This window comes from Amphiprion ocellaris, chromosome 24 (genome assembly GCF_022539595.1).
Source record: "Amphiprion ocellaris isolate individual 3 ecotype Okinawa chromosome 24, ASM2253959v1, whole genome shotgun sequence".
Taxonomy (NCBI): Eukaryota; Metazoa; Chordata; class Actinopteri; family Pomacentridae; genus Amphiprion; species Amphiprion ocellaris.
The window spans coordinates 16,780,374-16,851,103 of NC_072789.1; the positions used below are offsets into that span (position 1 = coordinate 16,780,374).

Sequence of the window (70,730 nt, forward strand, 5' to 3'; positions counted from 1 at the left end):
TACTTCAATGTTAGAACAACTGGAGCATCTAGACCAAAAGGAAGCACATTTGCCACAAGTGCAGCACCTATTGTAAAGGAAAGATCACCTGAAAATAATGCCTTCCAGAAGTCATGTATGTACTGTGAGAAAAAACATACACTGGCTGAATGCTACAAAATCAGAAAACTGCCTTATAAGGAAAGGCTAGAATTCCTTAAAGGAAAAGGACTGTGCTTTGCGTGCTTAACACATGGGCACCTGAGTAAACAGTGTAAAAGGAGAATGGTTTGTGACTACTGCTCAAAGAGACACCCAAATATGCTCCATGTCACAAGAGAAGAGGATGAAACTGCTGAGAACACTCAGGAACATGCAACTGAAAACGCCACTTTAAGTGAACCAGCATTTGTTTCAAGTGGAACATGTGGTGCTACCGGGGCCGGTAACAACACCTGTGCCTTGTCAATCATACCTGTTTACATCAAGGTAAAGAAAAGTAATAAGACAATTGAGACTTATGCATTTATGGACAATGGTAGTCAAGCCACATTCTGTTCTGAGAAGTTAATGAGACAGCTTGGCATAGAGGGCAAGAAAACTCAGATCCTTCTCCGCACAATGGGCCAGGAGAAGTTAGAATCAAGTTACCTTGTTACAGGTTTGGAAGTCTGTGGTGTGAACGAGAATGTTTACATTGACCTGCCCGAAACATACACTCACATGGACATTCCGGTGTCAAGGGAGAGTATTCCTGTGCAAAGGGATTTGGAAAAGTGGCCTCATCTGCATGGTATCCATTTGCCACAAATAGATGCAGATGTTGGACTTCTAATAGGATCCAATGCTCACAAAGCTATGGAACCGTGGGATGTTGTCCACAGTCATGACGACGGTCCATATGCAGTTCAAACAGTCCTAGGCTGGGTCATCAACGGTCCTATTCACAAAGACAACACTTTCTCTTTGGAAAACAAAACAAGTGTGTCAGTGAATCGCATTTCCATTGCTGATGTGGAAACTTTGCTGCTGCAACAGATTAACCATGATTTTCCAGAGAAGGCCTGTGAAGAAAAGCAGGAAATGTCCCGAGAAGATGTTCAATTCATGGACTCTGTTGCTAAATCTGTCAAAAGAGTCGAAGGACACTACAGCATAAGTCTTCCTCTTAGAAACAGATCTGTCAAGATGCCTAATAACCGTAACTTAGTTGTTCAGAGAGCAGAAAACCTGAAAAGGAAACTCCTCAAAAACAAAGAGCTGCACAATGAATACCAAGTCTTCATGTCTGACCTACTGAGCAAAGGCTATGCAGTTCAAGTGCCACTCGAACAACTTGAGACAGACAATGGAAGAGTTTGGTACATACCCCACCATGGAGTGTATCATCCCCAGAAGAAAAAGCTTCGTGTAGTGTTTGATTGTGCATCATCGTATCAAGGCAAGTCATTGAATGGAGAGCTCTTACAAGGACCAGATCTAGCAAATTCACTAGTTGGAGTGTTGACACGATTCAGACATGAACATGTTGCTTTAATGTCAGACATTGAGGCTATGTATCATCAGGTTAAAGTACCACCAGAAGACACTGATCTACTACGTTTTTTGTGGTGGCCTGATGGAAACTTAAATGAACCCCTGGTAGAGTACAAGATGACTGTGCACCTATTTGGTGCAACATCCTCACCCAGCTGTGCCAACTTTGCCTTAAAAGGGACAGCTGAGGATGCTAAGGGCAAAATGACACCTGCTGCAGTAAATGCAGTGCTTCATAATTTTTATGTAGATGATTGCCTTCTTTCAGTGTCCAATGAGAAACAGGCTTGTATGATGGTTGAAGAACTAACATCATTGTGTGAAAGTGGAGGATTCCACTTAACCAAATGGGTGAGCAACAGCAGAGTTGTCCTTACCTCGATCCCTGAGTCAGAAAGAGCAAAAGAGATCAAAGATTTAGATCTCTGTCACGATGCACTACCTGATGAAAGAGTCCTTGGAGTAAACTGGTGTATTGAATCAGACTCATTCAAGGTCAGAATTAACGCAAAACATATGTCACAGACAAGACGAGGCATCCTCTCATTTGTGAGTTCAATATATGACCCTCTGGGGTTCTTGTCTCCAGTCATCCTCCCAGCCAAGATGATAATGCAAGAACTTTGTGGTAGAAAACTGGTTTGGGATGAAGATATTCCCTATGAGTTGGCTCGCAAGGCATTGTCATGGCTTTCTGATTTCATGAAGTTGCATGGCTTCACAGTGAACAGGTGCTTGAAACCAGTCGGTTTTGGAGTCATCATGTCTGCACAATTGCACCATTTCGCAGATGCAAGTGAGAAGGGTTATGGTGTGGTCACCTACCTTCGTGCCATTAATGAAAAGAGTGAAATCCACTGTTCATTCCTCATAGGAAAATCGAGAGTATCCCCTTTGAAGCAGACAACCATCCCGAGACTGGAATTAACAGCAGCAGCTGTTGCTGTAAAAATGAACAAACTCCTGAACAAAGAACTACAACTGCCACTGGAAGAATCTGTATTCTGGACAGACAGTACAACTGTCTTAAGGTATATTGCCAGTGAGAATATCAGATTCAAAACATTTGTCGCTAACAGAGTGTCACTCATCAGAGACAACTCTCAGCCAAGTCAGTGGAAGTATGTGAACTCTGAGCTGAATCCTGCTGACTACGCATCCAGAGGAATGAATGCAGACACATTTATTAAATGTCAATACTGGATCAACGGGCCAGACTTTCTGACAAAGGACAAGGAATATTGGCCAACTTCACCAAATATGCCAAAGGAAATGCAGCAAGATGTGGAAGTTAAGACTGCTGTAAATGTAAATGCTGCTGATGTGCACATGGATCCACTTACCAAGCTCATCCATCACTACTCAGGGTGGCACAGTTTGGCTAAGGCAGTGTCCTGGATGTTGAGGTTCAGACAGCTGCTCCAGAAGCTGAGTGAACAACGCAACACTCTGTTGTCACAAGTCAGTCCTAATCAGAGTTATGAGAAAAATGAAGTGTCAAAGCAAATGCAAAGCTTTAGAACAACCATGAAAGGGACTTTGTTGACTACTGCAGACATTGTACAGGCAGAAGGGGAGATCATTAGGTTTTGCCAGCATCAGTGCTTCAGTGATGAGATTGAAACTCTTCAGAAAGGTCACAAGCTTAAAGGGTCAAGTCGCATTGTTAAACTTGATCCTGTTGTTAAGGAAGGTATTTTGAGAGTTGGCGGAAGGTTGCATCAATCAGCCTTACCAGCAGATGTTAAGCATCCAGTGATACTTCCTAAAGACCATCATGTCTCTACTTTAATCCTTAGACACATTCATGAGAAAACTGGACATAGTGGGAGAAACTTTATCCTTTCCAAACTGAGAGAGAGATTCTGGATTCTGAAGGCAGATTCTGCTCTAAGAAAATTACTGTCAAAGTGTGTAACATGCAGAAAGATCTCAACTAAACCAGAAGAACAAAGAATGGCGGACTTGCCAAGGGATCGCCTGATTCCAGATCAGCCCCCATTCACCAATGTGGGGATTGACTATTTCAGGCCCTTTGAGGTAAAATGTGGGCGGAGTCGAGTCAAAAGATATGGCGTTTTGTTTACATGTCTCACTGTTAGAGCAATCCACCTGGAAGTTGCCCATTCGCTTGAGACTGATGCATGTATAAATGCATTTAGAAGATTCATAGCTAGAAGAGGTCAGGTGTCTGTTATGCGATCAGACAATGGAACGAATCTAGTGGGATCAGAGAAAGAAATGCGTCAAGCAATCAAATGTTGGAATCTTTCTAAGATTTCAGAGGCGCTGTTGCAGAAAGGTGTTACCTGGATATTCAATCCACCAGCGGGATCTCATTTTGGTGGTGTCTGGGAAAGACAGATACGATCTGTGAGGAAAATACTTCACCAGATCCTGAAGCAGCAGACTCTTGATGATGAACGCCTTCAGACATTGTTATGTGAAGTGGAGTCTATTATTAATGATAGACCGATAACCAGAGTGTCTAATGACCCAAATGACATTGAAGCACTCACACCTAACCATCTACTCCTGTTGAAAAGACAACCAGTTCTGCCACTTGGTGTGTTCAACAAAGAGGACTTGTATTCTAGGAGAAGATGGAGGCAGGTGCAGTATTTGGCAGACATGTTTTGGAAGCGTTGGACTAAGGAGTATTTACCACTTCTGCAAGAGAGACAGAAGTGGCTAAGGACAAAGAGAAACTTGAAACCTGGAGATGTCGTCCTTATAGTTGATGACAAGGCACCAAGAAGTTCTTGGTGTATGGGAAAAGTCGAAAGGACAGTACCTGATTCCAAAGGACTTGTCAGACGAGTATTCATCAAAACTAGGAGCAGTGTATTAGAAAGACCAGTTGATAAGTTGTCTCTATTGCTTGAAATGGATGAATAATATGAATATTCATGAGCAATGTGTCTTTGTACTAAGGTCACAATTTGAGTGAGTATATTGTTATTAAGATAGAATGTATGTGAAATTTGTGTTGCATTTCAGGAGTAAGTTTGTTTAGTGAGAGTCATTTGATTGTGATTTACTGCAAGACGCTTTTGTTTGATTTATAATTGTTATGTTATAGCAATAACAATTAGGGGCCGGAATGTAAGCGCCATTTTTGCAGTCCTGTTATAATTTAAGAAATTATCATCTTCGGTGCTGAAATGCAGATTTTTGTAAATTGAGATGGTTGAAGTGTTCGACTTAATTATTATCCTGTTAGGCTTCCGTAGGCTTGTAAATGCAGCCACGAAGAAGAATGTGGCCGGAAGTTGTTATGTTTTTGTTTTTCAGTATACGAGGGGGAGCGGAGCAACACGGTAGTTTTACCGTTGTCATTATCATGTCATCATTATCTTGGTTCTTATGATGATGTTGCTTAATAAACGCGTAAAACGATATCTCGCCTCTCGCTCATGAAGTGGTTATGGAAACAAGAAAGAAGAGAAGTAAGGAAAGAACTACAGAACTTAAGATAACCACTACAAGTACCAAGAAAGTAGAATTCACAGCATGATTCATTTATGGAATAAAATGGAATGTGTGAACAAGCAGCAACTTCTGTGACTGAAAACTGAAGCCAAAGCTGCAGTTCCTCTAAGTGTGAAAGGTTAAAGTGAACATGTTCAGTCAATATATAAATAAATAAAAGATCTTCTGTCATGTATTATTTCATTACTATTCTGGATGTTTTAGGTTTTTGCTGTGGAATCATTTCAGTATCAAAATCACTAGTTCCATCCAGTTTACAGCTCAACACTGCTTCTGAAAACATCTCCAGTGTTGGAGAGAGTGCAGCCAAACAGTGCAGCTGCTAAAAGCACAATGAAGTGAAAGGTGCTAAAATGCTCCATAAAGCTGAGGGGAAGCACAGAGTCGATAACAAGGCCCTTCCAGTTCATCACTATGACCCCTTTCACTTATACAGTGTCTGGAAAAAGTTTTCACAACACTTGGAAGTTTTCCCTGTTTTTTGTTTTTTTTAGTTGTTCTTCAATGTTCAGTCACAGTTAATTTAGGTTTTTTGTTTTTTTTTTTTGAGAATTTACAAAAAGAAGATGTTTGTGTCAAAATGATGACTTACCAAATTACCTAACCAGCCTGAAAATATGAATGGTGAAACTGTGCCTTCATTTGTCTTTGCAAAACTGTTCAAACTCATCAGGTTACACTTGGGTTGTGGATGAACAGCTCTTTTTAAAGCCAGCCACAAATTCTCAGCTGAACTGAGTTGACTTCAGAGTCTCCTACATGCCTTCTGGAGAACTCTAGTCCAGATTTAATATGAGTTTATTAACGGTGTCTTTCTCTTTGTCTCTCACAAAGCTGTGACTGGTGAAGAACAGACGACACTTGTATGAACCTTCTCTCAGAGTTTCTTGGAGAGTTCTTTAGTCTTCATAATAATGGAGTTCTATCCAGGAGGACTGATTCAGTGACTGGACTTTCCAGATACAGGAGTCTTAATATGACGATCACTGAGACACATTCACTGACCTCAGAAGATCTACATTTAACTAACTGTGGAGCTTCTAGCACCAACTGACGACTGCTGAATTAGCGTCACTTTAAATGGAGTTAATACTTATGCAATCCCTTATTTTACATTTTAAATTACCTTTTCTTTGGAGAAATCTGTTTTCATTTTGACATAAGAGTCTTTTTTTGTAAATTCCAGTCAAAAAAAGGACAACTAAATTGACCTTGATTCAATGTCAAAAAGCAATAGAGTGAGAGGAGGGTTAATCCTTTTTTTTGGCTCTGTATATGAGGTTTAATATCAACATAATGATTACAGCAGCTCTAAGCAGCCCAGAAACAAACTGGGACATCAGCACTGACTGCAGCATTTATCATTGTACTAGCAGGGCCGCTCAGTGGGCAGCTGTAACTGAATATTCATGAACGATGCCGGTCATTTATCTATTTTCAATAAAATTTTGGCCAAGTACTGTTGGACCTTTACCCCATTCCTTGCCAATGTTCAGCCCAAGATTAATGATTAACCAGAGAAATGTTTAATAACCTCGTACCTTCATAATGTCCATCACAGCCCGACAGGCCTCGTCTTGATCTCGGGCCACAATGACTCCCTTCCCCACTGCCAGACCGCTGGCCTTCACCACCAGAGCTGGGAAGTCGGCCCTGATGAACCCAAAATAAAGAAATAAACTCCAATATTTGCAGGAAGAACAAGCATCTTTTCACAGACAAACACATCTGGAGCAGATGCTGCAATGCTGGTACAGAGCATGAAATGTTTCTTTTGTGGACCGTTTAACATTGGCAGTGCAGACTGGTGTTTGGGAATGGGTTTGGGATCCATATGGATGAAGGCTGTCAGAATATGGCAGCTGCCGTTCTGCCCAAAAATGACTTTCAGCGAGTACAAAGAACTTTCTCTGTCAGGCCTGCAAAAGTTCTGGCTGTTTATGTTGGATCTGTGTCTTTCAGGGTGCTCTCATAGGAGAAGCAGTTCTTACATCTTAGATCATTAACTCATGAAACCATCTGAGAAACAAAACTTCAGTGAAGATTTCAGTTCTGGGTGTTTAATGGCTCTGAATACAAAAGTTTCTACAAAAAGTGAGCAGGACAACAGTGTTAAACTCTGACTCTACTGAAGTGTGTCTGTTGGAGTTACTTTGCCTTTATCTACTGTACTGGATGTAGCTGCAGGCCTGAAGGAAGCGTAGCGAGCCGTGGGGATGCCGTGACGCTCCATGAAGGCCTTGGAAAAACTCTTACTGGCCTCCAGCTGAGCTGCTTTGGCTGAAGAACCAAAACACGGAACTCCAGCAGCCGTCAGGTCGTCCACAATACCTGGAAGAAATGGTGCACGTGAGCGAAAAATAAGATGTACGAGGCAGGAAAAGGATGGAGACACTCATCTGCTGCCAGTGGAACCTCAGGTCCAACCACAACCAGCCCCACATGGTGATCCTTACAGAACTGAGCCAGGATGCTGTGGTTACTCAACGAAACCTCTGCAGGGACACAATCACTCAGGAAACACTCTTCAGCTCTAATCGCCACGATAAAAGTTTGACTTACAGTTACACTTATGGTTTATTCTCGCTGGAAATGACCTAAATAAAAATATAAACCATACAAGTTGTTAAAATTCACCATTAATATCTCAAACACAGCATTATTGTCTTTAGTCATTTATTTATGTCATTTCCAGTCAGAGGAAATGGCTGGCCAAATAAAAATTCACCAGCAGTTAAAATCTGGCATTGGTATGAATAATTATGAGCTCAGAGTTATTAAGAAATATAAAAATAAAAATCAATAATTACTACTACAAGGAATAAGTTAGTCCACTTAGTTTCTTAGTGAAAACAGATAATTAAAACAGATAAACACACATTGTACAGAAAAAACAGGCTTTGCTTTAACACCATAATATTTTGCGAAAGGCTCCACATACGAATGTTTGAAGAATTTCTAATTATTAATAGAATGACTGTCCAAAAACACAGACATTAGTTCCAAATTATCTCATGGACTTTACTCACTCACACTCCTATGTGGTTATTTGTTTATACAAACCAAGAAGAAAAAATATGTTATAAATACTATGCTCAAAAATTACCTTCTGTTTTTTATTCTGCCAAGGAACACGCGGAGTTATGTGACGACCGGTGTATGTTTGTCCGTCTGTTCGTCTGTCTGTTAGCAACATTACTCAAAAATGGATGAACAGATTTGGATGAAACTTTCAGGGAAGGTCAGAAATGAAACAAGGACCAACTGACTTGATTTTGGGCGCGATGCGATACATAGTCTGGATCCAAGGAGTTGGTAAAAATTTTTCTATCATTGCAAGATAGCGGCATGATTGCGATCCGACTACAAATCGACCGCTGCAGACTTATCCGTTGGAAATCATACGACTGAGCAGCCTTGGTGGAGTACTGTGCTCTCTGAGTGCTTTTCTGACATTTCTCTCAAAATCCTTTCAAGAAGCCAGCCAACACTTCAATAACATTTTGAAGTGTTCTTTGCCTAATTGTTGAGTCCCTGCAGCTATAAATATGTGTCTTTCTTCCAACATAATGTTATTTAAGTGTTTCCCTTCTACTCTCAGGAATAAATAACTTAATTCATGCAAGAACTGGTTACTCACTGTAATTACTGTATGTATTTTCCACTACACTACCACTAAATTTCTTCTATTTTATATTTTATTTAATACTATATTAATGTTGATACATTCTTGCTTCTTTTTTATTCTTTAAACTGTTTTTGCAATGCAACAGTTGGAGCAGTGCTCTCACTGTCATGCAATGACAATAAAGGCTTTGGTTAGATTTTTTCGGATTTTTGATAACATCATCACTTAAATCCCCAACATTACAGTTCCAGGACAACTGTAAAAATTAAGTAGCAAACAGATACGCATTTTTAAACTTTTATACAAAATGTTGACAAAATCTGCACAAGCTACACTGTTGACATCAAATGTGTTAATATAAATGCACATTTGTCTCACAAGCCCTCTTATTTTCAATGAACCGCTCTGATTTGTGGTTTTCCTAGTCTTCAACAGCTTAAAAAAAATAAAAAATCTCAAGTCCTTTGAGTGCTGGTGAGACATAAAATAAATCTGAAAATATGAACTTGGGCTCCCAAATGATCGGATGTATAATTTTTCTAATTAAAACAGCAATAAAAGAGTCTAATAAGGAGCCTTTCTACATTGTTGTGTTACCAGAGTTGCTGATCTTGCCACAGCTGGCCGTGCCGGCGTTTCCCGGAGCCACCAGAACCTGCTGAACCTGCGGCGACTGAGCCAGTTTCCAGGCCAGAGCATGTTCCCGTCCACCGCCACCGACCACCAGCACCCGCTCTGCCATGACACCTGAACGAGGAAAAAATACCTGAAACCAGCCACACACAGCAGCCAGCGCTTCCAGCTCGCCTTTTATCATCCGTGGACCTTAATTGCATGCAAAGACTGACCTATAAGTGAGCTGGGAGGAAGCGCTGACCTTTTCTCAGGCCTGGGGTCTTATATTATCTAACAAGGATCCAATCAGCTAGAACAAAAACACGAGTCAACAATTACATCCATCGTCACCAGCAGCTCATTTGCACTGAAAAACAAAACCATTACCGGGACTGACATACAGTAAACTGCACAGCTTCAGCCTCCCTGCTTGCATACGAGGAGATCACGTTTGTTTCTTTTGCAGTTTAATTCATTATTTGCATGTGTAACATCAAAAATATGCACATTTTAGAGCTGCAAAGAATCCTGTTAAGACCTTTGCTGTTTTTCTAATGATTTTTGCTACTATCTTAAGTGGTGGTGAGTTAAATGCAGTGTAGGATTTAAAGCTGCACCAGATTCATCCTCATCAGCTGACCTATTAATAGCTAGTTTATTATTATTGTTATTATTGTTTACAGATCTTGGTATCATTCATTATTTTCATTCATTATTATCTTCTAGTGATCTTGTGTTTAATTATCCAGTTATTTGGGGGTTTTGCAGACTTTGTCTCTTTTTTTTCTGGTTTATTGTGTTGATGGAGTGTGTAAGTGACATATGAAAGTACAATCAACCTTGGTGATGACCTCCAGAGTCCAGCATACTGTGGTGTCGGGGCAGTTCTTTTGATATCTATATATTATTGCCCCTTTGCTGTGACTAACAGTTTGCCTCTTCTCTCTGGACAGGAGCTGTTGGGCCAGTGTGGCTAGTGGCTGACTGATCCCCTGTGGTGGTGGTCCCTTCACTTCCTGTACAGTAGAGCACTTGGGTGTTTTGTTTTCTTCATGTGTGGTGTGTAGCATCAGGATTCTTGTCCTCCCCCTTCAGTTAGTCATCTCTGCCTGCTAAACCCTCGGCTCTGTGTCTAGTGTCTATATTCTGCTAGTAAACTGAACTAAGCCTTAAAGGGACCCTGGAGGATTGTGCAATATTGTGCCACTGACTAATGACTATTGATTGGCATCACCACTAAGAGATTTTAATTGAAAGATTGTACATTTTAACTGTTTAATAAATTCTATTTTGTAAACTTTACTTTGGAATCACGTCAGTCTCAGGTGTTCTTACCTGTGTGACCTTTTTGTTGGTGTTAGAACGATGGTTCCCTCTAATAGAATCCCTGGGGGTGAAATTCCACTTGGTGGCGCTGTTGGACACTTGTTCCATGTTTCTACCATGCAACAACTCCCACCTTGCTTCTTTATCAGGTGTATTTTACTCCATACTGAACTCTCTTCAGGTTTTATATATGCAGTGACATCATTCTTAATTAACATGAGCAATGACCTCATGTTCTCCCTCCTCCTCCACCTCATCGATCATAAGACGTCTCTGTGTTTTTGAGGAACTAAAACTATGTGTTTAGGACGGTCTAAGCAGTCCATCCAATCTCTCCTAACTGCAACTCAGAGCAGGTCTCTGATCAGGAAATGGAGAAGCTGATGTCAGCATCTATCACTGACATCCCATTGTGCAATCTTTTGAACAATGTGCACAGACTTACAAAAATCCCCAAAGTCTGTTTGGAGTTTAACAACATTTACAGTGAACATTTAACTCTAGTTCACTTTAGCTCTTGACTTCTTATACCCCAGTTTCTTATGGAAATTAAATCCCTTAAAACATCAAAATCCTTAAAAGCATTTCATTTTTATAAAGCATCAGTTTCAGATAATAATCAAAAACATCACCTTTCAGTGAGATACGCTTGTGATTCAGTTGCCTTTAAACAAAGATTATAAAAATAAGAACCACATCCATCACCCTTCAGTGAGTTACTCTTTTGATTTAGTTACTTTTAAACAAAGATTATAAAAATAAGTATTGAAGTTAGTTTAATCACATTCATTGGGTTTTAGCATAACTTGGTTATAAATCTCAGGTTATCATATCACAGTGTGTTTCCTCATTTAGCTGTTATTCTGCCAGAGTCTCACCCTGATGGCTGATTCTGGGATCTCATATCTCCATGATGCTGAACACTGGAAACGTTGTTTATCCGTAATTCCACTAACTTGACTGAACGTTGGCTGCAGTTCCTGTTATTTAAACATCAATATGATGTATAAATGCAGATGGACTTCATATATTTCACTATGCAGACATTTTTATTCATGTCCAGTATATTTTATAGACATAAACATATTTGATAGAAATATTAGAAATAGATTTTTGTTTCCTCATAATAATTGAGTTAATGCCATTAAATGTTCATCAGTGATTCATCTTTAGTGTGAAACCTTTACTTTGCAGCTATATTTTAAAAAATGTTGCTCATTTTAAGGGAAGATATTAAAGGACAGTTTTCTTAGTTCAATGAATTAAAGGTTTAATTGATTAAAATGTGTTCATTTCCATATTAAATGTCTGGATTTAATGAATACAGTTGTATTTTATATTATTGTGAATTCTTATTCAGATAAAACACCAGATGATGGATCAGTTCATTCAACATTACACACTCAGTATTGATTTAATGAGTATTTTCTTTCATTTCACGTGTCTGTATTTAGAATGACTCGTATTAAAACATGATTCCAGTGAAACAGCTTTGAAAGAAGTCAAAAGTCTCACTGTTTTCCTGTTCAGTCCCTTCAAATTAAAGCTCCACAGTCTGAGTGTTGACCTCATCAGACTGGAAATGAGCCTATTTGAGGATTCTTTAGGATACAAAGCTGCTTTTTACAGCTTTTTACACAAATCTCTCTCAGAGATTTCCTCTGCTGTTTCTATTTCTATCTTTTCTGCTTGTTTTCTTGTCAGATAAAGTTGAGTGCAGAAAGACTCACTGGGTTCTTTTCTCCCTCAAATGTTTGACAGTGTTAGTGTGCTTGTTGTAAATGTTCCACATGAATCCATGTTTCCTTCTTTAATGGTCCTCATGATGCTGGGACTAAAGATGTGCTCTACATGGATCATCTGCTTTTAAAATGATGCAGCAGCAGCAAACATCTCAACTAAAAGTCCCTCAGAGAGAATCTTCAACTAGTTCATGGAGCCAACCTCACTTTAAAAGCAGCATCAGCAGCGTCTGTTTCAGCCTCACATGAAAACTTGCAGCTTTTTCATTCTCATTTGATCTCAACTCCAACATGAAGGAGTGCAGAGACGACACAGAACAAACCTGCATCACTTTGGATTTGGCTTCTAAAGCAGCAGAAATGACTCAGCTCTTCTGGGATTCTTGTCACATTTGATGCTTTCAAACTATCTGCCAGTTGCTTCATGGACTGATTGAGCTCAACTGATCCTGGATCTGAATGTAAAGCCAACAAAGCAGCATCAGCTGATCCACCTCCACTTCCTCACATCCAGCCTCCACTGCTGCTCAACATGGGACTCTCAGAAAACTAGTAAAATCCCTTGTTGTTCCTGGAATGTTTGCTAGAAGTCAGCAGGGTGGGGCCTGGCTAGTTCCTGGATGGGAGAACCTGGGAATAGCAGATAGATGCTGGAAGCTTTTATCTGTCCAACCTGCAGAGGACGCTGCTGCTGCTTGACTGGAAACAGCCTGAAGAATCAGAGGAGGAATTATTCTGAAGATATGGAGAGAAAACACACAAGTAAACAGTGAAGCAGCTACAATCAGTGATTTTAGACACTGTTGGCTGATTTCATCTAGAAGATATCAGATAAAGGGAGGAAAACGTTCAATATTTCACATTAAAACAGCATGAAAGTGAATTAGTGAGGCGTAAGGACATTAAATGATCCTTAAAAACAGAATTTACAAAGTGATGTTGTGGGTCTAGAGGCTCAAAGTGTGACATTTACCAAACTGTGTGTAATTATGAGAGTCAGATCTATGAATGAAGCAATGAAATGGGAAAGAATTTGTGAAATTCTTCAAAGTTTCATTGGATTCATCTCATCTGAAGGACATTTTCATGAATGTGGAAAAACGACAGGAAGTGGTTTAAAGCAAAGACCCAGAAAAACTCATAAAGTGTGATAAAATCCAAGAAGAGACTAAAGGAGAGCAGAACACTAAACTATTGAGCTTCCACATTGAAATGAGGAGTGGATTAAAGTCCACAGCAGCAGACAAAGAAGAAGATGAAGCCAGAGAAGGTTTGGATTCCTCAGGTGACATGTAGAGTGTAGATTCCCTCTCTGACTGTAGTTCCTGGAAAACAGCTTCTCAGGACATTTAGTGTTGAAATGGACTCATCAGTTCTGGGATTGATTCTTCTTTATTCTTCCTTCTGGACATTGTCCTAAAAGCTTCATATTTAGAGAATTAGAAAGAAATGGAAAATGTTCCCAAACTCACATTTTCACAGAGTCACGTTTTAATCACCACAAACTGATGCATCGGGTAGAAATCAGTTTCCTGCTTCGTTGCCCTGACAACAGTGACGTCACGCCACTTCCTGTTCCTCAAATTAGTTCTGCTTTAACCGTCTTCATGTCGCAGCTTCTTTTCTCCGTCTGAATGTGAGTAAAAGACACTTTAAACTGTTTTTTCTCTTTTATATATCTATAGAACATAAAACTGATTGAATCATTTGTTGTATTTTAACTCGCAAACAACATTGTTGTCACACAATTAAAATGTGAAATGAATCTTTTTTTTCCTTTAAAACCAAATCTTCAGACATGTTGTTCCCAACCAGCAGCAGTTATCAAACTGATGCTGAAATCAATGTGTTTTATCAGTAAATATCATTTGTATTTGTTCTCAGTTCTAAACATGAGTTGTTCTTATCAGCAGAACTTCAGTGCAACAGTTGTAGGATGGAAATGCTTTGAACATTTGATTTTTCAACAACACACGTAGAACTAGAACATATTGTGGACCAAACAGTGGTGGGAAAAAAGTTTTGGGACTCCCCATGCATTTGTGAAATACTGCATTAAGAATCCCTCTGAGGTCTTCAAGTGTAATTTCTTTTAGTTCAGTCACAGCCAGAATACTAAACACATCCTAAAAAAGACATTAAAAACTGAAACTGATTGGTTTCATAAAAATACAGAAGAAATGTTGAGTTTTGGGTCATTTTGGTTCCAATGATCCACTAGAAGATTCTGTGGTCAGATGAGTCCAAAGTTGGTCCAAAATAGCTCAAAACTACATCAAAGCGAGTTTAAGAAGTTCCAAAATAATTTAAATTTGTCCAAAATGACTTTAAACTGTCTGAACGTGATCTGGAATTAGTTTGAAATTCATCTAAAATGACTCAAAATTATTCAAGATTTGTTTAAAATAGTTCAGAATTAGTTAAAACTAGTTAAAATGTGTCAAAAAATACTTAACACTTGTCTAAAAATGATTCGAACTGTTCAAATTGACTTAAAATTCATTCAAAAAGACATAAATGGTCAAAAAAAATGACTACAAATCTGAAGAAAATGACTAGAAATTCATCTAAAATATCTCAAAATTTGTCCAAAATGACTTAAATTTGTCCATGTTTGTGGATATTTGTCAAAAAAAATACTTTGAATTGTCTGAACGTGATCTGGAGTGAGGGCTGCACAGTGGCGTAGTGGTTAGCACTTTCGCCTTGCAGCTAGAAGATCCCTGGTTCGCGTCCCGGCTTTCCCGGGATCTTTCTGCATGGAGTTTGCATGTTCTCCCTGTGCATGCGTGGGTTTTCTCCAGGTACTCCGGCTTCCTCCCACAGTCCAAAAATATGCTGAGGTTAATTGATTATTCTAAATTGCCCGTAGGTGTGAATGTGAGAGTGCTTGTTTGTCTCTGTATGTAGCCCTGTGACAGACTGGTGACCTGTCCAGGGTGTCCCCTGCCTTCGCCTGAGTCAGCTGGGATAGACTCCAGCCCCCCATGACCCTAATGAGGATTAAGCGGTGTATAGATAATGGATGGATGGATGGATGATCTGGAGTGAATCAGAAATTGCCTAAAATGACTCAGAATTTGTCCAAAAATGACTTCAAACTATCTGAACGTGATCTGGAATTAGTTTGAAATTTGTCCAAAATTATTCAAGATTTGTTTAAAATAGCTCAGAATTCGCAAAAACTAGTTTAAAATATGTCAAACAATTCTTAAAGTTTGCCCAAAAGTACTTCAAACTTGTGCAAAAATTGTTCAAATTTACTTCAAATTCATCTAAAAAGAGTTAAAATGGTCAAAAAATGATGACAAATCTGAATAAAATGACTAGAAATCCATCTAAACTATCTCAAAAAGTAGATCTGCCCCTGTTTCTAGCTGCTGTTAGTTTAGTTCCAGCAGAAATGTGGCTCCACAGCTCCATCTTCGCTCCTTCATGGGACTAAAAAGTTGTTTTAAGTCGTCGTTAAAGACCACAAACTGCCACATTTAGCTAATGGAGGCTGCTGCTAAACAAACAGCTACCGTGTCCATCTGTGGGATGCTGCTGCTGACCTTCCTCCAGTCCACTGCTTCCAGCTGCTCATTTCCACCAATCTACTCTGTATCACCTTCACTATACCTGATATGTTCATCTACATACTGGTTGAATTTTACTACCAGCTATATATGTAGTATATTTAATGCCAGAGCCGTACATTATAACAGTAAACTATGAATCAGTTTTAGTGTTAGCTTGTACTTTGTATGTATCATCTAGCTTATCATGCATGTATCCAGCTGTGTGTTATATGTTCCTTGTTCCCCCACCCCCCTCTTATTCTACCCCTCTACCTCCACCTTTCTACCTCTTCTGTCCCTCTCAACCCACCAGCCAGCAGGCAGATGGGTTCCCCCACATAAAGAGCCGGGTTCTGTTCAAGGTTTTTTTCCCTGTTAAAAGGGTGTTTTCCTGCCACTGTCACCTTGGTGCTTCTTATTAGCTGTCAATCACAACCTGTGATCTGATCTGTCCAGCAGAGGGGAAAAGATTTAAACTGAAATAAAGTTCACCTGATACACTTTGAAGAAAGCAAATGCTAGAAATGTTCAGATGTTTCTTAAATGTAGCATTAAATGAGAGTGAGAGCAGACATGTCTCTTTCTGCACTGTTGAGGGAAATGTGCATTAGTGTGATCTCTGCTGATGTTGGTTCTGTCCCAGTGATTCCATTCTAGGGAAAGTTAACTGTCAGGGATTTACAGCCTGATGGGAGTTTCTGCTTTCATGAACCACAGGGTTTGTAGAAGTTGTGTTGGATGTTGAGAGACATGAAAAAGGTTGAATGTTGAAATAATCCGTCACATGAAATGAGTGGGAATCAGCCTGTAAAATGTGCTCTTATTGTGAAACTCTGCCTGCTGCTTCCTCATAGGTGGAGTCCTGACTGGTTCCAGGAAACAGATCACGTGTCTGAGCGTCCATATCACAAGGATGGGTGTAAAGCTAACTGCTAGGCTAGCGCTCACAGTTAGCCTCCCTTATCAGTCTGAACGTGGCTGTCGAGCACACCAGCTCATGTGACTTTTTTTTTGTCAAACAGGTACGAGAATAGCTGTTACTATGTTACTTGTTTTGTTCTGTAATGTGTTGGATAAAACAGAGAAGTTTCTGGATGCTTTTATTTATTTTGCCATTAAAATATTTTATTTATTTGAGATTATTTTTCTAAATATTATATCTGCATTAATATTTGTTTTTCTTGATTTGATCAATATGTTGTATAATTGTTTCTTTTGTTAGATATTGGTTATTTTTTATATTTTTGTACATGTATATTTTTATATGGCCAGAAAGAGGAGATTCACCGCTGAGAGCCACCAGCTCATGTGTGATTATTTTTATTCTAACAGAGTCGTAACCTGCATGGTCAGAAAATAAAAGTGATCCAGAGAACAGACCTGGTCCTGAGAATCACTTTATTTCATAAGACACAACACAGTGAGTGAAAACCACACGGGTTACATAAGACACACCATAAATTAATACCAAAATAATCAACTAAATTAAGCAAATGAATATAAATATACACAAATCTAATGTTACACAGTCATTGGAGCAAAGAGCCAATGAAAGCCATCATTGATCTGATCAGTAGACTGACTGTAAATCTGATCAATCAACAATCAGCTGAAAGGTTTTGGTGTTTCATCACTTCCTGTTTTAGGATTCTATGCCTCTACAAAGACATACAGAACTATGAAATGTCTCTGAAATCACTTGCAGCTGTAAAAACTCTGATCTTCCCGTCTCACTATCTGCACACTGAGCTCTGCAGCATCTTCAGGAAGGATGGAGATGTTTCCAGAGAGCTGATTGGTCAGTAGGAGGTGTTTTAGTTGATCTGTTATCTGGTTCAGCATCAGTTACCATGGTGATGGACCTGCTAAGAAGTGAACCAGCGTCCTGAAAAGTCCTGAAAACCAGAGTTAAAGCTGAAGTTCCCTCCATGAGCTCAGATCCTGCTTGGTAGTCCAGACCTCAGAGCTGTTTTCATCCTTCAGCCTCCATTTGACATCAAGTCTCATGGAAATCAGCATCAGTTTGCTGCTGCTGCGTAGAAATCAGCTGATCACAAGAGTCCATCTAAAAGGACAGAAACAGACTGAAAACACTGATAAATAGTGAAATAGAGCAGAAAGAAATCCAAGAGAACAGCTTTTATTACTGTCAGGAGAAATGTGAGAAGAATCCTCACAGAAGTTTGTGTTTTGTTGAAAAGTTGAAGAATGAAATGTATGTGGATCCATGAGAGACATTTCTTGCAGTAATGAGCTGTTTAGTAGCAGTCAGTGTTTGGTCTGGACTCTGAACAGGCTCAGTATAAAAGTATAAAACCCTGATATGAGGCTCTGATCCTGGACTCCAGTCTGACTCTGATCCTGGACTTGTTCTGTGAAGGATCAGAGTTCATGTTTATTTGGAGCCTCTGTTGGTCAAAGTACGGTGGCCGAGAGGTGCAAACTAAATTTACATAATGCAAAACACTTTCAACAGCTTGAAACAAATTTACATTTAGGAAAACATTTTTACATATCATAAAACAAAATCACAAGTTCTGAAACAAATTTACATTTTAGAAAAAAAATGTACAAGATGCAAAACACTTTTACAACTTTGAAGACAAATTTACAAGCGACAAAACACTTTTACAAATCCACAAACAAATTTACAAATTAAATTTAACCAGAAAGGGAATGTCCCAACTCCGGGGTTGAACCGGAAGTGATAACGAGGAGCGCCATGGTTGAGATGTCTCCTGTGTTTCTGCTCTGTCAGTCTGATCCGTGCCATTTAAACACTCTAAAACCGACCACACGAAAAACAAAACCGCGTCAATCGGCTCATATGTTCCCAACAAAACGGGCAAAACATCACCCGCTCGCTTGGTTCACCATCAACAACAACCAAAAGTCACATTAGCCGCTCCTTCAGTCAGGTTTTAATTAGACTCAGTCCATTTGTTGGTCTTTAACAGGAAAAAGGTTGAATGTTGAAATAATCCGTCGCATGAAATGAGTGGGAATCAGCCTGTAAAATGTGCTCTTATTGTGAAAGTGTGCCTGCTGCTTCCTCATAGGTGGAGTCCTGACTGGTTCCAGGAAACAGATCACCTGTCTGAGCGTCCAGGAGTGGACTGGAAACTTTCTTCTTCTTCTTCAGCGCTTTGAATAAAGTGTAAGTTTGCTTTGTTTGCTGCTTTAACTTCAGTAATGTTGCTGTTTGTTTCTGCTCTGTGATGTTTCTACATGTTCACTTCTTATTTCAGCACAAACTTTGGATGACTGCTGTTTAAACATGGATCAATATGATTATTAGGTTATTGATTGACTGCAGTCAGTCAATATTTCTATGAGATTATTGATGGACTTGAGTCAGTTTGATGAGCTGCTGATGTTTCTTTGTTTGTTCTCAATCCAAACTGCATGGTGTCTTTTTGACTTTGGGTTTGTGGGTGAGTCTCTGCAGCTCCATGACTCCATCTGCTGGACTGATAGTAGAAGTGCAGCAGCTGATCTTTTCCAGGAGGATTTGAGTGGATCAATGATGTTTGTTTCCTGTGCAGGTGAAGGTAGAAAGTGTGTGTGAGCTGCTGTGAGTTGAGCAGCATGGATGAGTGTGAGGACAGAGAGGAGGGAGTCCCTCCCTCTAAAAGCTCTCTGTGTGGGGAACAGGAGAACCAGAGCAAAGCTCAGAGGTGAGACCAGCATCTCTAACTGTCCAGGACTCTGGTGCATGTCAGAGCTCAGCATCACATCACTGCTGCATCATTATTCACAGGAATCCACCTGGACCTGGACCTGGACCTGGACCTGGACCTGGTCCTGGTCCTGGTCCTGGTCCTGGTCCTGGACCTGGACCTGGAACCTGGACCTGGACCTGGACCTGGATCCAGCTGTGTGTCCTTCAAGAGTGACTGGTCTAATGATCGCCTCATTGAATTCAAACATCATCAACCTCCTGCTGCAGAGAAGTAAGCTGTTAAATCAAACTACTGACTGTTGTGTCAAATGTTCTGTCATTGTTCCAAATATGTTCCATCATTAAATCACTCTGAAACTCTGCCACACGATTTGTCTTCCTGGTGATCTTCCTCTCTATTTACCAGAGTCCATCAGAGACCAGAGTCCTCTGGACCTGGACCTGGACCTGGACCTGGACCTGGACCTGCATCCAGCTGTGTGTCCTTCAAGAGCGACTGGTCCAAGGAAGATCCTCTTGACTTTAAAGGAGAACCAGGTCCTGCTGCAGAGGGGTAAGTTGTTCAGAACAAGGTTTCAGAGCTGCTAGTTTGATAGCAGATTGGCTCCTCATCAAACAGAACAAATGTTTTGAAGAAGTGATGCTAATAACATGAACATCATCCACAGAGATATTAAAAACAGAACCAGGTGGATCACAGCAAGAACTCTGAGTTCACTAAAATATCAAGAAATAGTTTTACTGGACAAAACTCCAGTTCTGTGATCATATAAGCCTTGATAGCCTGAATGTTAGCCTGTATGTTAGCATGTATGTTAGCCTGTACGTTAGCCTGTATGTTAGCCTACATTAGGGTTGCCACCCATCACTTAAAATACGGAATCTTCCTTTATTTGACAATTAATTGTGGCGTCCCGTATTGAATCAATACAGGACGCTAATTGTTCCGTATTTTCATAAACGCCTCGTACACGTCTGTCACACACTCATCAAAACTGCATAAGGAACAAAATAAAACACAGGAAATACGAAGGGCAGCCAATTTAAACTTCATAGGACCTATGTAGCGAGGACCTGATGCCAGGTCCAGCAGATCACGCTGCAGCCACGTATTTAAAAATGTTTACACCTGAAACTCCACCACGTCCACAGAAGCAAAAACGTCTGCAAATGTACCGACATGAGTGGGAAGAGAGAAACCCCTGGCAATGATAACAAGACAAGCTGTGTTTTCTGTTGTTCATGGACTGGCTGAAGTAAGGCAGCATCAGGAGACCAACATGTAAGAAACATGAGAACAGAGAGAACCCAACCAGCAGGTCACAGTTTATCATCATCTAATCATCTCCTGAAGTCCATATGGTGAGAGACATCAGTATCTGGTTGTTAATTTACCAGAGGATGCTTAGAATCATGCTGATGTGGTCCTAGACTCTACAGTATTTTAGTAACTCAATAAATGCTTAAGTTGTTTAGTATTTTTTTATGCTTTTCAGTTTTAAATAAACATTTATTTAATAGTCTATATGTAATCAATAAATGGCCTTTGCCTGTCTAAAGAGAAACTCACTCAGAACTCTGATATGCTAACAGTACTAAATAAATACATGCATACACACATAAATAAGTTAATACATTAACTGTGTTAAGATAAAATTTATATTTAGATGAAAAAAAAATGTCTGTAGAGAATTTCTTTGTCCAGTATTCTGCATTCAGTTGTTTATGTTTTTGTGGGATACAGTATTGTACACTGGTTGCTCATTACATTTTATTTCATTGGTGTGCTTTCACAGTTTAAAATGATGCCACTTCTGTTCAGATAGAACCTTGTGATCATAAAACAATACAAAACTCTTAGTTTCGTGTTAATAAAGCACTTAAAGCTTTAAGTATGGCTAAATGCGTTTTTCAAAATTAAATATATCACTCCTTGGGTGGTAGTTGGAAAAGTTGGAAAGATATTCACAGATTCGGACTTCTGGCATCAATAACTCATTAGATATAGGTTATCAAAACATGACTGATGCCTCTTTCCTGTCGTTATAAGGTACACAATGTGCTACAAGCCCAGTTTTATCAACAGTAGCTGTCTTTAAGCTGCACAAATAACATTGATGTCTATGAGCAGCCAGCTGTGTGACGAATGCACAGGAACTGTCTGCAAAACCACTGCAACAGCAAAGAGAGACACAAATATTCAATAACCTAAATCTTGTACTCTGTAGTGTCACCAAAATCACTGCAGCCTTCAGCTGACTCCTGTTGACACCAATGTTCTTCCTGCAGCTTGAAAGACAGCTACTGTTGATAAAACTGGGCTTGTGGCACATTGTCTACCTTATAATGATGGGAAAGAGGCATCGTTTATGTTTTCACAACACATATCTAATGAGGTATTGATGCTGGAAGTCTGAATCTGTGAATATCTTTCCAACTTTACTGAACTGTGGCCCCGAGGAGCCGTGGTGGGCGTCCTTTATTTTCATTTCTGAAAGGTGGCAACCCGAGTGTACATGTTAGCCTATAGGGTGAATTTTTCATTGTTGATGGAGACGACTGATGCTGGACGAGGATGGAGAGGACAGAAAATGGTTCTTGTTGTCCTCTCTGAGTTTAATCAGTCAGCATCCAGACCTACAGAGCAGTTTTCCAGGTTCTCTCAGAAGTTCCAACCCTGGAGTAGGAACTTTGAACTCCTAGAAACAGTCCTGAAAGAGGTTCTACAGGGACGGTTCCTGCGGTCAGAAGAAAGATTGATGATGAGCCAAAATGAAGAGAAAGTTCCTGCAGTGGAAAACAGACTAATGTTGGAATCTCTAATGAACATCATGGACCTTCAGCTGGTGTTTGTCTCTGTGTGATAAAGTGAGAGTTAACTGTTGATGTTGATCCACAGAGTGGAGCAGCAGAACTCAGAGGTTCCCAGAGCTCAGTCTGTCCAGCAGCATCACCTGGACTCCATATTCATGGTGAGTTCATGGACAACAAGTTGTTCTCCATCTGTTGTGTTCAGGCGTCTCCATGCTGCTCTTTGTAGACCAGTGGACTGTCAGTGTGTCCAACATGGATCTGATGTTTGGCTCCATGATTTGACTCTGATGGACTCATTGACACATTTCTCTGTTCCAGCTGCTGGAGGACAACATGGTGACTTTTGTGAAGAAGGAGCTGAAGAAGATGCAGAAGGTTGTGAGTCCAGATTACCCAGAATGCTCCTCAGAGAGTCAGAGGGAGGATGAGGAGGAGTTGGAGGGTGATGATGAAGAGCAGAGGAGCAGCAGAGAGATGTTTCAGCAGATCACAGTGTTGTTCCTGAGGAGGATGAAGCAGGAGAAGCTGGCTGACTGTCTGCAGAGCAGTAAGAGGATTTGTGTAAAGACTGAAGCTGCTGATCAACAGAACATTTACTAAAGTCTCAGAATATCTTCACACAATCAGTCTTTAGGGGACAAACTGTCACCTTCACTTTATTGCTACTTTGGTGCTTTAATATCCAGGTTACTTCTACTTCACTCTTTCTTTCTTGTGCTTTCATTCAGAACTTCCTGCAGTTTGTGGACGTGAACTTAAATGTGGTCTGAAGAAGAAGTTCCAGAGAGTGTTTGAGGGCATCGCTAAAGCAGGACAGCCGACCCTCCTGAATGAGATCTACACAGAGCTGTACATCACAGAGGGAGGGACTGCAGAGGTCAATGATGAACATGAGGTCAGACAGATTGAAGCAGCATCCAGGAAAGCAGACAGAGCAGAAAGAACCATCAGAGCAGAAGACATCCTGAAAGGCTCACCTGGAAGAGATGGACCAATCAGAACAGTGATGACAAAGGGAGTGGCTGGCATCGGGAAAACAGTGTTAACACAGAAGTTGACTCTGGACTGGGCTGAAGACAAAAGCAACCAGGACATCCACTTCATGTTTCCATTGACTTTCAGAGAGCTGAATGTGCTGAAAGAGAGAAAGTTCAGCTTGATGGAACTTGTTCATCACTTCTTCATTGAAACCAAAGCAGCAGGAATCTGCAGCTTTGAAGACTTCCAGGTTGTGTTGATCTTTGACGGTCTGGATGAGTGTCGCCTTCCTCTGGACTTCCACAACAATGAGGTCCTGACTGATGTTAGAGAGTCCACCTCAGTGGATGTGCTGCTGACAAACCTGATCAGGGGGAAGCTGCTTCCTTCTGCTCGCCTCTGGATAACCACACGACCTGCAGCAGCCAATCAGATCCCTCCTGACTGTGTGGACATGGTGACGGAGGTCAGAGGGTTCACCGACCCACAGAAGGAGGAGTACTTCAGGAAGAGATTCAGAGATAAGAGGCAGGCCAGCAGCATCATCTCCCACATGAAGAAGTCACGAAGCCTCCACATCATGTGCCACATCCCAGTGTTCTGCTGGATCACTGCTACAGTTCTGGAGGAGCTGCTGAGAACCAGAGAGGGAGGAGATCTGCCCAGAACCCTGACTGAGATGTTCATCCACCACCTGGTGGTTCAGGCCAAAGTCAAGAAGATCAAGTATGATGGAGGAGCTGAGACAGATCCACACTGGAGTCCAGACAGCAGGAGGATGATTGAGTCTCTGGGAAAACTGGCTTTTAATCAGCTGCAGAGAGGAAACCTGATCTTCTATGAGTCCGACCTGACAGAGTGTGGCATCGATGTGGAAGCAGCCTCAGTGTACTCAGGAGTGTTCACACAGATCTTCAAAGAGGAGAGTGGACTGTACCAGGACAAGGTGTTCTGCTTCGTCCATCTGAGCGTTCAGGAGTTTCTGGCTGCTCTTCATGTCCATCAGACCTTCATCAACTCTGGAATCAACCTGCTGGAAAAACAACAACAAACAACCTCCAACAAACCTGATCCAACAGGTTTCTACCAGAGAGCTGTGCACGAGGCCTTACAGAGTCCAAATGGACACCTGGACTTGTTCCTGCGCTTCCTCCTGGGTCTGTCACTGCCGACCAATCAGAATCTCCTACGAGGCCTGCTGACACAGACAGGAAGTAGCTCTCAGACCAATCAGAGAACAGTGGTGTACATCAAGAAGAAGATCAGTGAGGATGTGTCTATAGAGAGAAGCATCAATCTGTTCCACTGTCTGAATGAACTGAAGGATGTTTCTCTAGTGGAGGAGATCCAACAGTCCCTGAGATCAGGACGTCTGTCCACAGATGAACTGTCTCCTGCTCAGTGGTCAGCTCTGGTCTTCATCTTACTGTCATCAGGAGAAGATCTGGATGTGTTTGACCTGAAGAAATACTCTGCTTCAGAGGAGGCTCTTCTGAGGCTGCTGCCAGTGGTCAAAGCCTCCAAGAAAGTTGTGTAAGTCGTTGGAGACTGAAGATCCTTTTTCCTTTTGCTGCAGTTTCATCAGTATAATCTGCTTTTTGTCTCTTCAGACTGAGTGGCTGTAATCTGTCAGAGAGAAGCTGTGGAGCTCTGTCCTCAGTCCTCAGCTCCCAGTCCTCCAGTGTGACAGAGCTGGACCTGACTAACAACAACCTGCAGGATTCAGGAGTGGAGAGTCTTTCTGCTGGACTGGAGAGTCCACACTGTAAACTGGAAGCTCTCAGGTCAGGACTCATCAACCTGTTCAACTGATGATCATTTAAAATGTGTTTTTATTCATGATGAGCAGAACAGCTGAGGTGGGAGGTTTTCTGTATTTGTATGACTCAGATCAGTTGTGTTACTGACCTTTAGCACTAGTTTCTCTTAATGAGGCCTCTTCCAGTACAGGAACTGAACAACCTGGAACCTGCATCACAGAACCAGAACCTGTAAGAACCTGTGAAGTCTTGGTTCAAGGTTCTGTTTTAGTTTCCAATGTTTGACAAAATAGAATGTTTCAGATAGACGTTGATAAAAAGGAAACACCAGAACAAACATCTCATGTTCACATTTGAACTTGTTTTATGGCTCTTCTCCAGGTTGTTTTCTCCTGACTAGATCCTTGCTTGTGTTGTTTCTACTGTCAGATGTTTGTCTCTTTGGATAAAAGCATCTGCTAAATGAAACTGTAGAATGTTCAGTTTTTTCAATGACTGAACTCAGTGCAGTTCAGCTGGTGGACAGTTGGACTGTTGTTTCCATTCTTATTTGAGGTTCCGGTCCAATTCCTTCTCACCATTGGAGCCCAAACAGCCACTGAAGCAGTGTTGCCTTCTGTCTTCACTGAGATCAAAATGATCCTCAGTTCAGATCCTCTTAGGTTCACCTCCTCAGATGTTGTGGATCCTGATCCCATCACTCCCAACACTGGGTGGCAGGAAATGTCCCTACCTCAGGTGGTTCATGAGGAACTGAGATTTTGGGTTGAAGAACATGACAACATACTCAGATACTGGCTGAAGATTTTTGGAAAGACTTCCTGGAACAGCAGCTTCCAGGACTCCAGGTCTGTCAGAAATGATGGAGTGAAGCAGCAGCAGCCCTGCAGGTGAGGACAGTCATCATGACTGTTGATAAGCAGTGTCCTCATGTCCTCTGGTCTGTGGGTAAGGTCAGTCCAGTCTTCCTGCTGCTGATGGCCGAGTCCCATCAACTGAAGTGTTGGTGAAGGATAGAACATCCATCCCACCTGTGGTGAGGTTCATGGTCTCTCTGCTCTCCCTGAAGAGGAGCAACACCCTCATAGGGACCCTATGAGCCCTTTTCAGATGTGAGGCTGTTAAAAGGTTGTTGGTTCCTTTCAGACTGTAGGGACTGAGAGCCAATCACTGGGCAGCAGAGTGTCTCCTGAGACTGAGAGAGAATGAAGAGTCCAGCTCACTGATGCTATGAGGAGTCTAGACTTCATCAAGAGTGGAGATAAACAGTTGAAACACATGAGTTTGGAGATCCTTAGTTTGGTTCCAGTGGGATTCATGTGTCAGTGAAAACCAAAGCATGAGTCTCAACAGCACAAGTAGAAGTGAAGGAACCTGAAGAACAAGGACTGGAGATCAGAAGATGTTTGTTCTGGAACAACATCAGAGATGTAACTGAGTCTGACACTGATTTAGTCACTGCCATCAGCATCAAGTTGACTATTTTTCAGACTATAAAGAAGGAAAAAGTCCAAACTGTGACTTGTCCAAATGTGTGTCCTGATTTGAATCCAACAGACCAACTTCGGGGTATTTTAAAGACAAAGGTAGAGCAACACAAACCCTCCAACAAAGAGCAGATGAAGACATAGTCTCTGAAGATGGTGGAACATCTCTGCAGAAATGTGGTTTCTTCATGCTGAGGAGGATTAAATGTGTCATCAAAAATAAAGGTGGACATAGAAAGTAGTGAAAAAATCCAACATTCTAATGACAGTAATGAAAGATGTACTGACCTTTATTGGATTCATTTCTTGCTGTTTGGCCTGTATTCTTCATTTAGTAAATCTAAACTGTCAGTTTGTTTTTTAATCAGATCAAATACTTTACTGCTGAGCTTCAAAGTAATCTGATTACTGTAATGTGCTACACTTTGGATTATTTTCACATTTAAATAATATTTCAGGGGACTGTCCTCACCGCTGCTGTATTCTGGACATAGTGGGATGTATTTGTTGTTAAATTCACTGCTGTCTTTTCAACAGGACAGAAAATACTGGACTTAATGTATTACTTCTTTTCTTCTCTTTGTCTCTTCAGACTGAGTAACTGTAATCTGTCAGAGAGAAGCTGTGGAGCTCTGTCCTCAGTCCTCAGCTCCCAGTCCTCCAGTGTGACAGAGCTGGACCTGACTAACAACAACCTGCAGGATTCAGGAGTGGAGAGTCTTTCTGCTGGACTGGAGAGTCCACACTGTAAACTGGAAGCTCTCAGGTCAGGACTCACACTTTGAAACTGATGTGATTTCTATCAGTGGATAAACAGCTAACCTGAGTAGAATCATTTCTGCTGATGGGATTCATCAAATGAGCTTTTACTGAACTTCTGCAGGACTTTGTCAGGGTTTATTTTTGACATGATTAAATCCCACTAATCATTGTTGACATTCTTGATTTGCTTGAGACGCATGAAAAAGAGTGAGAAACATCCATCCAAGTGTTGTGCGTCAGGTTTGTGTTGTTTTGTGTGTGCAGGCTGTCAGGCTGTCTGGTCACAGAGGAAGGTTGTGCTTCTCTGGCCTCAGCTCTGAGCTTCAAGACCTCAAATCTGAGAGAGCTGGACCTGAGCTACAACCATCCAGGAGACTCAGGAGAGAAGATGCTGAGAGCTAAAGTGGAGGATCCAGACTGTAGACTGGAAACTCTCAGGTACAGACAGACAGACACTCTCAGGTACAGACAGACACTCTCAGGTACAGACAGACACTCTCAGGTACAGACAGACAGACACTCTCAGGTACAGACAGACACTCTCAGGTACAGACAGACAGACACTCTCAGGTACAGACAGACAGACACTCTCAGGTACAGACAGACAGACACTCTCAGGAAACTATCATCCTAGTGTTGCAGACCAAGCCTGCTCCTTTCCATTGGTAGGTTTCAGGGTGTGTGAGACGTCAGGAAGTGCTGCAGCGGTAGGAAGGAAGAAGAACAGTGAAGCTGAAGAAGGGTGATGTTTAGGTGCAGCTGCAGTCACAGCGCATGTTATGGTCCAAACAGAGAAGTAGATCCAAGTGTGTTCTGGAGAAGCTGTGTGTGTGTACAGTGAGCTGCAGAGCTTGAAGAAAGTTCCTCGTTCTCCACCGTAGAGTTGATCCAGACTCTGAATCCAATTTGTTACCAACAGCAAGCCACGCTAAGCTAAGTGAGCTAGCGTTTACCTGAGGCTGTCCAACTACGATTCAGAAGCCGACAAAACTGGGTCGGTAACACTAGCTTAGCAGAATGACTGGAAGCAGGGTAAACTGTTAGCCTAGCTTAGCTCAAAGACAGGAAGCAGGGTAAACTGTTAGCCTAGCTTAGCTCAAAGACAGGAAGCAGGGTAAACTGTTAGCCTAGCTTAGCTCAAAGACAGGAAGCAGCATAGAGTGTTAGCCTAGCTTAGCTTACAGACAGGAAGCACGGTAAACTGTTAGCCTAGCTTAGCTCAAAGACGGGAAGCAGGGTAAACTGTTAGCCTAGCTTAGCACAAAAACAGAAAACAGGGTAAACTGTGAGCCTAGCTTAGCTCAAAGACAAGAAGCAGGGAAAACTGTTAGCCTAGCTTAGTACAAAAACAGAAAACAGGGTAAACTGTTAGCCTAGCTTATCTCAAAGACAGGAAGCAGGGTAAACTGTTAGCCTAGCTCAGCTCAAAGACAGGAAGCAGAATAAACTGTTAGCATAGCTTAGCTCAAAGACAGGAAGCAGGGTAAACTGTTAGCCTAGCTTAGCTCAAAGACAGGAAGCAGGGTAAACTGTTAGCCTAGCTTAGCTCAAAGACAGGAAGCAGGGTAAACTGTTAGCCTAGCTTAGCTCAAAGACAGGAAGCAGGGTAAACTGTTAGCCTAGCTTAGCTCAAAGACAGGAAGCAGGGTAAACTGTTAGCCTAGCTCCATGAAAAGAGGAAGCATAAATGAGTAAAGCTGAATAATGAGTGTAAACTGAGCTGGAACGTGACGAGCACAGGACAGGACTTTAGAGATGCTGCATTCAGGTGTCTGTGTCTCCATGTTGGACTGGTCCTTTATCAGTGGAACAGTGTGAGAGCCATGTAACGTCCATGTGTGCTGCTGAAAGAGTCGCTGCTGCTCTGACCGTCCTCCTCCTTTCAGGGTGACGCCTGCTGGAGTCCGATGGTTGACACCAGGTCTGAGGAAGTGTAAGTGTGTTTTAATGGATTGATGGAAACAAAGCAGCACATTCAAGCATCTTCAAAGTGTCACATCTCTGAGGTCATCATCAAAGGTTTAATACTGATCACATGATCCATCAATAACTGCAGCTGTGTTGTGTTTGTTCTCTCCATCAGATTCCTGTCAACTCACAGTCGACACAAACACAGTAAACACAAAACTCAAATTGTCTGAAAACAACAGGAAGTTGACACGTGTGGAAGAGGATCAGTCGTATCCTGATCATCCAGACAGGTTTGACTGGCCTCAGCTGCTGTGTGAAACTGGTCTGACTGGTGGCTGTTACTGGGAGGTGGAGTGGAGAGGAGATGTTCATATATCAGTGAGTTACAGAGGAATCAGAAGGAAAGGACGCAGTGATGACTGTAGGTTTGGATATAATGATCAGTCCTGGAGTCTGGTCTGCTCTGATGATGATGGTTACTATGTCAGACACAATAAGAGACAAACATCCATCAGTTCCTCCTCAGTCTCTAACAGAGTTTCAGTTTATGTGGACGTTCCTGCTGGAACTCTGTCCTTCTACAGAGTCTCCTCTGACTCTCTGATCCACCTCCACACCTTCAACACCACATTCACTCAACCTCTCTATCCTGGATTTTGGGTCTTCAGGTCTGGTTCCTCAGTGTTTCTGTGCTGAGTTGAGTCTCCAGAGTCTCCTCCTGGTAGAGAAACAGTGTTGAACAGATAGTTGAGTCTCTCCATGACTCTGTCCCTCAGAAACATGTTTCCACATTCATGGATTAAATGTGTTTCTTTGTGAAATCCTTGTAAATGATTCCTTGTAAACTTGTTCCTCTTCAAAGATGGAAGTTGTGATTATTCCAGGAGCCAAATGTGGTGTTTGCGTCTTTTTCCAGTCAAATGTTGAGAGTGAAAATCAGGATGTGGTGTTTCCTCTGATGCTCACTTGAACTAAAAGCATTTGAGCTGTCTTATTGATTGAGACAATTCAATTCTATAAATGTTATTCTTGGCCATTGAAGGAGGTTTTCTGCACATTTTGGTGTATTTTAACCCTTCGATGGTCTAAATTCTTTGAATAGACCTTGTGCTGTAATCAATGTCTAACTTAGTTTTTATTTTCATTGCAGTGGTTGATTTTTCCTGAACAAGATCAATGATTTTTTTAATACGTCTTTCTCCTATTTTCTTTGGTCTACCTGTGGGTTTTAAACTATTATAACTTTCTTTTTTATTCAATAAATTACTAATAACACACTTTGATCTTCTTATTTGTTGATAAGTGGAATATAATTTTCCGTGTTGAATAATCACAGCTTTTTCTTCTTCAGACAAGGTTTATCCTCTTCCATGGCAACAATTAATTGTAGAAATGAAAATAGAAAAAATATCTTTTGTAAAGCAGTAAAACTAATGTTTTTATTTTTGTTCTTATCTTTCTGTCACCATTTTTGATTGTATTTAATTAAATTAAGCCTTAAAAATATATAAATATAAAGAACTATAAAGACTAGAACAAAAAATACATATTTTTAGTAGTGAAAAGACTCAGAAACAAAACTTGAAAATAAATGATATTCTGTATTTTATTATTATATTATTATATTATTATTACAGTCAGTGACCGAGTAAAACATGAACAATATAAAGTTATGAACTTTAACTTCTGTCAAACTGATTTTTCTCTGAACAATCAAAAATAAAGTGTGATTCCAAAGTGTGACGGTTAGATCAACATAAACTACTAATATCCTGTTTAACTGCTATAGAACCATCAGAGCAGCAGATTCTAAAGTCTGGTCCAGATAAGGAGCTCTACAGTGAGGCTGACCGTCCATCATAGCTGTCTAACCTGGACGCTCACATCTCTGGAACCGTTGGAGCTCATTTTTAATCAGGTTCATCTGGATAAACTCACCACAGATTTGAGGTTTTTAGAACGACTTTCTCACCTGAAATCATCTGAAAACTACATTTTGTGTCACAATAACAGTAGTATTCCCAAAATACTTGTGTTTCCTCTGAAAGTTTCCTCCTGGGTCTTTGCTGCTGGTCTAAATGCATTGTGGGTTATTTGGCTCCAAGTCCACACTAGTCTGGTCTGATGATCCTCCATAATGTGGGCGGAGCCAGAACACATCCAGGTATTTCATCTGTTCTTGATCAGATGCTACTTTGAACTGGATCAGTACTTGGTCTCTGACTGATGACGTTTTAGAAGAACACCAGAACTCAAGTACAGACCAGTACGGTCTAGTCCTGATTGATGAGCCAAAACACCAGCAGAGCATTCTGGGATTTGTAGTAATAACAGTACATGTGCTCTATAATACCAGCTCTAGTAGTCATCTGGTTTTGCATCATGGTCCAAATATAATTACATTGCAGGCCAGAGTTTGACACCTATGATTTAGAGCATTTTCTTCATGGTATAAACCTGACATTGTGTTGCAGGAGACGCTGCTATTGGAGAGGCTGTCATTGGCTTTTTTCTCTCTACATGCATGGAAAAGCTGCAGTCAGGGTTTGTGTCTTGTGTCTGTGGCATCCTCACAAATGTTGACTTTATTTTAGGTGACAGGAAAGATTTTTGAACACCATGTTTCTATGATGTGTTGATCCATCACTGTGCTAACAATGCAGTCTGACAACTATTCCCTCACATTCACACCTAGAGGCAGTGAAGACTCACTAATATTAACCTGCATGTTATTGTGTTGTGGGAGGAAGCCTGTTGTTTATTGTTTGTGTGTTTTTTATGTCTTCAGCAGCACACTCCAGCATTCCAAGGCTTTCTGAAGGAGATCCTGAGCATTTAGTCCCCTCAGCCTCTCACTTTGTTGTGGAAAGTGATGTGTTCCTCATGCAGGGAGGATGTTAGGCCACTCCTTTCTTCATGTGTCTTCAGGACTCAGCCCTGCTGTTGTTCATGTTCTGCTCCCTGGAAGTCCTGAAACTGCAGCTGCTACACTGGAGGACTGTCCAGACCTGGACATCAGAGGAACAATCACACTCTATGATCATTTAAACAATAACCTGTTTCCTTCCATGTTCTATTTATTCCACAGTGGGGCACCTTTTTATTCTATATCCAGTGTCCTTGAGGGCAATTTTCTCTCTGTCTCCGCCCTCTTTCAGTCACATGCTATTTGATTTCCTCATTCATTCATTCATTCATTCATTCATTCATTCATTCATTCATTCATTCATTCATTCATTCATTCATTCATTCATTCATTCAGCAGGTGAGTTTTGGCGTAGTCTAGTTCTGCCGTCTATAAATGTCATGTCCTTTTATTAACGATCCAGTAGATGAAGGAGCAGAATTACTGCACAGAGAATTAAATATTCATCAGGAGATTGTTATCAGACTGTGCATAGATGTTCTCACATTTCCTGACAATTATCTTTTTGAACGGTACCGTTTCACCTCACAGTCCATAATCTACATCCAACCTAATCCATCCTTACATTTACAACATCACCAACCTCAGTCATTCTCTCACATCCCAGCAGATGTTGTGTGTTGCACTGCGGTTCTTTGCAAATGGAAGTTTTTTATATAATGTCAGAGATGCAGAACACTTCAGTAAGACAACTGTATGCAGGACGGTCAGAAAAGTGTGTCTGGCCCTGAAATGACTTTTACCATCTTTGTGGTTTTCCCTGGAAATAAACCTGTCAGAGCCATCAAGGAGGAGTTCCACAGGATTGCAGGTGAATGATGTAGAGATCTGTTAAATTCATTTAAATCATATTCTGTTAATGACATTGTGCTGCAACCTCAGACTGGGATTAGTAATTTTAATTTCTTTTAGGATTTCTCAGTGTGATTGGCTGCATAGATGGAACACACATCCCCATCACAGCTCCCTCACATAATGAAGCTGATTATGTGAACAGGAAGTCCATTCACAGCATAAATGTGCAGGTAGGTTACAGGTAGATTGACTATGGTTTCAAAATGTTAAAGACTGCATCATAGTTCAACATCAGTCATTCTCTGAACTGTCAAGATCATATGTGATGCTGCATACATCATTTCTAATGTGGAGGCCAAGTGGTCTGGGTCTGTTCATGACTGGAGGATTTATCATGAGTCTAACCTGAGCAACAGACTGCAACGTGGTAAACAGCCTAAAGATTTTCACAATATAATTCACTTGTCTCCCTCCTTTAATATACTCTAATGTATCCACTATACATTACAGGAGAGTTTGATGGTCTTCTGCTGGGTGACAGGGGTTACCATGCCAACCCAGGCTGATGACCTCATACCCTGACCCTGAACCAGGCCCCCAACAGAACTTCAACCAGGCTCACTGCAGGATGAGAGTCTGGGTGGAGATGACCATAGACCTGCTGAAAGCCTGTTTCCAGTGTCTACATCACCTCAGGGTGACTCCTGAGAGGCCTGTGATATTATTGTGGCATGTGTTGTTCTTCATAATATTAGCACTATTAGAGGAGAGCAACACTCTGCCCTACAAACTGAAGACCCAGATGATGACCTCATCCACCTGCCAGCTGTCCAGGACAGCAGAGCAGTCAGAGACACCATATGCAATAATCACTGCAGAGTTTAAGTCTCCATCATCACCACCACAGCAGTCAAATAAACACATGATACACATTTCATTTGGTCTTCTTTATTTCCTACAAATAAAAGAGCTGGTTTAGTTCATGTTCCAGTAGTTAACATAATTCACCTGTGATCTGCATCCACCTCTAACTTGTGCTCCAGTGTTTCAGTTTCCAGATCTGCCTTCTTAATCTGGTGGTCCAAGTATTGCATTTATTTATCTGTTTTTTGTATTTTTCTCAGCAAGTGCAGTTTGTAAATCTGTTTTACTGGTAACTGGGAATACATAGAGGACATTAAATTATACAGTTGCACATGAATTCCACAGAATGAACCTCTGGTGTTTACTGAACATCCATCTCACTGTGTCAATCTGTGCAGTGGAAGTTGAGGAAGCATCCTGCTGCTGTCCAGCCATGCTCTGTTAAAAAGGATGAGAATGTGCAATACTTCAGTGTAGGCTAAATGTCACACTAATGTCACAAAGTGGACTAAGTGGACTGAATACAGGACTGAAAATGGGAACGTTGGAAGAGAGCAAGGGGAAAATTATGATTAATAGGACTGAAGGATGCTGTAGATGCTCTGTTACTACCCAGGCATTGTTCAGTTGTTTTATTTGCTCATTTGTTTTTCTTGGTTTGTGTAATTATATGAAAATAAATAAAACCTTGGGTGGAAAAAAACAATCAGAAATAATTTACAAATTTTCAGCTTTCCGATTTTCTCAAACTACTCACGTGAAACTTAGAGTTCCATCAGAAAAAATAAGTCAGATTTTGTAATATTTGATCAAAAGTAATTTATTCTGCATGCCTCATTTAAGAATTTGGCCAAAAAATAAATAAATAAATAGTTTGAACTAAAATAATTGTGTAAAAAACTACATATTCTGGGATCCTTGTTGACTCAGCTGTGACCAACAGTCATGTGATAAAAATTCAGCAACTATTTGTCTGAATCACTGTGTGTGTTTTACACCAAACAAATAGGAGGAAAAAGAAGACAAGTAGGGAAACAAATTGAAAATGTAAGCAGTAAAACATCTCTATCATGTAGAATCACTACTGTTTTTCTAGTATTTAAACACCTGTGGGCACTTGGAAAAATGTTGTCCATGTTGAGTCCAAGTTTTTTCAATTATTGAAAAATAAATTTTAAATAAAGGAAGTTTTTCTTTTAATGACTCGTGGCATCATGATTTTGTTTTTGAGTTCTTTCTACTTCTAATCATGGTTGTGTTTGTATGGAAATGCAGCTTTCTTCTGCGTTTATTTGCTCTCTTGCACTGCTTTTCCAAATTAAACAGTGCAAGCTGTTGATCTATGGTTGGCTGTAAGAGTGAACACAAAATGTTTCATGCACTTCCAGCATCTAAGGAACTGAACACATTGGATTATTGGATTATGTGTATTTTTGATGGCAATGTCCCCACAACATTAGGACAATCCTGCAGCCAATGCAGCTAATAATGGCAAACTTAAAAATGCTGATATTTACATGTATAATGACAACCTCCTTTGTCTGATTTGCCTCAAACTCAACGTTACACTTCCTCAAGACCCCAGCGACGCACACACCAAGTTTGGAATGGATCGGATGAACGACTGCCGAGATAATCGAAGAACACACACCAAGACACACACACAGATTTCCTGGTTTAGCAGAGAAGATGGAAGATTCTAGAGCCAGACTTCTAGAATCTTCTGCTGTGAAGTTCTGAATGTGTGTGTGTGTGTGTGTGTGTGTGTGTGTGTGTGTGTTCCCTGTTGTTGTCCAAAGGCAAATGATGTGTCATGACACTGGTCAATTATGACATCACTGATGATGTCACAGCCCTTTGCCTATAAATCTGGGACAGGTCAGAGCCTTTCTTCAGTGCGCCGGATTTTCTTCCAACGATTGGACGACAAACTGCGAACTTCTTTATTGTGGATACATTCTGGACTTTATTTGCATTACCATGGCACAGACAAATCAAACAAAACGCAAAGTTAGATTCACCATCACCCCTGAACAGGCTGCTTCCAAAGCCAGTAAGCGGCCTGGATTTCACAAGAAGTTTTCTACTTTGGTAGAAAACGAACATCTCAAGGAGCGAGTTAATAACATGGACCGCCGCCTTCAACAGCTCCTCACTGAAAAGCAGCAGTTCTTCAAGTGGGCAGAGGTCAGCAAGATCAGAACCTGCAAACTAGAGGAGCTGCTGATGAGCCAGAACAGGCAGATAATCCAGCTGCAAGAAAAGCTGGGGCCTGAGAGCCATAAGAACACAGAGCAAGACCAGGCCTCCTCAAAAACACCTGCTCCGGCCATGACATGGGCCAACGTGGTCAAAGGTCTGGGTAAGGCCAAACAGCCGGTCATCCTGAGAGAGTTCCAGGCCTCTTCAGAGACACCAGCTCCGACCATGACATCGGCCAATGTTGTTAAGGCTGAGGAAGAGGTGAAAGAGCCGGTCATCCTGAGTGAAGACCAGGCCTCTTCAGAGACCCAGACTACAACCATGAACTGGGCCGATGTCATGGAAGCTGAAGATGAGGTCAGGGAGCAGCTTAGGCTCAGAGAAGCTGAGGTTTCACAGCTGAAGCTGGAGAACGAGGGTCTCTTAGCAATGCTGCAGGAGGCTAAAAACCTCCAAAGAGAACTAGATCACAAAGAAAATGAGGACCTGAACTTGCAAGTCAAATTCTTGGTGGACAAGAATAAAAGTCTGAAGGAAGAAAACAACAAACTGCAGAAGGACAAACAAGCAGCAGTAGAAAAGACTGAAAAACTGGAGGGTAAGATCCAGCTGATGGAGCGCAACAACATCCCTCAAGTAGAGCTCAAGCAGATGAAGAAGTATATTAAAACGCTCCAGACAGAAAAGATAGAGCTTGAAGGCGATTATAACCGGAGATTCCTTCAGATGAAGAATCTGGAGAGTCTGCTTTTCCAAGAATCTTACAAAACTCAAGAGATTCTGAAGAGCCTTGCGTCTGCACATGAGCTGATCGCCATCAGAGAGCAGGAACTCGATCGAATCACCGGCATCAATGAAAACCTCTCAGCGGCGCTCTTCAAGTCTGAGGAGCTGCTGCTGGAAGCCGGCAATGAAGTCGAGGAGAAAGAAAAAGAAAAACAAGAGATTGTGAAGAGCCTTAAGTCTGCACAAGAGCTGATCACCATCAGAGACCAAGAACTCCAACGAATCACCGGCATCAATGAAAACAGCTCAGAGACGCTCATCAAGACTGAGGAGCTGCTGGTGGAAGCCGGCAATGAAGTCGAGCAGAAAGAAAAAGAAAAACAAGAGATTGTGAAGAGCCTTGAGTCTGCAGAAGAGGTGATCACCATCAGAGACCAGGAACTCCAACAAATCACCGACAGCCATGACAACCTCTCAGAGATGCTCTTGAAGACTGAGGAGCTGCTGGTGGAAGCTGGCAATGAAGTCAATCAGAAAGAAAAAGAAAATCAAGAACTGCTCAAGAAACAAGAAGAGACAGAACATGGGATCCAAAAGAAAAACAAAAAGAGATTCTGTAAGTTTTTCAGGAGGACCAAAGACAGACAGAGCAACCAAAAAAAGACTGAAGAGGTGATTGGGGAGAGAGAAGAACCACAGGAGCAGGAGAAGAAGGCAAAGAAGAAGAAGAGCTTCTGGAGTTGGTTCAAGAGCAACAGGAAGGTGGAGGAGGCTGCTGGTAGCTCAGCTTAGCCTCCTCCTCCTCTCCAACATCTCTCACCTTCATCCTCTATTCCATCTTGTATCTTCCTCATCCCCCCTACTCTCCTACCACTACTACCTATCCACTTATTATTTCTTGATAATTGGTATTTTCGATTGGCTAATTAATTAATAAGGCATTAACCTTAGTGGGCAAAAAAAAAAAAAAAGATTAAGAAAACAGAGAAGAAAGTGTCCCGTGACACTCAGACATCATAATATTATATAGTATTCAGTGAAACTAATCCTTTATTAGGAAGAGGCCTCACTGTAAATGGCAGGTTTCTGTCAGCAAATAGCTTCTCATGATGTTCGTTCAACAAATCGGTGATTGAGTTTCTCAATTAACCAAAAAAAAAAAAAAAAAAACCAGATATGTTGTCGACATCAGCCCTAAAAAGCCCACATTAGTTAATCACTATTTCTATCCATCCCCACTACCCCCTATTCCTCCTTTCCTTTCCTTTCCTTTCCTATCCCCCTCTAAAAAAATAAAAAAAAACAAAAAAATAAAAAAAAATCATATAATATTTCTGCATGTGTGTGTATCAGATCTGAAGACTTCACGTCTCATTTCAGAGTTTTCAGGTTTCTGAAGATTCTGAAAATGAACTGAATTTGATTTATTTTCAGGTGATGCTGCTTCTAAATATTCCAAGGACTATTTTCAGAGGAGACTATCTTAAATCATCAAGTTTTAAATATTTTGAAGAGGAATTTTTGAGAGTTCATTGTTTTTATGAGTCTTCACAGATAATCTGACTTTTTACTTTTCGTATTGTTGGATTTATTTTGGAGTGTTTTATGCTGTGATTAGTCCTGCTGTTTTATTCTGTACAATATGATGATTGTTCTGTACTTTTATAATATCCTGTGCAATATTATTCTGTGTACATATACTAGGAGGACATGTGCTCATCAGTATTTTTCTGTTTAAATAAAATTTGTGCAATATAGATAATAACTTGTGCAATATTAATACTTATGTCAACATTTTCATTTGTGAAAGAATCTGTGCAGTACCACTGGCATGTGCAATAACGTTATTCTTATTATCAGTACTTAAGTATATCTTGTATTATTTTGGTTATTTTGGTATTTTTGTACTATTTTTTCTAAATGTTTGCACTATCTTTGCTGTTGGAACAATGCAAACGTCCTCACTGCTGGATATAGAGGCTTATTTTGTCTTATCTTCTGAGACATTTATTCCAAATATTTCCACTGAATCCTGAGCGTCTAAGTGAGTCAGGAAGCATTTACAGAGATATGACCCTTCCCTGTCAAAGTGAAGACAGATTTTAACAAAACACAACATCTCACTTCAACTTTTACTTCTCTTACTTCAACATTTATCTCTCTTCTCTACTCTATTGCTGCAGCATCATTTCTCTTTACTTTTAAACTCTTTCCTCTCTTTAACCCTATAAAACTTTTTCTTTTTAACTCTGACCTCAGCTTTTATTCTCCTCTATTCATCTTCTCTGTACTACTCCCCATTTTTTCTTTCTATGCGCAATAAACCCCAATTTAGACCGAACATTATTTTAAACCTCAACACATCCTGGAATAGATTCTTTACAGTGCAGCCAACCAGTATAAACACCCAGAGCTTCCATGAACAAACCAGCGCCCCATAGAATGTGAGAAAAATATTCTCACCTTGACCGGTCCTTTGGTGCAGTAGAAGGTCTGCTGAAACTGTTGATGAACTGGCTTCTGTAGGCTACAAGCAGATCCTGCTGACAACGCCAAGTTTTCTCCTGGTTTCTCTTAGACATCGAGGATGTGCAGATGTTGAAGAAAACATCTGTTGACACTGACTTGCTTAACAATAAGTTTATTATAAAGAAGAACAGCATCGATCAGACAGAGAGACTGACTGGGAGGATTCAGAGCCAATATGAACCTCCCCGAATGATAACCGAAGGTCTCTTTTATATGCTTTGGACAAGTATGAGGTCACAACATATATTTCCTATTTAGAAGACATGTGGTCATAGAACAAGACCCTACTGATCAACCTCCTATCATTAAGACGCCCAAAGAGCCATTAGGGCCCCTGAGATCAATTATCATGACCTGGACATAATGACTCTCAATCTAATCTCAGCAATGACTTCCTTCAGCAGAAGAACACATTCTATTCTGACAAGCAACATATATTTCAGATCAAAACAACATATATTTCAGATCAAAGCAACATATATTTCAGATCAAAGCAACATATATTTCAGATCAAAACAACATATATTTCAGATCAAAACAACATATATTTCAGATCAAAACAACATATATTTCAGATCAAAGCAACATATATTTCAGATCAAAGCAACATATATTTCAGATCAAAACAACATATATTTCAGATCAAAACAACATATATTTCAGATCAAAGCAACATATATTTCAGATCAAAACAACATATATTTCAGATCAAAGCAACATATATTTCAGATCAAAACAACATATATTTCAGATCAAAACAACATATATTTCAGATCAAAACAACATATATTTCAGATCAAAGCAAAATATATTTCAGATCAAAACAACATATATTTCAGATCAAAGCAACATATATTTCAGATCAAAGCAACATATATTTCAGATCAAAACAACATATATTTCAGATCAAAACAACATATATTTCAGATCAAAGCAACATATATTTCAGATCAAAGCAACATATATTTCAGATCAAAGCAACATATATTTCAGATCAAAACAACATATATTTCAGATCAAAGCAAAATATATTTCAGATCAAAGCAACATATATTTCAGATCAAAACAACATATATTTCAGATCAGACACTACAATAGACCTTGTGCTGTAATCAATGTCTAACTTAGTTTTTATTTTCATTGCAGTGGTTGATTTTTCCTGAACAAGATCAATGATTTTTTTAATACGTCTTTCTCCTATTTTCTTTGGTCTACCTGTGGGTTTGAAACTATTATAACTTTCTTTTTTATTCAGTGAATTACTAATAACACACTTTGATCTTCATGTTTGTTTGCTTATTTGTTGATAAGTGGAATTTAATTTTCCATGTTGAATAATCACAGCTTTTTCTTCTTCAGACAAGGTTTATCCTCTTCCATGGCAACAATGAATTGTAAAAATGAAAATAGAAAAATATCTTTTGTAAAGCAGTAAAACTGATGTTTTTATTTTTGTTCTCATCTTTTATTTGCCATTGAACTAAATAAAGCCCTAAAAGCAAATATAAAGAACTACAAAGACTGTAACAAAAAACTACATATTTTTAGTAGTGAAAAGACTCAGAAATAAAACTTGAAAATATATGATATTCTGCATTTTAATTTATATCTGTTCTTATTATTACAGTCAGTGACTGAGTAAAACGTGAACAATATAAAGTTATGAACTTTAACTTCTTTCTGATTTTTCTCTGAACAATAAAAAATAAAGTGTGATTCCAAAGTGTGACGGTTAGATCAACATAAACTACTAATATCCTGTTTAACTGCTATAGAACCATCAGAGCAGCAGATTCTAAAGTCTGGTCCAGATAAGGAGCTCTACAGTGAGGCTGACCGTCCATCATAGCTGTCTAACCTGGACGCTCACATCTCTGGAACCGTTGGAGCTCATTTTTAATCAGGTTCATCTGGATAAACTCACCACAGATTTGATGTTTTTAGAACGACTTTCTCACCTGAAATCATCTGAAAACTACATTTTGTGTCACAATAACAGTAGTATTCCCAAAATACTTGTGTTTCCTCTGAAAGTTTCCTCCTGGGTCTTTGCTGCTGGTCTAAATGCATTGTGGGTTATTTGGCTCCAAGTCCACACTAGTCTGGTCTGATGATCCTCCATAATGTGGGCGGAGCCAGAACACATCCAGGTATTTCATCTGTTCTTGATCAGATGCTACTTTGAACTGGATCAGTACTTGGTCTCTGACTGATGACGTTTTAGAAGAACACCAGAACTCAAGTACAGACCAGTACGGTCTAGTCCTGATTGATGAGCCAAAACACCAGCAGAGCATTCTGGGATTTGTAGTAATAACAGTACATGTGCTCTATAATACCAGCTCTAGTAGTCATCTGGTTTTGCATCACGGTCCAAATATAATTACATTGCAGGCCAGAGTTTGACACCTATGATTTAGAGCATTTTCTTCATGGTATAAACCTGACATTGTGTTGCAGGAGACGCTGCTATTGGAGAGGCTGTCATTGGCTTTTTTCTCTCTACATGCATGGAAAAGCTGCAGTCAGGGTTTGTGTCTTGTGTCTGTGGCTTCCTCACAAATGTTGACTTTATTTTAGGTGACAGGAAAGATTTTTGAACACCATGTTTCTATGATGTGTTGATGCATCACTGTGCTAACAATGCAGTCTGACAACTATTCCCTCACATTCACACCTAGAGGCAGTGAAGACTCACTAATATTAACCTGCATGTTATTGTGTTGTGGGAGGAAGCCTGTTGTTTATTGTTTGTGTGTTTTTTATGTCTTCAGCAGCACACTCCAGCATTCCAAGGGTTTTTGAAGGAGAGCCTGAGCATTTAGTCCCCTCAGCCTCTCACTTTGTTGTGGAAAGTGATGTGTTCCTCATGCAGGGAGAATGTTAGGCCACTCCTTTCTTCATGTGTCTTCAGGACTCAGCAGCACACTATGTTTGACCAACGGACAACAGGCAGGTCAGCGTTGCAATTGTGGGACTGTACCAGTTGGTGGCGGTAATGCACCAAGAGGTTGTTTGCTAACCGCTATTAAAACTCAAAAGAAGTCTAATCGCCGTAGAGTTCATGGCTGCCGGGCAAAGTGAAACGCTAGTTGTATGTGATGAACTCAGGACGTTTCAGCAGTCGTGGGAGGAAGAATTTGCGTTTGTGGAGGTAAATAACAAGCCAGTGTGCCTTCTTTGCCAGAAACAGTCCATTTCAGAACGTGCTAATCTCCAGCGTTACCATGAACAATTTCTGTGAATAATGCACAGCTATGGATCATTCCAGAATGGGAGGACATTTGGGCTTCAACATTTTTGAGAAATAAACCTTCTCTTTTTCTATTTTCTGCTACATATTCATCAAAAAGTATGTAATAAACTATCAAAAGCTTGATTGACTCAGCTTACACATCAATGGTGCCATTTTATTCCATGTTTTATTTGTTGTTTGCTAACCCCACTCTAATCACAGTAACAGGGTTGCTAATCCATGCTAATGTTAGCTTTTTCTCAGGAGCAGAAGCTAGGTAGATATTTAGCTAGCTGTTACTGCTGACCAAGAGGACAAACCTACTGATGGAAAACAGTAAGAAGAATTTAAATTCCAGCGTATCATGTGATTCACTGTTTTCTTCTTCTACCAGCTAAGAAAGGTTCTGCTAACAGGGTTGTTGTGGGACACACGTTCCATGCATAATACTTATTTAAAATATGTGATGTTCATTTAAAAAAATGTTCCCACAATTGCAAGAGACATCAATGAAAAAATAATACCAAAAAAGGGAGATTTAAAGGTTTAAATTTCATTTTGACTGTTTTATTTGAGATTCAATGTAGTTATCAGGGGTGGGACGAGAAAAATATCATTTTAGGGGGAACTCCAGACTTATTTGGTATTTTAAAAACTATTTTAAAACATTATTTTCTCCTATTGTTTTTAGATTTGGTCTCAGGACAAGTAACTTCACACAACAACTGCATGTTTTAATATTTTGTACATGTAATGTCCTCCAATTCTGGAATGACACATAAGTTATTTAATTTCATTTCCTTATACCTCATGGCTCAAAAAAAAAAAAGATAGATCACCAAAACAGCTGCGTTTACAATCAGAGTCAGCTTTATTGGCCAGATATGTACACAACATAAAGGGAATTTGGATTCAGCCATTGGTGTCACCCAAGGAATAAGGAAAGAGAATAATAAGATAACTATAGAAAGAAGAAAAAAATGATAGTAGGGATAAAAATAAAGATTAAAAAAGTATATCCAGATATTTACATATATAAAAATATATATATATATATATATATAAGCACAGTAGTGCAAAATGATAATTGCTACATGCTACTTAAAATATTTTGTTATAGAATATTACCTTAATTATTTAAATGTCTTTTATATAATTCAGTCGTATTAAATTATTCATTTTTAGACTGTGACCCACGCAAACAGAGATATTTTTCTGTGAGCAATGTGAAGTTGAGTAGCTCTGATGTAGAGCAATGAAATTAGAGCAATAAACTTCTCTTTGGTCCTGCATGTGTCCTACTTTCCAAGAAAATAATTCTATTAATTTAACACACAAATCCACAACTACGGATTTCCTGCTGATTTGAAGCATCTTTCCTATTAGCTGCAGACAAACGTGGACATGATCAAACCTCTGGTGAAGGCAGCATCCCGCCCCGGTAACTGTATTCTCATGTCAAAAACTAAAGCCTGAGCATGAAATAATGTCTTGTAAACCTAAATCCTGATTAGATGCTTGTGTGTCAGACATGAACAGCACCTGGAGGAACCTTTAATCCTATTTTCCTGAATCCAGCAGACAGTGTTTTGTTGTTCAAGCTGCTGACTGAAGCTTTTTTCTCATTAGGAAACAAATTGCAGCGTTTTCAGTAACCGCGGTCGTCAATGCTGTGATTTTATGTCTGTTTTGTTTAGATAAATTCAGCAGCTGCAATGTAAACAGAGTTAAATTAGAAAGAGTAAATGAAGCATTAAGTGAAAGCAAGAGTGAAGAGTTTTTTAGTTTTCATCAGGGTGTAGTGCAGAGCTCGGGGGCTTTGCTGGGCTGTTTGACCTGAAGGCTGCAGGATTTGGGACAGATGGAGTTGGGACCAAGCTGAAGGTGTAATTTCAGTTCATTGAATCTAAACATTTAGGTAATTAAGAGGATATGTTAGGTGATAAACAGTAATCCTCCCTTTGTTAAACATTGTGATTTTTTTCAATCAGTAATTTGTTGTCACTGTTTAAAAATTTGGGGCCAGAAAGTGTCCCAACTGCAAGAGTTTTGCTTCAAAAATGATTTCTTTCTTCATCAGATGGTCCAGGCCTGCAGGCAGCTTGACGGTCTTGGTCAGGACCTGGTGGCCATGTGTGTGAACGATGTTCTCGCTCAGGCTGTCGAGCCGCTCTTCTTCCTCCGTGACTTTACCTGCATCAGGCTGGACATCGATGTAGCCGCCTCAGTGGTCAGCGGCATCGCAAAGGCCTGTGAGAAGGCTGGATGTGCTCTGCTGGGTAACCATTACCTGAGTCATGTCATGTTTAGTATTTGCTGACACCTTTTTCCTAGATAATAAACACTTAAATGTATATGTAGCTGTAGTATCTGTCTGTGCCACCAGCTGGAGCCTTTTGCTGTTTAATTTTGTAGCAACAAGGGCAGGTGGGTAGTTCCATGCTGGCAACTAAAACCCACCTTGTTTCCACGTGTCCATAAATCTGTATAATAAGTGGACTACGCCCCCTGATGTTCAACACAAGGGATAAACCTAAGCACAGTTGTCTCATCAGTTTTTACTGTCCAGTTGCAGGATGTACAAAGAAATACAATATATGTATGTTCTGTAAACTAACTCCACTATTTTATGATGACACATTTACACAATTTACTGTCAACATAGTTAAACTACTCAATAGTAATTAATTTTTTCCACTTCCTGGTCCAACAGACGGCAGAGTTTTGCAAACATGACATTCCCATCAGCCTTATTTGTGTTTAGTGCTAATTATAAAATGTTAGCAAGGTGTTAAACATTTCGTGTAAAGATATTTCTTTAACAAAAAAGATAAATTAATGCCTATTCAGGTCTTAACTGTAAAAAAAAAAAAAAAAAAAAAACCTGATCGAAACTAAATAATTTCCACATCTAAAAATCTAACCACTAAATTCAAATAATTAGTAAATAATTTCTAGGTATTTGCCTTTTTTGAAAGAATTATGTATATGAAATTTAGTGTGGTTTTTTTTTTGCAATTTTTCCCATGTATTGCTAATGTCCCCTTGTGGGACTAATAAAGGATATTCTGTTCAGTTCTGTTCTATTAATTACAGATAATATCTCATGAAATCTCTGGAAAAGTATTAAATGACACTTAGAGTGTGAATATATATATGTATGTTATAACATAATTTATTTCTTGCAATATTTTACCATATTGCACTTTGTGCTATATTTAAATCATCAAAAATATTGCTATTTTGCAGATATTTGTTGTCTTTTTACAGAAAGATTACCTATATGAATGAATAAAAACTGGAAAAATATTTTTAAAGTTATTTTGCAAAATTTTCCTGTTCTGTTTAATTAAAGATAATAGTAAAAATCTAATAAAATCTTAGAAAATAAAAAGTGACATGCTGACTGCTGGATCCCTCAATTTCATTTCAGATTGCTGAAATATATTTTGTTTTGATTTTGACTGTAAAAAAGAACAATAAAATTATACCATCATTTTGAATAACTGTCATAACGTCATAAAGTCTGTATTTTTAAAGAAGTAATTCTAAGTTAAAAAAAATATAAAGTAGTAAAATATTACATAAGATAATGAATTACTGCACATTATAATACCACGCTGTACATGAAAGTTAAATATTGTACATGTAATTAAAATATTTCACCCAAAATTGAAATATTACACATTTACATCAAATTGTGCAAACTGTTGCATTGTGGGTAATGTAGGCGTTGGGTTTTGACAGAGAAGAAAGATGTGTAGGAAAACAAATATATCTCTGGTTCTGCTTTATCGATTTTGATTCTTTATTGTAAATATTTCTAAAACATCAGTACAAAAATGTTGCAGAAATGCAGAGTAGAAGTGAAGACCTTGTTCAACTGAAACTTAAATTCCACTTAAAATCTATATTTTTACTAGAAAGAATGCTCCTGTAGATTTAGTAAACTACAAGTGATGAACAAAACTGGCACCAAATATAAGAAAATGGAGACTTTTCTTAGCAGTAGCTGCTGGTAATCATATACAGTAGATAAAATCACATATAATACATGAGGTCAGAGTTTTCTGAGGAAAACATGGTGGATTCATGTGTTTCTTTTTTGAGATTATTGCTGGGAACTGACATTCTTTTATTGTAGACATTAGTGTATCTGCAAATAAGCTTTCATTCACATTACTGAAATAAAATAAGTGAATTAAATTACAGCTAAGATAGAAGAGTAAAAAGCAACACTGGTAATTGAACTGAGGTAATAAATAACATGGAGAATATGCAGGAACAGAAAGAAATATTTTTGAGGGTTTTTTTATTTTTTTAGGGATTTTTTGCTGGGATTTGGGGTTTAATAGAGGGAGTAGATAGAGGAAAAGGGTGATGGGGTGAAGTAGGAAGAAGATGGGGTGAGGTTGAGGAGGTGAGGAAGGTTTTTTTTGGATGATAGAGGGAGAATGGAGAGGTGAAGATGAGATGGAGGATGGAGAGGTGAAGATGAGATGGAGGAAGGATGGGGAAGGTAGAGGCAGAAGGAGGATGAGAGTTGAAGGAGGGAGAAAAAGGGGGAGTGGAGGGTGAGGAAGGGGTGAGTCAGAGGAAGCTCATCAGCCTCGTCCACATCAGGACTTCCTGAACATCCAGCTCCAGCAGCCCACCTTCTTCTTCTTCTTCCTCTTGTTTTGCTCCTTTTCTTGCTGCTTCGCCTCCAGGTCTTGAATCTCTTGCTGCAGCTTCATCTTGGCTTCTTGCAGCTCTTTGTTTCTGTCGTCTGTTTCTGTTTTCTGCTGCTTCAGTTCTTGGTTCTCGTTATGCAGATTCTCATGCTTCACCTCCATTTCTGTCTTTTCCTGCTCCAGTTCTTTTTTCTTGTCCTGGAGTCCTGTATTCTCTTCTTCTAGCTTTGTCTTTTCTTTCTCGTCCTCCAATTCTGGAATGACACATAAGTTATTTAATTTCATTTCGTTATACCTCATGGCTCAAAAAAAAAAAAGATAGATCACCAAAACAGCTGCGTTTACAATCAGAGTCAGCTTTATTGGCCAGATATGTACACAACATAAAGGGAATTTGGATTCAGCCATTGGTGTCACCCAAGGAATAAGGAAAGAGAATAATAAGATAACTATAGAAAGAAGAAAAAAATGATAGTAGGGATAAAAATAAAGATTAAAAAAGTATATCCAGATATTTACATATATAAAAATATATATATATATATATATATATATATATATATATAAGCACAGTAGTGCAAAATGATAATTGCTACATGCTACTTAAAATATTTTGTTATAGAATATTACCTTAATTATTTAAATGTCTTTTATATAATTCAGTCGTATTAAATTATTCATTTTTAGACTGTGACTCACGCAAACAGAGATATTTTTCTGTGAGCAATGTGAAGTTGAGTAGCTCTGATGTAGAGCAATGAAATTAGAGCAATAAACTTCTCTTTGGTCCTGCATGTGTCCTACTTTCCAAGAAAATAATTCTATTAATTTAACACACAAATCCACAACTACGGATTTCCTGCTGATTTGAAGCATCTTTCCTATTAGCTGCAGACAAACGTGGACATGATCAAACCTCTGGTGAAGGCAGCATCCCGCCCCGGTAACTGTATTCTCATGTCAAAAACTAAAGCCTGAGCATGAAATAATGTCTTGTAAACCTAAATCCTGATTAGATGCTTGTGTGTCAGACATGAACAGCACCTGGAGGAACCTTTAATCCTATTTTCCTGAATCCAGCAGACAGTGTTTTGTTGTTCAAGCTGCTGACTGAAGCTTTTTTCTCATTAGGAAACAAATTGCAGCGTTTTCAGTAACCGCGGTCGTCAATGCTGTGATTTTATGTCTGTTTTGTTTAGATAAATTCAGCAGCTGCAATGTAAACAAAGTTAAATTAGAAAGAGTAAATGAAGCATTAAGTGAAAGCAAGAGTGAAGAGTTTTTTAGTTTTCATCAGGGTGTAGTGCAGAGCTCGGGGGCTTTGCTGGGCTGTTTGACCTGAAGGCTGCAGGATTTGGGACAGATGGAGTTGGGACCAAGCTGAAGGTGTAATTTCAGTTCATTGAATCTAAACATTTAGGTAATTAAGAGGATATGTCAGGTGATGAACAGTAATCCTCCCTCTGTTAAACATTGTGATTTTTTTCAATCAGTAATTTGTTGTCACTGTTTAAAAATTTGGGGCCAGAAAGTGTCCCAACTGCAAGAGTTTTGCTTCAAAAATGATTTCTTTCTTCATCAGATGGTCCAGGCCTGCAGGCAGCTTGACGGTCTTGGTCAGGACCTGGTGGCCATGTGTGTGAACGATGTTCTCGCTCAGGCTGTCGAGCCGCTCTTCTTCCTCCGTGACTTTACCTGCATCAGGCTGGACATCGATGTAGCCGCCTCAGTGGTCAGCGGCATCGCAAAGGCCTGTGAGAAGGCTGGATGTGCTCTGCTGGGTAACCATTACCTGAGTCATGTCATGTTTAGTATTTGCTAACACCTTTTTCCTAGATAATAAACACTTAAATGTATATGTAGCTGTAGTATCTGTCTGTGCCACCAGCTGGAGCCTTTTGCGGTTTAATTTTGTAGCAACAAGGGCAGGTGGGTAGTTCCATGCTGGCAACTAAAACCCACCTTGTTTCCACGTGTCCATAAATCTGTATAATAAGTGGACTACGCCCCCTGATGTTCAACACAAGGGATAAACCTAAGCACAGTTGTCTCATCAGTTTTTACTGTCCAGTTGCAGGATGTACAAAGAAATACAATATATGTATGTTCTGTAAACTAACTCCACTATTTTATGATGACACATTTACACAATTTACTGTCAACATAGTTAAACTACTCAATAGTAATTAATTTTTTCCACTTCCTGGTCCAACAGACGGCAGAGTTTTGCAAACATGACATTCCCATCAGCCTTATTTGTGTTTAGTGCTAATTATAAAATGTTAGCAAGGTGTTAAACATTTCGTGTAAAGATATTTCTTTAAGAAAAAAGATAAATTAATGCCTATTCAGGTCTTAACTGTAAAAAAAAAAAAAAAAAAAAAAAACCTGATCGAAACTAAATAATTTCCACATCTAAAAATCTAACCACTAAATTCAAATAATTAGTAAATAATTTCTAGGTATTTGCCTTTTTTGAAAGAATTATGTATATGAAATTTAGTGTGGTTTTTTTTTGCAATTTTTCCCATGTATTGCTAATGTCCCCTTGTGGGACTAATAAAGGATATTCTGTTCAGTTCTGTTCTATTAATTACAGATAATATCTCATGAAATCTCTGGAAAAGTATTAAATGACACTTAGAGTGTGAATATATATATGTATGTTATAACATAATTTATTTCTTGCAATATTTTACCATATTGCACTTTGTGCTATATTTAAATCATCAAAAATATTGCTATTTTGCAGATATTTGTTGTCTTTTTACAGAAAGATTACCTATATGAATGAATAAAAACTGGAAAAATATTTTTAAAGTTATTTTGCAAAATTTTCCTGTTCTGTTTAATTAAAGATAATAGTAAAAATCTAATAAAATCTTAGAAAATAAAAAGTGACATGCTGACTGCTGGATCCCTCAATTTCATTTCAGATTGCTGAAATATATTTTGTTTTGATTTTGACTGTAAAAAAGAACAATAAAATTATACCATCATTTTGAATAACTGTCATAACGTCATAAAGTCTGTATTTTTAAAGAAGTAATTCTAAGTTAAAAAAAATATAAAGTAGTAAAATATTACATAAGATAATGAATTACTGCACATTATAATACCACGCTGTACATGAAAGTTAAATATTGTACATGTAATTATAATATTTCACCCAAAATTGAAATATTACACATTTACATCAAATTGTGCAAACTGTTGCATTGTGGGTAATGTAGGCGTTGGGTTTTGACAGAGAAGAAAGATGTGTAGGAAAACAAATATATCTCTGGTTCTGCTTTATCGATTTTGATTCTTTATTGTAAATATTTCTAAAACATCAGTACAAAAATGTTGCAGAAATGCAGAGTAGAAGTGAAGACCTTGTTCAACTGAAACTTAAATTCCACTTAAAATCTATATTTTTACTAGAAAGAATGCTCCTGTAGATTTAGTAAACTACAAGTGATGAACAAAACTGGCACCAAATATAAGAAAATGGAGACTTTTCTTAGCAGTAGGTGCTGGTAATCATATACAGTAGATAAAATCACATATAATACATGAGGTCAGAGTTTTCTGAGGAAAACATGGTGGATTCATGTGTTTCTTTTTTGAGATTATTGCTGGGAACTGACATTCTTTTATTGTAGACATTAGTGTATCTGCAAATAAGCTTTCATTCACATTACTGAAATAAAATAAGTGAATTAAATTACAGCTAAAATAGAAGAGTAAAAAGCAACACTGGTAATTGAACTGAGGTAATAAATAACATGGAGAATATGCAGGAACAGAAAGAAATATTTTTGAGGGTTTTTTTATTTTTTTAGGGATTTTTTGCTGGGATTTTGGGTTTAATAGAGGGAGTAGATAGAGGAAAAGGGTGATGGGGTGAGGTAGGAAGAAGATGGGGTGAGGTTGAGGAGGTGAGGAAGGTTTTTTTTGGATGATAGAGGGAGAATGGAGAGGTGAAGATGAGATGGAGGATGGAGAGGTGAAGATGAGATGGAGGAAGGATGGGGAAGGTGGAGGCAGAAGGAGGATGAGAGTTGAAGGAGGGAGAAAAAGGGGGAGTGGAGGGTGAGGAAGGGGTGAGTCAGAGGAAGCTCATCAGCCTCGTCCACATCAGGACTTCCTGAACATCCAGCTCCAGCAGCCCACCTTCTTCTTCTTCTTCCTCTTGTTTTGCTCCTTTTCTTGCTGCTTCGCCTCCAGGTCTTGAATCTCTTGCTGCAGCTTCATCTTGGCTTCTTGCAGCTCTTTGTTTCTGTCGTCTGTTTCTGTTTTCTGCTGCTTCAGTTCTTGGTTCTCGTTATGCAGATTCTCATGCTTCACCTCCATTTCTGTCTTTTCCTGCTCCAGTTCTTTTTTCTTGTCCTGGAGTCCTGTATTCTCTTCTTCTAGCTTTGTCTTTTCTTTCTCCAGTTTGACAATCTTTCCCTGGATTTCCAGTTTTTCTTCTTCCAGGATCTCGCTCTTGTTCTCCATCTCTAGTTTCTTCATGTCTTTTTTAAAATTTTTCTTCTCCTCTTTCATCTTCACATAAGCCTCCTTCATTTTCTCCTTCACCTCATCCAGTTCTTTCTGTTTCTCGTCCAGAATCTTCCTCTGCTGCTCCACTTCTGTCTTCTCTTTGTTCACGTCTGCATTGTGAGCTTCTAGAAGTTTCTGAGTCTCTTCAAGTTCTTTCTTCTTAGCTTGCAGCTCTTTCTTCATCACCTCTGATGCTTGTTTTTCGTTCCACAGCTCTTTTCTGTCCTGCTGGAGCTCCTCCTCCTCGTCTTGCAGCTGGTAGTTCTTCTGCTCCAGCTGTTTCATGTTTCTCTGCACATCTTTTTTCAAATTGAGAAGTGAGATCTTCTCCATTTGCAGATCTTTCCTCTGCTGCTCGAGCTCTCTCTTATTTTTCTGGATCTCTTTTTTCTGCATCTCTAGAAGCATCTTTCCTTCTTGCAGTCCTTTGTCCTTCTCCTCAAGTGCTTTCTGGATTGTCAGGACTTCTGTTTTGTGCTTTTTCAGAAAGTTCTTCTCTTCTTCCAATTCTTTGCTCTTAAACTGGAGGTCTTTCTGATTTGTCTGGAGTTCTTCTTGCTGTTTCTCCAGAAAGAACTTCTCTTCTTGCAGTTCTTTGCCCTTCCGTTCAATCTCTTTCTGATTTGTCAGGACCTCTTGTTGCTGCTTCTTCAGAAAGATCTTCTCCTCTTGCAGCAGTTTCTTGTCTCTCTGCGCCTCTTCTCTTTCCTTGTCGAGGGCCTTTCTCTGATGTTGCAGCTCTTTATTGTCTTCCAGAGATTTATCTTCATCTCTCTGCAGGTTGTGGGCAGCTTTGAGAGCATCAGATAGACTCTGGTTCTCCTCTTTGAGTCTCAGGATCTCTTTGTCTTTAAGTTCCAGCTGCTCGTTCATCTCATCCACGTCGTCCATGTAGTCTCCCCAATTCATGGATGATGTTTTTCATATTGTCAATGGAGACCTCAAAGTCCTGTTGTTGTTCGGACTCGATGATGTTCTCCATGGGTTCTTTGGCCTCCTCGCTCTCTCTGAGCTTCATTTCCAGGACAGAGATTCTCTCCTGGTTCTGCTGGCGTTGGTCCTGTAGCTCCTTCTCTTTCTCCAGCAGAAGCTCCTCCAGGTGGCCGATCCTGGCTTTGGAGCTCAGCACCTTGTAGGAGTACTGCTGGTTCTCAGCCATGAGCTCCTTGATGCGAATGCTCATGTTGTGGTTGTGCTCTCTCAGGTAGTTGGTTTCTTCCTGAGAGGCGCCACGGGAGCTTTGGGGCCTAGCAGGGTTGTCGTGGTGCTGTTTGGGCCCACGGTAAGTGGTGCCCACCATCCCTCCTCGGCGGTTGGGATTGTACCTGTTAGCCATGGTACTGGGAAAAGTTCAACAGAGGTGTTGAAAATACAGAAAGTGTAACAACCTGCAGTAGTTGTAGGTGGTTGTAAAGGTTGTGGCTTCTTGAAGAACACTAAAGTTCTGGAAGAAGTTTGGTGGTTTTGTTGGTTTGCTGGATTCCTCGCTGTGGTTTCTTAGCTGTCGCTGGTTTGCTCGCAATGGTTGGTTCTGACAATTGACTGTTGGGTCTGGTGTTTAAATACTCTGCTGATATCACACGGTAACTGTGACATCATACATGATGTGTGACGTCAGAAAGCTGAGAGTTCCAGAATCCTCATTTCAAAAATAGACACCAAACTGAAATAAAGCAGAATTTTTCTTTAGCAGCTGAGACTGAAGAAGACATTGAAATCATTTCATTTATAAGCATCCATTTATTTATGTTCATGAACAACGGACATTAAATACAAAAGCATTATGGAAAAAAACAACATTAAAGACTTTATACCTTTTCATGCACACACATTAAGAATTACTCTCCTGTGTGATCTAATTCAATCCAATACAACAGCTTTGCCATAAATTCCTGCTTTCCATAAACTACTAAAACCATTTCAAATCATGGTTTTTCTGCTCCATCTCTGATTTGCTTGAAATTTTTTCTTATCATTAACCATCAATGTTAAAAAGTATCTGTGGAATTTTTGCTCCACATATCAAATACTTTTCGAGACATTTCTTTTTTAAAAAAATGCCTTTTGGCCCACTTTTAGCACATTTTTTTTCACAAATTGAAATTTGAGGCTGAACGACAATATCTGAGGAACTGTTAATGACAAAAGCTGGAAATTTTCATTGTTATTTCTCATCATGTCATTGAATTATAATCTACAATATTGAATATGCGAATCAACAAATTCCAACTATTGGTGAATTAAAACATGAAAACAGCTCAAACTGTTATCCAAAGTCCTAACGAGGCTAAGATTAGTTGCTGAAAAAAGTTAGTTGACTGTCAAAACTAAATCTACCTGATGTTTAAAGGAGCTTACAAAACAGAACTTCTGTCTCTTTTTCACAGACATAATGGGCAAACCTGTACTTTTGGGTTCACTTTCAAAATAAGAGTCCACACCCAGTAGCAGAGGTTAGTGAGTAGCTCTAGATTGAACTTTTTCTCAGTTCCAATGCGAAGGACAAACAATGCTTCTGTGAAGCTACGTTTTCAAAGTAAAAGCTCAGATACTAAAAGAAACTGATCAAAGGCTTTTGAAATATGCTGGCTTTTCAAAATAAAACGTACTTCTATAAATGTTTACATTTTTTGTAATTTAAGTAGGACATGTCAGTTGGCAGAAGTTGACCGTGAAAATTTTATAGTTTAATGATTTAAAGTCAAAACATATTTTTTTCAAGTCTTTTGTTGCAACTTATCAGATAAGATAAACCGTTTTTCATTCCAAAGGAAATTTTTGTGCTAGATATTGCTCAGATGCCTCAATGTGACTTTTTTTCTGTTAAAATTTATGTAAAATCTAATATTTTCCCCACTGAGAGAATCCGCCTACAAATCAGTTAATTTATCAGCACAGACCAGGAACAGAGTTTAAATTGTAAAAATGATTTCATAAAGAGGAAAACACAGGAGCACAGAATCCATCTTTGTTGACATTTACATGCAATGTGTTTTTGCATTTCACTTTACTCAGACTTCAGACAGTTTGAAGGTACAGATGTGAAGTGTTTCAAGTTTAAAGTAGGCTACAGCGCCCTCTAAAGGGCAGGAGAGGAAGAAAAACACCAAGGAAAGACGGTAAAATACTGGTTTTATCTATTTATTGGAGTTTATTAAGCAACGACACAGAAGCAAACTTTGATAAGACTTAGTGAGATGATTGTGTGATATGAAAAGTGACACTTTATCAGTTAAAAGAACCAGAAAGAAAGACAAGACAGGCTAAGATTTATTCATGCATTGGACAATATTGAGATTTTGGGCTATTTTGCATCCGTCGAAAATACAGAAAGAAAATGAAATACAAAAACATTGGTTTTACTGGAGAAACCTCATGATGATATCTTTATTTGTGTATTTATGAATCCAACAATTTACAGTGAGAATCTGTGGAAATTCACCTCTTTTGCCAAAAATTTTCAGTAGAATCTAAACAGACTAAAATTTCAAGTTTCATTCTTATCTACATTCTGAGGGTTTTCTGAGCGACTTTATGCATCAATTCTAGCCCGACTTATAGAACATTTTATTCCTGAATACCAAACTGGATTTATTTTTGGGCTGCTGACAATATTTTTGGATTTCAAGAGACATCCAACATTCCCTCTGGGAGAACCTTTGACATTATTATGTCTACAAACTCTTCTAGAAATCAGTGCAAATTAGTACCTTTTCAGATATTTAATGCCTGCTTGGCATATTTAAGCATAAAATTGTAATACAAAAAAATCATTACCTTATTGCAAGAAATCCATTGGGCAAGTGTTAAAACTGCAAAAAGAATAACAACTTGATTGCATGTGCTGAGATTTTTGTATCCACCTCTAAATCTTTGGCAGCCATACAACAGAATCCCTTCATGATTATCAGGTCTTTTTTGGTGTTTATCAGACCTAGAAACAATGTTCCACTTGTCTGGGATTTTCTGCTGCGGACAGTTTTCATCTTTTCGGTGATGAAAGGTCAAATCTTACAACCAAAAACAGATCTGCATGGTGAAATAGCACAATAGCTATGTAAAAAATGCGAGTCTCCATTCTATACTGCATAAATCTAACTGGGGTTTTGTTCATATACTGGAAAAGTGACAAAGTACAGCATGATATGGTTAGTGCTGCTTGATTTGTTGCAATGCAGAGGAAGAAAATAGCTGGTAGCTGTTCTATCTGTATGAGATCCTTTAATTTCAATGTATTTTTCAAAGGATGTTTTATTGACGGCCGTTTTTTTGAATTCTAACTGCAGAGTAAATCAAATACAACATAAAAACCAGTACACTACAGTGGGATTTATCGTCTGGATTAAGCACCAGCTGAAAGGTGAAATCTGAAACTCTCAGATCAGATACAGGTGCACTCTTCAGGTATAATATTGGGCAGGGTCTAATGATTCTAATGATGCTCACAATGCTAACCTGAACCTGAACAACAAGGTGGAGCTAAAAATAAAAGAGTTTCAAACGACTCACTGCAGCAACATGAAACAATTCAATCAGCTGCCTTCATATGGAGTTTGTTGATTTGAGTTTGATTTGTAGTTAGCATCATAAAGCTGTAAAATTATGAAACATTCACACCGAAGGTTGCTGCTGCTGAACGTAGCGACACAGAGATCATTTCATGCTTCTATCATTTGATGAAGAATTCATTCATATTAATTAATCTGCTGGCTGGAGATAATTATCATCATCTGGAGCTGGACTGATCAAATCTGACTCAATTCAACTCATCAGCAAACAAGTTGGTTTTCCAGCAGCTGTCACTATAAAAGTGGTTGTTTTCACTGCTTAATGTTCAAACACAGTTTGTCAGTTTAGCAGGTTAACAACATCAGAAATGTTTCTAACGTTAAACAATAAAAGGTTTGATAACGTTACTAATAGAACTAATAACAGGAGTCCTCATGTCGTGGCCGTCTTCCATCATGGAGATAAATGCTGCTACTTCATTTGGCATCAGCTCAGCAGGAGAACAAACACCAGAGTTCTACAGGAAGCAGGAGGTCCTCTCAGTGCAGCCTCCAGCTCTGCACACACATTCTTCTCTCAAAAGTGTTTCCATTGGAACAACCACTAAGAACAGACGTTCATCTGCTGCTCTATACAATCATGAAACTCCTCAGATCTCTGACCTTTTCTCCACAGAGTCCTCCCCCCTCATAGAACTGAACTGAGCCCAACAACCACCTGAAGCTCATGTCTGACTGTTTCCACAACCTGCTGCTTCTGTGCTCAATGACTGCTTGGAATTTGTCACCAACTGAAGTCATTTATTGTCAGCACTCAGCTCTGTCAGAGTTCATCTGGTCAACGGGAAGCTGCTCTTCAGCTCCTTTCTGCAGCAGTCATTTCTGTTCTGTTTCCACCTGATGATTTACTGCCCTCCACTGGTCAAACTGAGTCACTACAACTCTCTCCATACAGTAACACTGACATTATTGCACAGCTACTGCAGCACTTAAATGCTACCATCCAGTTTGATATGGAACCGTACATGTGACCACAGACGTTATTAAACTGATAAAAACTGAGATTGTTTCTCGTAATCACAGAAATTTCTGCCCTCCAGTGGTCACACTGAGTCACTACAACACCACATCCCACAATGGCTGCATTCTGAATTTAACACTTTTTCTTTTTACTTTAAATCACATCCAAAATGAGGAGAACCAAGACTGAAACCAAACATAAACCAGTCCAACATCCAGTCTGAAACCAGTCCAGAAGCTCTTCCAGAAAGCCCCAGAGCATGATGCTGCCACCTCCATGCTTGGTGGTAGGTTTGGTGTTCTTGGGGTTAAAGGCCTCATCTTCAGTTTTTGTTCTGTCTGACCACAGAACTTTCCTCCAGAAGACCTTTTCTTTGTCCATGTGAAGTAAGTTTTACAAAAACTCAATAAATTAAATGAACAAAATAACTAATCAAAATCAAGGAAGGCAGCAGAAGGAAAACTATGTAGTTTTCAGCTTTTAAATGAGGTTGGAGTTGATTGTGTTCAGGTGTTTTGGCCTCTCAGAGTCAAAGATAAATCTATTTTTAGGTTTGATGGTTAAACTCAGGTGAACAAATAAAGCTCCAGTAAATGTTCAATAAAGCAGGCAGTCGGTTATTGGGACAATCTGATGAGCTGCTGTTAGTTTACATTCTATCTTTTCTTTCTTATTGTGTTTTCACATTGAATCTCGTTGGTTTAACTGTGAACTGATTGATAAAAAGGTCAAATCTGTAGCCCTCATGTACCAACTAAGGTCACATTATCAGAAAATCAGCTCCTGCAGTTCCTCATTCCTGGTTCCAGATGAGTTCAACAACACATGAGGTACTCTGAATGTGTACTAGTACTACGATGCATCTCCTTGTAACAGGAGTGAAAATGATGACGGTTCTATGTCTGGGTTGGAGGATGTGGAAATGTGTGTGAGAGCAGGAGGAGGGAGGACTGGACAGCATGGAGAGGTCTCAGCTGTGTGCTGCACTCATCGGTGGGTCGGGTTCCGGAGACTCGGGGGTTCCTGGTACCTCACATACCGGGAACGCTCAGCTGGAGAGCCTGAATCCAGGAGAGGTGGTGGGAAAACTGGCCTCTGAGGAGCTGAGGTTCACCCCGAGTGAGATGGAGATGCAGAGAGACACGTCTAGAAACAGCATCTCTGAGACCCAGTCCCAGATCCTCCTGCACAGAGTGAAGCAGGTGGTAACTCTGCCACAAGTTTACCATCCTCCCACTCAGACATGGATCTGTTAGAAGTTACACAGTTAAGGAAAAGACTCATTGAACGTGGACAGCAGAAAAAAAAGCAAAAGAACAAAGAGCAAAAAAGGAACTGGAAAATGAAGTGACAGCTCACCCTCATTCTCTGTCTTTTCTCCATGCTGAGGTTCATGTCTCTGAATGCATGTGGACTCTGAACAGAGACAAAAAGATCAGGTGTTTTTGCTGGAGGCAAAAATAAGGTGATCTGTCTGCAGGAGACCAGGTGGGATGATAAAACTGTTGATGAATCCAAAAGGAGTGGAGGGGAGGATGTTTTGTCTCTAACGGTGCACCGGCATCATGGGGAGTAGCAGTGCTGCTACCAGAGGAATTAATGGAAACTGTGAAAGTTATTGGTAAGGATCAGGATGGCAGGTTAATGATAACAGAATTTAATTATAATAATGAAACATACAGAGTAATTCATGTGCATTGACCCAACATAGGAGGAGAAAGAAAAACATTTGTTAGAGAGCTGAACAAATGGTGTGTAAACACAACAAACTGCTTCATAATAGGAGATTTTAATATGTGTCTGTCAAAACTGGACAGGACAAATGAAAATAAATATAAAAAAGACAGTAGTAGGACTGAGCTAATTAACTTAATGGAACAAAATAACTTAATAGATAAAAGGAGGAGCCTCAACCCAAATAATAAACAATTTTCAAGACAACAAGTGGTGGAAGGGATCTTAAAACAAAGTAGGATTGACTTCTGCTTTGTTTCTCCAGAAATAGTCCAAAGAGTGAGCAGAGTGGAATACAAAGAAAACATGTGGTGAGATCATTCTTCTATGGAGGTGGACCTAGATCACACAGGGATGACCAGGAATGGTGGCTCCTGGTGTCTGAAAAACAGTTTATTGGAGGATGAAAAGTTTATAAGAAGAGCAAGGAGTTTCTTAGCAAACATAGTGGAGGAAATTGACTTTACAGAGGACAAATTATGGTGATGGGAAGGAGTAAAAGAAAGGATAAAGAAGATGTGCATAAACTACAGCAAGCAAAAAAGGTGGGAGGAAAACAAGGAGGAATTTAAAATAAGGCAGCAAATAAAAATAGAGCTGGAAAAAAGGAGAAGGTCAAACACATGATTTAACAAAGTATTTGTGCTTTAAAAAACAACTGGAAGTAATAGAAATAAAAAAATGCAAAGGTGCAATAACAAGGAGTCAGGCAAAGCATGCAGTGGAGGGAGAGAGGTGCACAGCCTGTTTTTGGGATTAGAAAAAAGAAAACTGGAAAAGTGCTTCATTAAAGAATTAATAACTGAGGAAGGAAAGAAACTTGACAAAACAGAGGAAATATTGGATGAGGTGGAGCACTTTTATCAGGAGTTTTTTCCAGTGAAGGTGTGGAAGGAGAGGCTCTTGAGAGAGCGCTGGGGACCCTGAACAGCCGACTTCCTCCTGAGGAGGCTGAATGGTGTGACTCACCCCTGGTTTTAGGAGAGGTGGAGGCAGCCATCGGTGGACTTGGGAGGAACAAAAGCCCTGGCTCAGACGGTATTACTGCTGACTTCTACATCTCTTTCAGAGACCTGCTGGCCCCAGTCCTCCTCTCCCTCTACCAAAGTATGGAGGAGCAGAGGTCAACCCCCAGAACCTTGACGCTAGGATTGGTAAGTCTGGTGTACAAACAGAGGGGGGACAGATCCTGCCTGAAGAACTACAGACCAATCAGTCTACTCAATACAGACTACAAAATACTAGCAAAAATATTAGCAAACAGGTTGAAAAACGTCATACATCACATAGTAGGAGACACACAGTCATACAGCATACCAGGAAGAGAAATTTCAGACACAATACTAACAGTTAAACACGGGGTGCAGCAGTTACAACAGGAGGGGGGGATTTACATCACTGTAGATTTCAACAAAGCATTCGACAGAGTAGAACACAATTTTTTATGGAGGTTAATGAGGACACTGGGGTTTAGGAACAGGTACATGGGCTGGTTACAATTATTATACAACAATGCACACAGTCAAATAAAATGCAATGGGTTCTTAACAAAACCAATCCAACTCCAACACTCAATCAGGCAGGGCTGTCCTCTCTCTGTGCTTTTGTACAGTTTGGTGGCCGAGCCACTGGCCCAGCTGATTATCACAGACAGGCACATAACGGGGATCATAACACCAGCACAAAGACACATTAAAATAGTACAATTTGCAGATGACACAAACTTATTTCTCAAGAACTCAGAACAGGTGGACAGTGTAATCACACACCTGGACACTTTTTGTAGAGCATCGGGAGCACGGGTGAACACAGAAAAGTCACAAATCATGTTTTGTGGCTCGGTGGCTCGGCCGCCAAACATTTGGGGATTTGAAGAGGCCCAGGAGAGCGTCAAGGTTCTGGGGGTTTACATTGGCAGCGATGCTGCGGCAGCGAGGGACAAATCCTGGGAGGGGCTGCTGGCCAAACTCCCAGGTCAGTTCGGGTTGTGGAAGATGTGGGGGCTGACCCTGAGGGGCAAGGTGGTCGTGACCAACTCCCTCATTTTGTCAAAGTTAACACACACATTGGCTGTCCATGACCTCCCCAACGCAGTACTTGCAAAAATCAATAATCTAATAACTACATTTCTTTGGAAAGGCAAAAGTAACCTGGTAGCACACAGAACAATAATAGACGACTACAAGAAAGGAGGCTTAAACTTAATAGACATTCACACAAAAAAATCAGCACTTAGAAACAAAATCATTATTAAGCATTTGGACAAAAACAACAAGCGCTGTGGAAAGATTTTTCACACAACAGCTTAAAGAAATCAGCAGCTTAGGGAATTTTCAACTGTGTCAGATAGCTCCACATACTCACTATGCCCAGCTAGACAGTTTTTACAGGGAGGTCATGGAGGCGTGGGGGTTGGCACGACCACTGGTGAAGGCCCAAGTCAACACCAAGGCTCAGGTGCTGGCACAGCCGATCTTCCGCAACCCGGACATTATGCACCAGGTGAGGCCCCTCCTAGGTGGTTCCCTCGAGGCTGCAGACCTGATTACCATCAGCCACCTGCTGGATCAGACGGGGAGGATCGACCGGGAGCAGATTTTGAGCATCGTGAAGGCAAGAAAAACAGTCAGAGTCAGGAGGAGGGATGTGGAGATCAGATGCTCCACAATCGAGGGGGGGATGCCGTCCGGGTGGAGGGCCACCATCGCCAGTGGGTTGGGTGACCTGGTGCAGGACGACGCCCCAACATTCTGTCTGGAACACAATAACACAAGTAAGAGCATCACAGAAACAACAACAAAATACTGGTATAAAACATTCAGAAATAAGGTTACACAGCGTCCCACGGCAGAATCGGCCTGGGCAAAGCTATTTCCACATAAACCTATACACACAATTTGGCAAAACATTTTCACAAAACACTGCAGCACGCAAGCAGCGCAAACGGACTTTAAAATAAGACATAGACGGATTTTTACAGGCGTCGTACTGCACCAGGTCCATAAAGCTAAATTCGGGAGGAACTGCTCGGTGTGCAGGGACATGCCGGAGGACCTGGAGCACCTGCTGTGGGGATGTCCGGTCGTGGCCCTGTTCATCGAGCAGGTCAGATGCTTTCTGGCAGAGTTTTTGTCTTGGGAGGCCAAAAAAGGAGGGGACTGGCGATGGCACTGGCTGTTCGGGGTCTCAGAGAAAAAGAAGGAGGTGAACAAAAACCTGCTAAACATTGTCCTTGGATTGGCCAGACATGTGACTGTCGTGGTAAAGGAACTATGCCTTATTTGAGGACAAAGAAATCAATAGGTGGAGCTTATTTAAAAATATGCTCAAGTCACACATCAGAATATTTCAGGATGAAAGTGATTTTGAAGAGGTGTTTATGAACCATGCAAAGCTTTTGCTTAATGGGGAGGGGAAAAAAATGTCTTTCAGTTTTAAAGAGAGTATGTTAAAAAAGGAATCATGGGTTTTTTTGACAGTGTTTTTTATTTTTGATTTATGGGTTTTTGTTTGTGTATAGAAGACAATTTTAAAAGTCAAATGAGTTACTTTGTAAGGGAACCTTGGTTTTTTTTTGAGGGGTGGGGGGGTTTCTTTGAAATGTTTGAGCGGGTGTCAAATGTTTATAAACTGTTTGGGCTGTGGATGAGAGGGTGTGACACCTAAGTGGGAGGGTGAGGTGTTTTTTTTTTTTGTTTAAGGAATTGTCCGTTTTATGAAATCGTCAGGTTTGTGTTTTTGTTTTTTTGTGTGTGTGAAAGGTATGTAAATATTGTTTGAAGCTTTTTTAGGATGATGTGTAAAATAATGTGAAATGAAATCTTTTGTCAGAATTTTGTACTTTTGATAATAAAAGATAAAAAAAAATAAAAATACTGTCATGAGGAGACGTAAAAAGCTTACAGCACCTGGTATTCCCAGGCGGTCTCCCATCCAAGTACTAACCAGGCCCGACCCTGCTTAGCTTCCGAGATCAGACGAGATCGGGCGTATTCAGGCTGGTATGGCCGTAAGCGACAGCAGTACTCGCTTACGGGCCTTTTCTACGTGTCCGTCTTCACCATCCCCTGAGTCCTGATGTCCATGTGAACGTGACAAGAAGCTCTCAACACACTTTGTCCACCATGGCAGTAAAGAGCCGCCGTTACACAACAAGGTATTGATTGTAGCATCACCTTCAGCCCAACATGAAAACGTTTGTGACACAGAAACACGTCAGCGACGATAAATCACCTCACATCACACCATGTACAACAGTGTCGCAGAGACAGGCTCCTGCAAAGGACATTTTCACTCAATTTTAGTGTTTGTTTAAGAAGCTCTACAAGGGAAAAAAAAGAAAAGAAAAAGACGTAACTAAAAAATAAAATATATACCGCCACGTCTTGTCACAGCATCTATAAAACTGTGGTTAGTTACCAAGTCCTTCGCTTACGGCCATACCAGCCTGAATACGCCCGATCTCGTCTGATCTCGGAAGCTAAGCAGGGTCGGGCCTGGTTAGTACTTGGATGGGAGACCGCCTGGGAATACCAGGTGCTGTAAGCTTTTTACATCTCCTCACAACCTGCACAGGACGCTGTTGTTCATTCTCTGGAGACAGCTGGCAACTAAAACCTCTCTGGGTTATTAAAAGCCAACAAGTGAACTGATTCTGCCTCCACGTCTGCAGGAGACCTTCTCTGTTTCTTGGTTCCTCCTCCGACCACCAGGTGGCGCCTCCTGCTTTGGATTGAGGCTGTATGTGAGAAAGTTGAGGTGGATCAGCTGCAGCTGATGCTGCTTTGTTGTTGCTTCTGTTGTGGCTGTACAGTGGCTCCAGATACAGGATGCAGGACACTGAATCCAGGTGAGCTCAATCAATTCACTTTGATTTGTTGAGCAACATTTGTCATCTCACAGCGCAGAACATAGTAAGGTACAGACCTGATGAATTCCAAACAGAGGACAGAAAAGCCAACAATCCAGAGTTGCCTTTGGACTCCCAATGAGCTCCAGTCAATCAGTGAATGAACCAACTGGCAGATAGTTTGAAAGCATCAAATGTGACAAGAATCACAGAGACACAACAGCTGAGTCATTTCTGGTGCTTTATTCAACCAAATACAAACTAAAGTAGGTTTATTCTGTGTTGTCTCTGCACTCCTTCATGTTGGAGTTGACATCAAATAATGATTCCAGACTTTAAAAGCTTCAAGTTTTAATCTGAGGCTTCAACAGATGCTGCTGCTGGTTTTAAATTCAATTAGTTCAAGATTCTCTCTGAGTGACTTTTTCTTGTGATGTTTGCTGCTGCGTCATTTTAAAAGCAGATGATCCATGTAGACGACATATTTAGTCCCAGTATCATCAGGACCGTTACAATACTGGAGCCAAAGTGTCCTGTTTTACAAATGAAGAGCAAACGATGATATTAGAGAAACACAAAGATTATAAACTCCAAACACAGACTGACAGTAACACAGCTGCAGCAGCTGAAGGAGGGAAAGCTGCAAAAACTGCAGACTGTGTGAAAGTTAACAGGATTAACAATATTACTACCAAATTATCAGCTCACAAGTAGATCAGACTCTAATTCCAACTGGATGTTGTGTTTAATGAACATGTTCTCAGCTGTATTCTTCTGGCTGCAAGACATCAAACTATGATTCAAAGCGATAAGTAAGCTGACTCTCATGTGGTATGGAACACTACAGGTCAGTGGATACAACTTCAAATATTTCTCACAGGAACAATCTAGAATCATAAATCGTATTGTAATACAAAGGAGGTAGAACAATGAAATGACTTTGCTTGCAGCTCTAAAAACTCCGATCTTCCTCTCCCTCTATCGGTGCTCTGAGCTCCACTGGATCTTCTAATGCTGATGACAGTTTTCAAGAGAACTGATTGGTCAGTAGGAGGAGCTTTTATACACATGGAGTTAGAGCAACACTCTCAACAGTTTTCTACTGATTTAAGAACAGGACAAACTAAACAAGCTGTTGTATAGATTTGTCCACAATCTCCTCTCAAGTGTCCATTTTAGGGAGTTTGCAGTCAACCAAGGCAAACTGAGAATCACTCCCACTGGGAAGATCAGTGAAGGAAGGTCCACCCGGCTGGTCCAGAAGCTCCTGTCCAGCAGAGCAGCATCAGGATGGAGACGTAACCAGGTGAGTTAACTAGAGAACCGACACATTCACACTGACAACTTCCCTCCAGATCACACTTTATGTCTTCAACTTGGACTGGAGATCATTTGTTTGGAACTAAACTCTGCGGGGTTCTTCTGTAGTTGATCCTTTTAATGGAATCAGAGCTCAGCCTCCTGACGTCCACATCAGTCTCCTTCAGTATCCCAGCATCACCAACTCCCAGAACAATACAAGAATAATTCTCTTCATTTATGGGGCAGTTTTCAAAATCCAAGTGACAAAGTTCTTCACAAGATCAGCAAAAGGAAACAGAACAATCACAAAATCATTAGAATTAGAAAAAAGATAAAAACTATTTGGTTCAATATGGTTCATTTATGTTGGTTCTTTTAAAAAGGAAGAATAAATTGATTTAGATGAAATATCACGATGTTCAGTTTAGATTTGAATAATTCTCCTGATGGAACTGAACATCACAGATGACAAGTTCAAGTCCCATAAGAAGGCTGAAAATCCAACAATTCCTTCTGTTTTTACAGGTTGTGACTCTGGTAAATGGTGTCATTTTTTAAAGACAACAGCTGGTGGGTTTTGGATTTCAAAGATTGAACCTAAGTGCTTTTCTTAAACTACTGAGCTGCTGCACAGTGAAATCTTTGAGTGGAGCTCAGGATGAAGTTTTCACTTCTCATGCTTAAATGCAGAAATATTTGCAGTGGTGGTTTTACTGCAAGCATCTACTGATGTCACCAGTAAAGTGAATAAAAACAGTCAGTCTGTGAAAACAGGATTTATTTCACTTTACACCTCTAAGTGTCTGCAGTTAGTTTAGCTGAATCCATGCAAAGATGTTTCTATTTTTCTACGTGGCAGGAATGTCAGTGAAATATAAATAATAATAAACAACTGATCTGCCTCGTCACAGATCCCACTTTAACCCATGAAGAGCAAATAATATTAATATTTTATAAACAAAATATAAAGCGACGAAATAAACAACTAGTATGCAAAAAACAACCAGTGCATAAAAATACAACTTGTTTGAAAAAATAAACAACTAGTGTGACAAAATAAAGCCAGTGTGATAAAATAGCCAGTGTGATGAAATAAACAGCCAGCGCGACAAAATAAACAACCAGTGCGACGAAATAAACAGCCAGTGCGACAAAATAAACAACCAGTGTGACGAAATAAACGACCAGTGCGATAAAGTAAACAGCCAGTGCAACAAAATAAACAACAGTATGATAACATAACCAGTAGTATAACATAAACAGCTAGTGCAACGAAATAAACAACCAGTGCGACAAAATAAACAGCCAGTGCTACTGGGTTAAAGCGCAAATAAAAACATGAAAAATATTTTGTAAAAGTGAGAGGTCGGTAGCAGCTTTAATTTTTTCTTACAACTTTTCGGTGACCCTCCCAAAATATCTGTTGTGCCCCCCCAACTAAAATTAATCTGGATCCGCCCCTGTCTATAGCATCAGATTATTTGTTTCTAAAAAATATTTCTCCACCGATATGCACAGTATTAAAAACATACGGAGCCAAAACTTACGTTAAACAACCAGTAAATGAACTGTATCCTATAAGATCAGCCTCTGATTGAAGGCTAGTAGAGCCTATATCTAGGAGTTCAGCGAGAGTCTCTCGTGTAAGCTTGATTTTTTCTTCTTAATTCTTATTTTCATAACCAAGAAAAACCCAGTTCCAGGAAATTACTAGCTTTTGCTTAGTATTTTCTGACATGAAACATTTCAGCTTCAAACAGGAACCAAACCTCTCATGTTTTGTAAAAAGCTGTACACAACCACATTACAAGTGCTTCTTCATATCTTACCAGCAAACTGTCTGATTTGCGGCGGCCGGCGAACACGGACCCACAACCTCCTTCTCTGAGCTGATGCTGCTGCTCGTATTTGCTGTCGAATTGGGCTGAACAGACACAGATTTAGTTTTACTACAACTGTGAGGGATATAAATGACACAAATCTTCATTTTTCCACCACATCTCTTCCTGCTGACCTCTTTGTTCCTCTTCTGACAGCTCTACTCTGTCCTCCACCAGTTGAAGACTCCTCTTTTTAGTTGGAGCTTCAGCAGCATCAGCAGCTTTCCTCTTCTCTCCTCACTGACTGCAGCCCTCTAAAGGGTCGCTGATGGTCTCTCACAGGACAAAGTTACAGGACAAGTGCTTGATTTGTTTGTGAGATTTGTTTCCACAAGTGTGGAGACACAGGGAGGCACAAAATCACCCATATGGGACAAGAACAATCACATAAAACCATATAAAATGACTGAAGTGGGTAAAATGTCCAACATGGAAAATTAGAATCCATGAACACATGCAAAATGACCAAAATGGAACTAAAAACAACATGGAAAGATAGAAAAGGATCAAACTGAGAAACAACATGGCCAAAATTAAACACAAAATGATCAAAATGGGATATAAAATAAACAAAATATACAACAAAAGTAACAAAGTAGAACAAAAAAGGTAATTAAGAGGTGCGAAATGGCCAAATATGAGCCACAAAATTATTAAAATGGACAAAAAAATCAAGAGGTAAATTAGCAGAATGAAACATGAATAGGCCAAAATGAAATACAGAGATGTTAAATGAGACAGAAATAGCCAATAAGTGAAACAAAATTAACTAAATAAAACAATAAACAACATAAATAGATGGAAAATAAAATAAACCACAAAATGACTCAAATAAAAACATCCTTAAAGACATACAATACAACACACTGAAGCTTCATCCAATCAGCCTGACACTGTGGGAGCCCAGTGATACTCAACAGCGGGCCACCCACAGGTCCGCAGGACGTCTAGCCACATTTTCTGGCCACTTCACTGAACTCAACTGAGTCAAGAAAGAACGTTTCAAATGTAGCTTTCACACAGGATAACTGCCGTGAGCAACGCTGTCCTCAAGGAACAACCACTGCTAGGGTACGGACAAGGAATTTGCAAGAATGATGCTTGCTTTGTTGTGCGCAACGTGACACCAGGCTGCCTTGTCCTGTACTGTGCTGCATTTGAGGAGCCATTTTTCACTTTCACCGGTCTCACCATTGTGTTTCCAGAATTGTGTGGCTGTGTGTGTTCTCAGTGCTGATGGTGGAACGGCCACGAGCCACCAAGCAGCTACTTTTGCACTTCCACCCATTGTGAGACCATAGTGTGACTGAAAGCTCACCGTTCGACCCTTCTGTTCTTTCTCCAACTCGCTGAAACCCGTGCAGAAAGATCTGACTTGGATAGTGTGACTGAAGACCTTTGCCGTCCGCAGCCAAGAGGAAAACCACTCTCTCTTCAAACTGAGTTGCGTAAGCATGACGACGCCACAGAAGCAGCTGGTGCTGCTGGCTTTGTTTGACAGCTTTGGTGGTCACTGCCCAATCTGCCAGAGCGTTGTTATTAGCTTGTTTTACTTCCATTCTACAAGGCCAGAGAAGGATGCACCATTCCTGGCAGCACTGCAGTACCAGGTCGATGCGTGGAGTGAAAGGAGCAAACCCCTCTTTCAGCTCCCAGTGCTAAAAATCCATTTAATATATAGTCCTCACATTGGAGGACGTATCAGATATTAAACTGATAAGAACAGATCCTACATTTGATCTTAGCCAAAAGGCCGAGAAGCGATGAGCCCTGACCTTTTGCTGCCCGGGCCCAACCCCCTGGTGAAGTCCTCACTGACTCCGCCCACAAGCTCCACTGAGCACCACCCAAACCCCCGTCAAGCACAGATCCTCTGCTTTCAACAAATAGATACGACTCTGCCAGACGGCAAAGCCTGACAAAAATAGGCTAAACTCGTTGGAGTCACTCTCCACGGAAGTCTGAACAGACTGAAGATTGAAGTTACTTCAATTTGAATTTAGTTTTAAATCAACTCCAGCAAAAAATCCAATTTTAAATTATTCACAATATTAAGTTGGTGAAACATTATTATGTCAAAACAATATAAACATAGATAAATGTTTGCAACTTAAAAGGTTTAGCTAAATCAGTACCTTGGGCTTGTAATCTTGCAACCATGCATTTAACTAATTTAATTAACTTGTAAAAGTGTATTTTATATAACGGGGTTATACCTTTTAAATGCATTAGCATGTAGATAACTTTAATTTTGCAGCTGGTAAAGCCGAGGCTGGCTTTAATTTATATTTATTTTACATCTTGTGAATTTCCACTAGGGGAAAAAAATGCATCTAATAATACACCAGAACTTATATTTTGAATTATTAATCTTAATCTGTAAAGTAGCTCTTTAATACGTTATATAATAAACGTACAATGTCCTCTAAAATGTGCAGCTCAACTTGGTTTTGTGTAAACAACTTATTAACCAGGATGTAACTCTAAATGTAATCCGGAAATAATCTATCATGATGTGTTATTTATTATAATGAAGTTTTATTTCTGAGGAGGTCTTGATCCAGCCCAAGCTCTCTATGAAGACGAGAAAAAACTCCCCATGGAAGATGGGAAGAAACCTCGGGAAAGGCAATTCAAAGAGAGATCCCCTTTCCACGGACGGCTGGATGGAGGCTGCAGGAGAGAAGGAAGAAAAAACAACATGAGTTCTTGTGGTTTGACAGAAAACAGCATCAGAGCAGCATTAAGTGGAAAATGATGACAGTTACTCTGACACACTTTCAAGAAGTCCACAAGAGTTTGGGAAGATGATGGTACGACACATACGTTCAACGTCGGCGCGTATGTTAGGTTTGGAATGTTTCGTCAACTTCTCAAGTCTACCAGAGTCTGTGCAGACTTCAGAAGATGGAAATACATCTTGTATTTTTTTGAGAAAGCAAGTATGAGTCAGTGTGAAGTAAATTTAAATGAAGGGAAATTTTATCACGTTAAAAAATGCCGAAAGTTATGTTACATGGATTTCCTCGTACTCAGTGATGCAGACAACTGAAGTCGTACCGTCCTCTTCCAAAGATTTTAAGAGTTTGTACAGACTTTGGGAGAGGACGATAGGATGTACACTTCCTGCGTCTACGAGTACAAATGAGTCCATGTAATGTAACGTTCGGCATTTTCCAAAGTCTACCAGAGTTTGTGCAGACTTGGTAAGATGACAGTACGACGTATACCTTCAACATCAGTGCGTACTTAAGAACTCATAAATTTCATCACCTGCCAAAGTGTACAAGACTTTGAACAGACTTGGGAAGAAGACTTGTTCTTTCTGCATCGGCGAATACATGAGGGTCCAACTGAAAGTTCGTGATCTCCTCAAGTCTGTGAGAGTTAATGCAGCCTTGGAGAGATGCGAGTCCCTAAATGTAGTCATTTTGAAGTCACCAGACTCTGTGCAGACTTGGGTCGATGACAGGTCGACGTGTATTTTAAAACTTTACTTTATACAAGTGAGTCTGCTTAACGTAAGTTCCTTCATTTTTCAAAGCCTGCATGAGTGGCTCAGACTTAGGAAGATGATGGTACCATGTATACTTCTAACATTCGTGAGGACGTGAGGTTTTGTAAACTTGTGATAAACAGTTCAGAATGTTCTACTGTGAGGTAAACTAAAACCTCAGAAACAGG

The 70,730-nt window shown here is 39.9% G+C and overlaps 4 protein-coding genes, 1 long non-coding RNA gene and 3 other non-coding genes across 9 annotated transcripts in view; 4 read left to right on the plus strand and 4 right to left on the minus strand.

Annotated features, from left to right (window-relative positions):
- The first annotated feature begins 19,044 nt into the window (after positions 1-19,044).
- Positions 19,045-30,549, plus strand: LOC129348276 (NACHT, LRR and PYD domains-containing protein 3-like). Its single transcript, XM_055008362.1, has 11 exons — positions 19,045-19,543; positions 19,703-19,831; positions 19,967-20,113; positions 22,460-22,532; positions 22,693-22,921; positions 23,103-24,885; positions 24,963-25,136; positions 27,192-27,365; positions 27,626-27,799; positions 29,248-29,294; positions 29,445-30,549. Exons 1-11 carry the CDS (start codon positions 19,467-19,469, stop codon positions 29,966-29,968), a joined length of 3,531 nt encoding a protein of 1,176 aa, XP_054864337.1. The 5' UTR covers positions 19,045-19,466; the 3' UTR covers positions 29,969-30,549.
- An 11,744-nt stretch (positions 30,550-42,293) lies between these two features.
- LOC111570003 (trifunctional purine biosynthetic protein adenosine-3-like) lies at positions 42,294-46,047 on the plus strand. Of its 2 annotated transcripts, XM_035949208.2 has the most exons (4): positions 42,294-42,468; positions 43,936-43,990; positions 44,345-44,433; positions 44,630-46,047. In XM_035949208.2, exons 1-4 carry the CDS (start codon positions 42,379-42,381, stop codon positions 44,867-44,869), a joined length of 474 nt encoding a protein of 157 aa, XP_035805101.2. In that variant the 5' UTR covers positions 42,294-42,378; the 3' UTR covers positions 44,870-46,047. The 2 variants fall into 2 exon arrangements, 1 of the variants encoding a protein (XP_035805101.2); XR_008600763.1 differs by lacking the exon at positions 43,936-43,990 and having other exon boundaries at positions 42,366-42,468; positions 44,630-44,679.
- Positions 46,048-47,059: 1,012 nt separating this feature from the next.
- LOC129348230 (trifunctional purine biosynthetic protein adenosine-3-like) lies at positions 47,060-50,225 on the plus strand. Its single transcript, XM_055008099.1, has 3 exons — positions 47,060-47,068; positions 48,510-48,608; positions 48,805-50,225. Exons 1-3 carry the CDS (start codon positions 47,060-47,062, stop codon positions 49,042-49,044), a joined length of 348 nt encoding a protein of 115 aa, XP_054864074.1. The 3' UTR covers positions 49,045-50,225.
- Positions 50,226-50,863: 638 nt separating this feature from the next.
- On the minus strand, positions 50,864-52,625 carry LOC118470436 (golgin subfamily A member 6-like protein 22). The gene has a single exon (XM_055008100.1). It carries the CDS (start codon positions 52,623-52,625, stop codon positions 51,345-51,347), a length of 1,281 nt encoding a protein of 426 aa, XP_054864075.1. The 3' UTR covers positions 50,864-51,344.
- Positions 52,626-62,911: 10,286 nt separating this feature from the next.
- LOC111570019 (5S ribosomal RNA) lies at positions 62,912-63,030 on the minus strand. The gene has a single exon (XR_002746247.2). It is a non-coding gene; the product is annotated as a 5S ribosomal RNA (ribosomal RNA).
- A 414-nt stretch (positions 63,031-63,444) lies between these two features.
- Positions 63,445-63,563, plus strand: LOC129348364 (5S ribosomal RNA). The gene has a single exon (XR_008600900.1). It is a non-coding gene; the product is annotated as a 5S ribosomal RNA (ribosomal RNA).
- Positions 63,564-66,806: 3,243 nt separating this feature from the next.
- Positions 66,807-70,730, minus strand: part of LOC129348290 (uncharacterized) — a 5,081-nt gene continuing 1,157 nt past the window's right edge. The window contains exons 2-3 of the long non-coding RNA XR_008600802.1: positions 67,181-69,719; positions 66,807-67,090 (exon numbers count right to left, since the gene is read on the minus strand). This is a non-coding gene — a long non-coding RNA (uncharacterized LOC129348290). The remainder of the gene's footprint in view (positions 67,091-67,180; positions 69,720-70,730) is intronic.
- LOC129348354 (U2 spliceosomal RNA) lies at positions 68,620-68,811 on the minus strand. The gene has a single exon (XR_008600891.1). It is a non-coding gene; the product is annotated as a U2 spliceosomal RNA (small nuclear RNA).

What these genes read in the sequence shown, in the direction of transcription:
- LOC129348276 (XM_055008362.1), top strand. Translation starts at nt 19,467, where the DNA reads ATGGATGAGTGTGAGGACAGAGAGGAGGGAGTCCCTCCCTCTAAAAGC. An exon ending in CAACCTCCTGCTGCAGAGAA is followed by an intron (nt 19,832 to 19,966) that starts GTAAGCTGTTAA and finishes TCTATTTACCAG; the next exon opens with AGTCCATCAGAGACCAGAGT. An exon ending in AAAGCCTCCAAGAAAGTTGT is followed by an intron (nt 24,886 to 24,962) that starts GTAAGTCGTTGG and finishes TTGTCTCTTCAG; the next exon opens with ACTGAGTGGCTGTAATCTGT.
- LOC111570003 (XM_035949208.2), top strand. Translation starts at nt 42,379, where the DNA reads ATGGCTGCCGGGCAAAGTGAAACGCTAGTTGTATGTGATGAACTCAGG. An exon ending in AAGAATTTGCGTTTGTGGAG is followed by an intron (nt 42,469 to 43,935) that starts GTAAATAACAAG and finishes CTTTCCTATTAG; the next exon opens with CTGCAGACAAACGTGGACAT. An exon ending in GAGTTGGGACCAAGCTGAAG is followed by an intron (nt 44,434 to 44,629) that starts GTGTAATTTCAG and finishes TTTCTTCATCAG; the next exon opens with ATGGTCCAGGCCTGCAGGCA.
- LOC129348230 (XM_055008099.1), top strand. An exon ending in GAGTTGGGACCAAGCTGAAG is followed by an intron (nt 48,609 to 48,804) that starts GTGTAATTTCAG and finishes TTTCTTCATCAG; the next exon opens with ATGGTCCAGGCCTGCAGGCA.
- LOC118470436 (XM_055008100.1), bottom strand. Translation starts at nt 52,625, where the DNA reads ATGAACGAGCAGCTGGAACTTAAAGACAAAGAGATCCTGAGACTCAAA.